This window comes from Dermacentor albipictus, chromosome 2 (genome assembly GCF_038994185.2).
Source record: "Dermacentor albipictus isolate Rhodes 1998 colony chromosome 2, USDA_Dalb.pri_finalv2, whole genome shotgun sequence".
NCBI classification, from domain to species: Eukaryota; Metazoa; Arthropoda; class Arachnida; order Ixodida; family Ixodidae; genus Dermacentor; species Dermacentor albipictus.
Window position 1 is genome coordinate 69,364,106 of NC_091822.1, and position 70,895 is coordinate 69,435,000.

The 70,895-nt window shown below is 46.9% G+C and overlaps 2 protein-coding genes across 2 annotated transcripts in view; one reads left to right on the forward strand and one right to left on the reverse strand.

Annotated features, from left to right (window-relative positions):
- The first annotated feature begins 9,607 nt into the window (after positions 1 to 9,607).
- On the forward strand, positions 9,608 to 29,375 carry LOC139055433 (glutamine synthetase 2 cytoplasmic-like). Its single transcript, XM_070532897.1, has 6 exons — positions 9,608 to 9,782; positions 12,202 to 12,369; positions 20,616 to 20,768; positions 22,648 to 22,775; positions 27,444 to 27,646; positions 28,979 to 29,375. The coding sequence occupies exons 1-6, from the start codon at positions 9,629 to 9,631 to the stop codon at positions 29,262 to 29,264; spliced, it is 1,092 nt and encodes a 363-aa protein (XP_070388998.1). The 5' UTR covers positions 9,608 to 9,628; the 3' UTR covers positions 29,265 to 29,375.
- Positions 29,376 to 46,206: 16,831 nt separating this feature from the next.
- The window catches only part of LOC139055956 (fatty-acid amide hydrolase 2-like), a 78,022-nt gene continuing 53,333 nt past the window's right edge, over positions 46,207 to 70,895 (reverse strand). Inside the window, exons 4-9 of the mRNA XM_070533668.1 lie at positions 59,762 to 59,971; positions 57,763 to 57,882; positions 51,860 to 52,017; positions 51,651 to 51,746; positions 50,539 to 50,732; positions 46,207 to 47,077 (exon numbers count right to left, since the gene is read on the reverse strand). Of these exons, the coding sequence (XP_070389769.1) occupies positions 46,657 to 47,077; positions 50,539 to 50,732; positions 51,651 to 51,746; positions 51,860 to 52,017; positions 57,763 to 57,882; positions 59,762 to 59,971 (1,199 nt within the window). The 3' untranslated portion in view covers positions 46,207 to 46,656. The remainder of the gene's footprint in view (positions 47,078 to 50,538; positions 50,733 to 51,650; positions 51,747 to 51,859; positions 52,018 to 57,762; positions 57,883 to 59,761; positions 59,972 to 70,895) is intronic.

Below are 70,895 nucleotides of genomic sequence, written 5' to 3' on the forward strand. Positions count from 1 at the left end.
GTAAAAATTTTTTCTCTTAACTGCTGAATCCATGCAACACGCCGTTCTCGCACTGGCACAGCGCGTCACAAACGTTGAAACCCACCTACAAGCTCTCCCCATGCCCACTCCTCCTACCCTCCAAACCCCAGCACTGCCCCTGACGGCATCCCCCAATCCCCATCATGGCCAACAATAACAGAGATACACTTATCTGGCAGTGGAACTGCCGAGGCTATCTCCGCAAACAGCCAGTCATCCGCCAACACCTTCGTACCGTCACCCGGCAACCGGACGTCATCATGATTCAGGAAACCCATATCGATTCGGTCACCCTCCCAGGTTACCAACCTTTCATCCCGCCACATGCTTCTCGCCGCCTCTGCACTTTCGTCCACAAGAGAATCACCGCCATCGAACACAATCTCCATGACCAAAACATCGAACACCTTCTCGTTGAACTTATCCCCACCAGGAGACGTAAGGAAAGTATTTTTCTCCTTAACGTGTACAGCCATCCCTCTGCCAAAGTTCCAAGCCGTTTTCTCACCCTCTTCAAGAAGGCCCTTAACGTAGCTGGCACCAACCCCCTCGTCATCGGTGGAGACTTCAATCTCCCCCACACGGTATGGGGATATGGCTACTCGACGACGGCGGCTCGAAACCTCTGGAAAGACTCCCAAGACCTCGGCCTCACTTTCATTACAGACCCCACGTTCCCCACACGCCTCGGCAGCTCCACTTCCCGCGACACGACCCCCGACCTGACATCTACCAAGAACGTCACCAACGCCCAATGGAGCAACACACAACATGATCTCGGTAGTGACCATTGCATCATTGCCATACTTCTCCCTCGGATAGCTGCAGTTACTGCCAAACCCCGTGAGTTCACGTGGGTTGACTGGGATGCATTTCGCAAGCATCGATCCGCTGACCAGCACGTGGAACGCATAGCGGACATTGATGCATGGACCCGAAATCTCCACTCCGATACCAATGCAGCCACGCACACCATTACCACCGATGCACCCGTCGAGCGCATGGACAGTAGACTGGCCCACCTCCTCGCGGCTAAAACATCCATCCTATCCCGCTGGAAAGGGCAACGTCTGAACAGGCGCCTCCGCGCTAAAATAGCCCTCCTTAATAGGGAAATTGAAGCCCATTGCCTCACTCTGAGCCGTCAGCAGTCGACTGAACTGTGCAATACTGCTGACGGACAGATCCATTGTCCCTCTTCTTGGAAGCTTCTCAAACACCTCCGCGATAGTCAAGCCACCCGCTCTTCCCAACAAGATCGCCTCACTAAACTTCTCTATACGGAAAGGAAGAAACAGGGCCGCGCCCAAGTATTAGACTACCTCACCAACAAGTATCTCCCCGTGGGCCCAGTGCAATCTCACGGCTCCTACACCGGGGTCCCCAACCCCCCACTGGACGAAGACTTTAGTGTCACTGAGATCCAAGCCGCCCTGCATAAATTAAACAGCCGTTCTGCCCCTGGGCCCGATGGGGTCACTAACAAAGCCCTCCGTAATCTGGATGATGCCTCCGTCACCCACCTGACAGACTATATCAATGACTGCTGGCGTAATGGTGCCATTCCGCCGGCCTGGAAAACAGCAAAGGTCATCCTTATTCCGAAACCTGGCAACACTAGCCTCGATCATCTTCGCCCCATCTCACTAACCTCATGTGTGGGAAAGGTTATGGAGCATGCCTTCCTCACGCGAATTAACACCCATCTGGAAGACACTGCAGCGTATCCTCACTCTGTCATTGGCTTCCGGGCCCACATGTCGACCCAAGACGTCATGCTACAACTTAAGCACCATATACTAGAAGATAGAACACGTACTACTAAAGCTATACTTGGCCTCGACCTCGAAGAATCATTTGACAGCATAGCCCATTCCACCATTCTTGACCGCATCTCACGCCTTAATTTCGGTGCGCGCGCTTATAATTACGTCAGAGACTTTCTGTCTAATCGCACGGCCTTCCTTTCGGTGGGGGATCTCCGCTCCGACGCCCAGACTTTGGGCAGCGCGGGAACTCCCCAGGGCTCCGTTATCTCCCCAATGCTTTTAATCTTGTCATGATCGATCTTGCCAAGGAGTTTCAGCAAGTGGACGGTGTCACCCACACCATATACGCTGACGATATAACCATCTGGGCTCACAAAGGCAGTGACGGCGAAATAGAAACGGCACTACAATCCGCCATTGAAACAGTCGAGACCTATATCCAAGGCATGGGGCTTCGCTGTTCCCCTGCAAGTCCCTGCAAGTCCGAACTCCTTCTCTACAGGCCTACTCTCCGTGGCCACCGTCCGAAATACTCCACCGCTAAACGCCATTACGAAGACATTGCGCTTCATCTCATGGATGGGAGCCCCATACCCCTCGTCACCAATATCCGTGTGCTCGGCTTGCTCATAGAGGCGAACGGAGCGAATGGCATGGCCCTCGCCAAAATCAAGATGAATACAGCCAACACCATGAGAATTTTGAAGCGGGTCTCCAACCGCCGTGGGGGTATGAAAGAGGAGAATCTGCTCCGATTAATCCAGTCATTCGTAATTTGCCACATCACCTACGTTGCTGCGTATCTAAACTGGTACAAGGCTGAACACACCAAGATCAACATACTTATACGCGGTGTCTATAAACAAGCCCTCGGCCTCCCCGGTTGCACCAGCACTGACCTCCTCCTTCAACTAGGCGTCCACAACACACTGGACGAGCTCATCGAGGCCCAACGTCGCTCTCAGCTGGAGAGACTCACTCTCACAGTGACGGGTCGCCATATCCTCACCTCGCACGGTATCACCTACCACCGTCCAACACGGCCATAAGCACCAGATCCCCTCCACACTACGAGCTTGGATTCACGCCGATCCTATCCCCAGAAATATGCACCCCGAATACAACCACGCACGTCGCACAGCACGTGCCACGGCTCTCACCAAACCCCTTACTCGCCACGACGGTGTGAGTTTCGTCGACGCCGCCGAGTATCCTCACGGTACCCGCTTTGCAGCCGTCACCACGCGTGAAGGCTGTCTCCACCATGCTATCAGCCTAGTAACCCCACACGCTGAGGAAGCTGAAGAAGTGGCCATCGCGCTAGCCACACTAGACCCAACATGCCATACCATCGTCTCTGACTCCCGCTCCGCCGTTATCAACTATATCAACGGCCGTATTTCACACCAAGCCTTGCGCATCTTGCAACAAGCGCCCCGCTCAACCGACCATCAGGTTACACTGGTCTGGTTCCCGGCTCATGTAGGCACCGTCCACCCGCACCTCCCCAACCTCAACGAGGTTACCCACTCCCTAGCGCGAGGCCTAGTTAACCGCGCGGGAGAAGGGGAGGCTGCCCCCACCGGTAGGGATCGCCTGACACGCTACAATGATCTTGTGAAGTCCTTCTACTTAGAGCGTAGAACCTTCCCCGGCCCACACAACAAACTATCCCGAGCGCAGGCTACAACTTTCCGCCTGCTACAAACCAATACTTACCCCTCGTTACAACTTTACAACAAGATCTACACAGACATTTACCCCAATCCCACGTGCCATATCTGCAAGACACAGCCAGCCACACTTCCACACATGCTTTGGGACTGTACACACCAATACCCCGACACTAACCCCACGACCCTCTCGTCGAGATGGCACGCTGCCCTGCGTAGCCCCAACCTTGACGACCAACTCTGGGCGACCCAGCAGGCCTGCGAGGCGGCGAAGAGGCAACACCTCGACGTCCCCACGTGGGAGGCCTAGGCCCAGCCACCATCTCTTGCTGGTTTCAATAAAGTTTATTCAGTCAGTCAACTGCTGAAAGTGGGCTCTATTTGCCGTTGTCTCTCATCCTCGCCATGAATTCCCTTTACGTTGAATTTTGCCAACTTCTCCCGACCAATGAGCGTTGCTATTTCTATACTGTGAGAGAGGCACACCTAAATAACGCAGATCTTCTTTCCATTGAATTCCTGCGTAATGTGATGGCATTGTGGCCCACAATCCAAACCGAAAACCTGAACTTTTTTCAAAGTTAATGCTTGCACCAGAAGCAGCACAAAATTCTTCTGTAATTGCAAGAGCAGTGTTTACACTCTTTTTATCGGTACAGAAAAAGGCCACGTCGTCTGCATACGCAAGAACCCGAACCTCATTAGTCAGTAATTTAAACCCTTGGAAATTTTGTTCTTTAAGAATGCTCATACAAAGTGGCTGTAAATACAAGCAGAACAGAAGCGGTGACAAGGGGCATCCTTGTCGTACTGATGATAAAAGCCTAATCGGATCGGAGAGAGAGCCATTCACTATAGGCCTCGTTGAGCCATTAGCATAACATATCCTGACACCTCTAAGGAGCAGATATCCTATATATGCTCTAGTAGAATAAACAGGAATGAGTGATTCACCCTGTCGAACGCCTTAGCCAGATCAAGCAGTACCATTGCCACCTGTCCAATCCCCTCAGCTACACACTCTAGCACCGATCTCTCAACATGAATGTTCGTCTGAATGGACCGGCCCCTGATGCCACATGTTTGATGATCACCGACCACAGTTCTTACTACAACTTGCAAACGGCTAGCTAATACCTTAGCAAAAATTTTATAATCCAGTTTGCATAAGGAGATAGGCCGATATCCGTCAACTTTTTGCAATTTCTTTTCATCATCGCTTTTGGCTATAAAGACGGTGTGTCCTTCGTACATTGTGGCGGTTAGGTACCCTACTTCCAAGGCCTCTCGGTACACCTGAAGTAATTATGGCGATAAGAGGGAACGAAAACATTGATAAAATTCGGCAGTAAGGCCATCCGGGCCGGGCGTCTTGCCCTTCGCTAACGAATCGATGCATGAAGTTACCTCATTAATATCAACGTTTTCATTTGTATAATCGTACTCGTCCTGATTTAACTGGGGCAGCAACGATACATTTTTTTGGCAGCATCTGTATCCAATGGCATATGGTCTCGAAATAGTTTTTGATAAAGTTCAAAAAATGCTTTAGTTATTAGAGTAGGCTCATTAACAATGATTCCAGCATGCTCTATTTCTAGTATTTGTTTAGACAGCGCGTGTCGGCGCTCATCACCAAGGGCCTTACTGCAAGGCTGTTCTTCCAAGAAACGCTGCTCTCGCGCCCGCTGTAGTGCACCTCTGTATATTTCTGCGTTCAAAGTTTGTAACTGTGTCTTGACCTTATGAATATCATCAATATATTGACCCGGATGAAGGGATTCAAGCTCATGCAATTCACTCAAAAGTCTATACAATGCTTTGTAATTATTCTTTTTTTCGAAGGCTAATATTGATGATTCTACGATAGTTATCATTTTAGCTTCCTGTTTGTATAATTCCCACAAAGCAAAGAGTGGCAAGTCTTTGCGGCAAGACAGGTGAGCTATAAGCTCAGTAACACGATTTAAGAAGCACTCACGCGAAAGTAACTGGTTATTTAACTTCCACAGCTCCCAGCACATACGCCGACTTTGGTACCGATGGCTGCCAGACGATGCTGAGACTAGGCAATGGTCACCAAAAATGCAGGGTGCAGAGTGTAACCATAAATAAGACGTAGCGCGCTAAGGGAAACGTAAATTCGGTCAAGCCTTGCATGCGAGGTACCCTGGAAGTGCGTATATCGACATCTCGTCTTTTCGTTTTCCCCAGTGTCCACAAGGTGATAATCACATATCAGGCGTTGCAACGCATCCCTACTTGGATCATGTCTCAGCTTCAGTGACGTACGATCCTGCGCGTTACATACACAATTAAAGTCTCCAAAGAGGACCAATGCACGATCAGTACAGAAATGATGTCCTAGAGATAAGAAGAAACACTCGCGTTCACGTAACTTGTTCGGGGCATAAACACACACAAACCTAAAGCTCGTGCCACTGATATCAATATCGCAGCAGATTAGGCGTCCTACCCTATCTGTAAACAAATGTAGCAAATCACGTTGTAAATGTTTGCTAACAAATAACATACAGCCTGCGGAAACGCCTACTGCATGGCTGACACAAACATTATAGTCAGATAGGAATGGAGATAGAGCTACTTCTGTGTTTTCGTCGGATTCAATCTTTGTTTCTTGGATAGCAGCAATATCTAATTTTCTATTGCGTAACAAATGAAGAAGCTGTACTTGCCATCGCTTACTTCGTAAGCCACGGACATTTAAAGTGCCAAAATGGAAAGGAGGAGCGCCCGGCATGATTACCTATGCAGGTGCAGCGCCTAAACGCTGCTCCACAGGTGCACCACTCCCTTCTTGATGAGGTGATGAACTATGGACTTTTTGGTGCATGTTAACACAAGGGACATCAGCAGGTGTAGGTGTTCCCCGGAGCGGTTTTGTCAACTTTGACACCTTGGAATCGCGAGCCTCCTTCGCCGAGGGCGATGGATTGTCGGATAGCGCTGGACGCTTCTTGGCGGCCTCGCACATCGATCCAGATTCCACTGACGGTGGGCGATCTTGAACTGGTGGAGATTCTGCCCAAGACACAGTTGGTTCGTCGTCAGGAGCCTTAGCCTCCTCCTCGCTCACAGGCTTCAGGCTAAGGCTAATGTCAGCCGATGACGGTTCAATCTGTTCTTGTCGATGAGTCTCACGGAGTGTTTCGCCAGTTGCGTCCACAACTTCGCCCACGTCTATTAGATTATCGGTGATGGCATCATCCTCAGCTGGTCTATTTCCACGAAGCTTGTCAGCGTAGGTTCCGATGCATGCATCTGCAGGGTGACCATAGCGGTGACAGTTACTGCAGTGCAGTGTTCTACATTGTTGCCGGATATGCCCAACCTTGTTGCACCGGAGGCAAATTGGTGATCGGCCAGGAATAAAGATAAGGCACTGGTGGCCGTATATGCTCAATAGATTTGGCAGATTACTGGCAGAAACCCCATCTTTCAATGTGAACGCTACGTCTCGATTAGTCATTTGCCAGCCCTCCATGCCGTCACACCACCACATTTCTCTCGTGATGGACTGCACTGTGCCATATGGCTCAAGCGCTTCAACAATCCGTCTCTGTTCGAGGTGTGGGGGAAGCCAAAGAAGCTTCATCTTGATATTTTTGCATTCCGTGTCTATGACAAGGCACTTGAGGCCTTTCACCAGCAACTCGCCTTTGTCGACAAGTTTCTGTTTCGCGATGCTGTTAACACATGGGACTAACCACAAATGGCTCATCTGGTATTGTCCAGCGCCGAGTATGTCAGTTGCATTTAGCACTGAAAGGAGAGAATCGCGAAAGTCCGGGGCCCGATACGGCCGCCCTGCCAGGTCAGCATGCAGGAAAACTGAATTGAGAACGGTGTTGCCAGTCAGTAGACGAGGGAGAACGACATTATAATTACCGGAATCAGTAGTTGACGGTGGGTGTGATCCTCGGCCGAGGACCGATGCGCTGTTTCTAGCGGAGCTCATCGCAAACGTGGCCGCTCGAACAAGCCTCTTCTTCTTCCCGCTACAGCTCCGCAATACGAGACAGTGTCATGTGTGGACGCTTTATTGTTACTCCTAAGCACTAGAAGGTGGAAAAAGCTTCCTTTCAGTCACGTTTGCTGCTACACACTTCATGTCCCTACAGTCATCCCAAGCGTTGTCGTTAAATGTGCGACGTGGTGGTGTAGCTGTAGGAATGTAGGTATCTGTAGGAATGCGAGTATGTCTTACTTATCTGGAATAGACGTAGTATCGTCTTTTCCAAATAATTGAATTGCTTACTCTATGTTGTAAAATAAAATAAGGTTCGGTCATTGTGCTTGTAGCAATGTGTGCATATGTGCTGCTCTTCAGCCAACCTATTTCACGCCGACATGGACCGTTGTAAACGAAGGACTGGGTAAGTGCCGCTATTCAATGAACCTCCATCACGCCGACTTGGAGCGCTGGCTGTGTGTGATTCTGTTTGTGCTGAACTTCAATGAACCTCTGTGATGCGAACTTCGGTCAATGTGTATGTGCCATAGGGTATGTGCCGCCCTTCAATGAACGTCTTTGATGCCAAGGTGGGTAACTAGGATAAGTAGCACTGGGGATGTGCCACTATAGAGTGACAAAAAAGATCTCTTGAATTTCTACGACGCTGAGCGGATTCGAACCTAGATCTCGAGGGTTCCGCGAGGATAGAAACACGACGCTTTAGCAGGTGACGCCACAAATGCACTGGTTATGTTGTGGTTTTCAACGATCGTTTTTCAAGCCAACGCTTTAGCGAGCGGCACCATGAATGCGCCGGGTATGTGCCGCGCTTCAATGAACATCTCGCCAACTTGGGACACTCAGTATGTGCCACTCAGTGTTCAGCAACCGAGGGCACAATTCTCAGCGTTCGCAGCCACCGGCGCGCCGCGCTTGCCGCCGTTGAGGTCATTCGCGGACCTCTCGGCAGCGCCGCTAGATGGTGCCGCGTGTCCAGAAGTAAGCGCGAGATAGGAGCCCATTAAGTCCTACGACGCGCCTCTCAGCGTTCGCATGCAGTGACAAGCCATGCATTTTGGAGGACACGCGCAGCCTTCGTGGCGGCACCGAGCGTTATTAGGCTAGAGCGAAGCAGGAATCTCGCTGCAATACGCGCACCTCAATGCAATACCTATCGACAATGGCGATACGTTGTGCCACTGTATTGATTCAGTACTAAACGTATTAGTGTCCGCAATCGGCCGATGGGTCTTGCTGAATTTCCCTTTCATTTCGAGTATTGTTTCAGGCACAACTTCGTCTTTGATGGCACGGCTAAACGTACATTATCTCTGCCTGAGAGTGACTCTGCCCCCCCATGCACTGCTAAATATCTGAGTCACATATTGTCATTAGCTTTATCAATAGTTACATTCAAAAACACAAACATACGGTATAAAGAAAGTCGAATATCACCTAGGTTATACACTTAAACAATTGTATAATGCGTGCATTGAACAGGCGCTGCTCCTTTTCATTGTATGGGACAGGTCAGCAGTCTGGAGGTATGATTTTATTGCATTTTTTTAAACCTGCAAATCATTCGCATTTTTTGTCAACCTTAATGCAGTTCGGAATTCCGTGAAAAGCGTTTGAGTGTGATAATTAAGCTGCCTCGTTGCATAGTTTGTCGTGAGTAGCGTAATTTTGATGCGAAGAGGGCTAGCATTACATTGCCCCTTACTAGGAAGGTATGCTACAGCGAATTCAAGCTCGTGAAGTGTTAGCCTAAACACTGAACAATGATCCAATGTAGTGGCACAACAGCCCGAAAGACGAAAGGCAGGACGACCATCAGCACTGGCTGTTAACGCTTTGTCCTGTGGCCAATTGAAGAGCCCACGCCGGCCAACGCTACCGTGGACAACACTGGTACCGAGCACTAGAGTACCAATAAAAAAACAAGTAAAATAATGTTTGCGCTAGAATTCATACTCACGTGCACCTGGCGCTACGTGTAAGAACCCCTATACGGCTTACTTAACGTCCAACCACTTCAACCGCTCTCCAATTTCGCCTTAAAGCGAATAGGCCGCTATCGCGCGCCGATAGCGCCGGCTGCTGATGCGAGAAGATACTCCGCACCTTGAGCCTATTTCGAAAGCCGTCGGGGCTTTTGACACATTTAGTCGTGAGACGTAGACGCGAACATGGCCACGGACAGGGCGACGGTGCTGCAACGCTATCTCGATCTGGAGCAGCCGGACGACGCTGTCTTCTGCACCTACGTTTTCGTTGATGGAACTCTGGAGAAAACGCGCTCCAAGACGAAGACTCTGGACTTCGAGCCGGAGTGCGCCGAAGGTGTGTAAAAGCATAGAAAAAGATATGCTGTAAGGTGCTTCTAAAGAAGGCGTTTAGTGTCACCGATAGCGGCAGTAGCTGGCCGGAAGATATGCCTCCTCCTACGTGGCTCTATCATCAGGTTTAGCTTAAAGTTTACCCTTAAGAACTCCGTTGATGGAAGTATGCTGAGGCCCCTTGACGCAAATCATTTTTACATGGGATAACTAAATTAATTATGTTTATGTTTTTTTCCCGGCTATAACTATGGGTTCATGTCTGAAATGTGTGCTCCGCTACCTAAAGCTTTCTTTACGAAATTCGTTCGATGTCACCTGTGAGGTTCCGAGACAAATGTATCTTTACGAGTCCGTATTTATTGTCTGATTGGGAAAAACAAATGAATTGATATTCAGAATGCAAGTTGTCACATGACTGAGTCAATCAATGGATGAGAAATAGTACAGGCACATAAGTGCGGAAAGACGCGACAGTGCTGGCTTTGCTCCATCGCAGGACATCGACACAATGAGCTTGTGAGGTATAATGTTTACCTGATGATATTTAAACAAAATTTTGTTAAATTGCATCTTCGTCTTCTCTATGGCATAGTAGAAAGATGAAGCAACATGTGGCTTTGTTCACTGCATCTCCTGCTAGAAGTTAAATAAAGTTACTTCTTTCTTTTTAGTAATGACATGATATTAGAGTGGTATAGCTTGCACCTAGATGTACGAGACATACGGAATTCTGGAACCGTAGCCTAGTTCAGGTGGCGAAATCTTGTGGTAGTTTCTTGAACCACTATGCCAAAGATGTTTTTGTTTTTTTGCAAGATTACTTTTGGCAAAACAAAAGAAAAAAACCACTATACAATAATAATTGTTTTAGTGCCAAAGCATTTATGCATTCGGCTAAGCAGTGCTTAGCCTCCCATTGCAATAGTAATCTTCCGAAATCGTGCAGGTAGAGGCCCGATAAGATGCCAGATCTCAGAGGCCGTGGTTGTGCGCTCTGGTTCAATCTAACTGTCACCAGGTAACGCCATCAGCACTGTCGTAGCGCAGGTCCAAGTCTCCGTAAACTGCAGTACGCTTACAAATAGCTTTAAGCCCTAATTGCCAAGAAAACCACAGCTCAGCGCACAACAACTAATACCTGTGTCACACGGGCACATTTGGAAGGCCTTCCAGTCGACGGCCTTCGAAATGCCACAACTCTATCGACTCAAAGGAGTTGTCGCGCTGCTACACGGCACTTTCGAAAGGCTGTTGAGTGGGTCAAGCGTTTCTCGTAAAATTGTGTGGCGCTGCGGATCTTTACTTTCGTTTACATGTCACAAAACGTTAAGCAAAATGAAAACCACCTAAAAGCACTATTATTTCTTTTATATTTGTTTATACATTTAAAGAAATGTTTATACATTGCCATACATATATGTTTAGTTCTTAAGTTGTTGAGTAGCGAAACTGTGGCAACGTTTGCGTCGCTGCATGTAGCTGTTGTCGAGAGTATGTGCAGTTCGCACATACCACGTGGCAAAAATACTTTATTGAATAATTAACAACACTCATATATAGTATTTTTAAAGCAGTTTGGTTTGATTTGTTCTTTCTAAACGATACTACGAGCACACTGTGAACGAGAGGGCATGTTCACACTGTTTCCCCGTTTCCGTTGCTCAAAGGCCATCGAGATTTCGATAGAGTTGTAAGGTGCTCCGTTGACTCGATAGAGAATTGACTCGGCGGCCTTCGAAACCGCCCGTGTAGCAGCTCTAACTTGACCTTTGAGTCAACTGACTATCGGTTGCAAGGCCTTCCAAACGCCCGTGTGACACGGGTATAAGAAGGTTTCCTTAGAGCGAACTCGATACTACCATGTGTAGGGTGTTGCAAGTAGCCCATGGTTATCACAGACAGATAACGGCGTAATCTCGTGAAAATATTAGCCTTAAATTTACGGCACCACGACGCTCAGCTTTCCCATCAATGGCGTATCGTCCTTGACTGCAGAGTCTCGCAGCAATACCTAATATCGCTTTTCGTGGTCCAATAACGCTGCACATATATTCCCCGCTGCACACACGAAGGTGACTGACCTAAGCTTAAGAGAACACATGGTCATCAATGCGGAAGTCACATCGCGAGATGGAGAGATAGAACATCCCTCCTCACTTCATTCTCAAGTGCCAAGCACTCAAGCGTCAGATACCGCGAGCACAGATTATGCAGATTCTGGGTTGGGCGCAGTGTCATACTTGCTTTTTTCTGCTCTGCGGCAGGCTGCAACTACATTATGCGACGATTTCAGCAAGCGTATAGGCCCATCATGTACTGAAACCTTATACTTCGTGAAACGTGATACCCGATTCACTCGCTCACTCTTATCGTGTAGTTTATCTATGCCTTCCATCATTTATTGTTTTAATGATTTGCAGACTGCCCGGAATGGACTTTTTGCGCCTTGTTATCCTACCAGTGGCCGGATGCAGGCCCGGAGTCCGAGGCCTACTTGTCGCCAGTCGCCCTGTTCAGGGACCCGTTCCTCAAGGGCCGCAACAAGCTGGTCCTCTGCGAAGTACTACAGCACGACCGCACACCCATAAGTAAACCTTTATCATGCGCCTAACCACGTTTGATCAGGTAGAAATGTGCACCGGTTTTGTTGCTAGACATAACAGGCTTTCTTTCGTTGTGTATTGTGTGTATTGTGGCATTACGGGAAATGGGATGTCACTGACAGTGCTTTATCGTACAAAACTCCCTGCTATAAAGGTGAAACACCTGGTGGCGCACACCCAGAGGCACTATAACGTAAAGCTATTCCACAGTGTTTGTATTGCAACCTGCACCAGTCCACAAGTCCACCACAACTGGTCAAACACTTTGCGTGCCATGACCACTTCGCTTGTCGGTCACGCGACCTCACCAAAAGAGCAAGAACTCCCCACCTGATATCACGTGCACACTCTGATTACGCCCGATTAGATTGATCAAAATAAAAATAAATATTTCTGGGCCCTGTTTTGAAGTCGGGAGTTAGTGCGGTCGCGAATGTTCCATGCATGGTGCCGTGCCATGTGTCGGGAGAAAGTAACGTCCCGAACGACGTTCAAGACATGAGAAAAGGTTTATGTAGAAATGTACATGATGGCGCTTTACAGCAACGGCTGCATCTACTGGAGCAAACAACATGCTAAAGTCCTTGCATGTCCGAGCCTCTTCTACAGAAGTCCGAATTTACTTTTAACAACAAAATCTATATATGAGTAACCTTCCGAATTTTTTTGCGTCCGTCAACAGAAACGGACTTATTGATTTCTAATAAACCCATACACAGTGGGTTTCATTGTTTGATTTGTGTGTGATCACGTACAGGCGCAGGGCGCTATAACGTAAAGCCATTCGAAACGTTTTTATTCCAAATCTGCAATTATCCCTCCACGATTGGTGAAAAACTTTTTTGAACCACCCCCGCTTCGCCTATCTGTCACGCGACCCCACACAAACCGCGATATCTCCCATCTGATATGACGTGTACACACTAATTATGCAGGATTGAATTTAGCAAAAGAAAAATAGTTGTTTATGATTCGACACCTTTTTCTCATTACCTCTCGGCTATTCATCATATGTTTTCGGGTTGCACCCACTTACCTGCCTGTCACGCGACGTCACAATACCGCGAAAACTCACCGCGTCAAAGTGATGTGTGCGCGTTGAAGATTTAATATGCCGAACAAAACTGATTTTTTTTTCTGAATAGCCGCAGGCTGCCCCGTTTCGAAAGAAATAAAAGATGGCCGCCGCCGATCGCTCCGAAACTGGCTACTCGCACCTGCCGGAGAGCATGGCTCGATTTGCGTACAATAAAACGTTTTGCGTGGCCGTGTAACGTTATCGAGCACTTTTGGCGCATTTATAACCTCGATCTGCCAACTCTTCTTTGCTGAGGATACGTTTTAGCGGCATTCTTAACCTTTCATTGCATGCCGCCGTGATTTTCCACCAGCCACCTCAAGGTAAGTAAGGGAAAGTGCACCAATCGCAGATGCCGGCACCACCCTATTCTTGTTGTTATCGATTTTCACTGCACTCGCTCGGCCCCATCGAATCCCTCTCCACTTGAGCATGCGCCTCGCCTCTTGTCAGCCAATTAGATAAGATAAGCCACTGAGTGTATAGGCAATGTTACTCGTTTTTCAAGCAAACAAAGGTGACCTCCTATAAACGGGGAGAACGTTTGATTGGTCTGTTCAGACAACTCTGTGGGTCACCGCCCAATGCTTGCGTCGGCGGTTGCGCAAATTTGACATCACAAAATTAATATAAAAAACATATTGGAATAGCTTTACGTTATAGAGACCCAGTGCGGTGACGCAGATGTCAAAATGCGGATCAGAGTAGAACGCTCGCCATGGTAAATAGCATGACCTCAAGGTCATTGCAGTATATAAGCAGGAGAGGTGTCGGCCCTAAAACAGCTGTGTTTTCGATGGGGGCGGATGCGGATAGTTCGTAAACCCGAAGAACAACATGCGTACCAGGCGTGCCAGAGGGAATAGCAACGCGAATATAAACGGCGCCGGCGCGAAACTATTACAGACGAAGAATCTTTCCACGATACTGAAAGAACAAAAAACCATTCAGCTCTGTAAAGATGAAATGGCAGCGAAATCATATTGTTTTTTGTTTGAGAGCTTCGACTGTCGTCAGCTTTCGCTGCCATTCCATCTTCACAGAGTAGAATGGTAGTCGTTCTTTTTATCCCGTTAATTTCCCTCTTCACTCGTTGAGAGAATTCACTGCCAATCCCAAACGTCCAACGTCCCACCTTTTTGCCGGACTCCCTGGTCTCCACCGTTGCACAATACGAGACGAGCACGTGGCAGGCTGTAAACCTGATGTCGACCCCGTTTTTACGGAAGTACTCGACAATTGCCCCTTTCGCCAATTAAAGGCCTCTTCGTAACAATTAATCTGTGAGGTTAGGGTGACTGGCCTTCGCGGTGGTCGGAGGGCGGCGTTGCCCTGAAGCAAGTTGTCATTGTTTCCGCGTCGCCGTCGGCGCCAGGACCAGTCATAGGCCAGGAGGGGGGGGGGGTGCTCTTGTCTCGCCTGTCAGCTCTGGGCGGTCGAAAAGCAGGTGATGCGGAACGTAATTGCTTATCCGTTATTTTCAGCAGACGCTGATTTAGTCGCTTTGAGCAAACGACGAAACCTGAACGACACTCCACAGCTGCACGTCTGTCGGTGAAGCACGCTTTGTTCCGAGGGCTCTCGAGGCACAAAAGCTCCTTTTCGCCATTACCCCTCTGCTATTGGTCAAAAGCTTTTGGACTGCACCGCTTCCACTAAAGTCCCTTGATAATTTGAAAGATACGACACTCTTTGAACTCTGCCGCCGCCGCGCAACCTCCTCGCCCCTTGCGCGTTCCCCCGCGGCAACCAATTTTGCCCCCGTTTTTCTGCACGACGATTGGTCTCCCTGCCGTTGCCTTTGGAAACGCGCGGATCTTGAGTTTTGCTTGTGTTTTCGTTTTTCGTTCGTGCCATTTTCCTCCTGAGCACGGCTGGCTCGGCGCTTTAGCACGGCGTAGCGAACGTTGTGCGCTGTTTCCTGCTCTATGTGCTAGCGCTATGCCGGACTGTTGCGCATATAACTGAAGCACGAAGCCTGAAGATGGTTATGCCGTTTTTATGATACCACAAGGAAAGCGTGACGGCTTGCGCAGGAAGCAGTGGCTGCATGACATTGGCCGAAATAACTTTGTTCCGACAAAAAACAGCGTTGTTTGCGAGCTGAGGCGTGTTTCTTATAGCTCGTAGCAAAGCATCCCGTAATGCTGCATTTTTTTCTCATTCTTCCGGCCTGCTCACCAGCGTTTTTCTTGCGGTTGTCCTCAGTATGCTTTATATTCTGGGGCGGCTCCATCACCTCGCCCGTCGCTAACTGTTGTTATTCAGTCGGAAGTGCAGCATTATGGATTCTGCTTTATGCCCTGAAAAAAATAGTGGCAATTATACCCGTGGCATTGCAGGTGATGAGCGTTAGCTACTCAACATTGAGTTCTTTTTTTTTAATTTTAAGGCCAAAGCCTTTAGATCTCTATGTTTCAAGATCGCGTTGTAAACTGGAATTATCACGTGACCCATGGAAGGTCAGAGGTGACCTATAGCATGTCCACCCCTGTATAAGAGAATGATTACCCAAGTCAATTAATGAATCATTAGTGCTTGACATAAGGTGGATTAGGGAGGATTAAGGTTGATTAGAGCGTATTAAAGAATAATAAGACGGATTAGAGTGCATTGGAAGGATTAAGATGCATGAATAAAGATTAAGTTGTGTGGAGAAGGATTAAGGCGGATTATGGTGGAATAAGGTGAAGGGTTGATGAAAGGGTATTAAGACCGATTAAGGTGTATGAACAAGGATTAGAGAGGATTAAGGCGGATAAAGGTAGATTAAGGTGATTTATGATTGATAGAGGAGGATTAAAGCCGATTAGGGTTGATTAATGTGGATTAGGGGCCATGGAGCTGGATTAGGTTTGATAGAGATGGATTAGGGTGTATTAAGGTAGATTGGGACTATTAAGCAAGATTAAGTTGGAAAAAGGTGCATGAATAAGGATTAAGGTGGATGAAGAAGGATTGCGGCAGATAATGATGAATTAGGGTTGATAAACGAGGATTAGGACCGTATAGGGTAGGCTAAGGTGCATCAGGGCGATGTAGGTTGATTAGGTTGTATTGAGGTGGATTGGGAGTATTAAGCTGGATTAAGGTGGATGAAGGAGCATTAAGGTGCACTAAGGTGAATTGGGGTGCATTGAGTATTAAGACCGATTAGTCTACCGTAATCCTCCTTAATGCACCGTAATCCTTCTTAATCCACGCATACCCTTCTTCATGCACTTGAAGCCACCCTAATCCACTGTAATCGTTCTTAATGCACCTCAACGCACCTTCATCCACCCTAATCCTCCTTCATCGACCTTGATCCAACCTAGTGCTCCTTTATACACCTTAATCTACCTTCCTTCACGCTGATGCACCTTCATCGACTTTATTCCACCTTAATCCACCTTAATACACCCGAATTCATCTTAATCCAATCACTAATCAATAATTACTTTGCTAATCATTAATAATCTCTCATACGCGGCTTCACATGCTTTAGTTCGCTTCCCGCCTTCCTTCTGTCACGTGATATTTTCTGTAGCTCACAACGGGACTTTGGAACAGAGGTCTAAGGCTTTCGCTCAATGAACCACACACAAAGGGACGTGTCACAAGCAATACTAGATCAGACGCACGAAGTAAAGCATCTGATCATGCGGCAGAAAATTTGTCTGGGGTATAGAACTCGCCACAAAGCCCCCTTTACATCGGTATACCCCGTCCACACGGCTTTAAGAAAAAACCAACCTCCTCATAGACGTTGCCTCCAGCATTATCGATGCTGTTATTAGCATTTCTCAAAATTTTCAACCCCACTGGGGCGCGCAACTGGCCCAAAATAATACGCCTCCATAGAATCCTGCGGCCTGTTCGCGGGAGTCCGGGAGGAATAGCGCGCCGTGCGCAGCCGGCGGGCGAGGAGAATCGAGGAGGAAAGCGCCGTGAGGAGGAGAGTTTCGCTACTTTCAAATTATCAAGGGGCTTTAGCTTCCACTTCTCCTGCCTGCCATCCAACGTCAGAAAACTGCGAAAACTCACCGTGTCAAAGCAACGTGTACGCGTTAAAGATGCGTTATTATGCTGAACGAAACAGTTTTTTAAGGCATAGCCGGAGACTGCCTCGTTTCGAGAGGAATAGAAGATGGCGGTCGGCCAATCGCTTTGGCGCTGGCGACTCGGCACTGCCTGGAACATAGAATTATTTTCGTTTAATATTGTTTCCACGCGGCAGTCTAACGTTATCGAGCGTTTTTTGCACATATACGGCATGGCTCTGCCAAGGCTTCTTTTCTGACGGTCCATTTTAGCTGCATTTTTTACCTTTCTTTGCATGCCCGGCGATTTTCGACCAGTCGTCGCATAGCGTTACAAAATTTTATGTTATCAAAAGAAAGAAAACGCCAGAAAGCCTGTCAACACTTTACTGCGCCTTTTGTGTGGATTTCATGAAGGCTAATGTGCTGTGTGTTAGCACTCCAGCTATTCGTTCAGTCAATTAATCGCGAACCCAAGCTTCGCATATTTTTGCTCTAAATGCGTATGACGCATTTACAGAATAAAATATTTTCGGAACGGTGGTCTAAGCAAAGGTTACCGCTTGTTTTTTTTTTTTTTTTTTTTTTACGCGATAGCCCTAATTCTTATCACCCGCCATGGTTACGCCGAGCTTAACAACATGCAGGAGAGAGCTGTGTCATGGTAAAGGTAATCAAGTTGAAATAAAATTGTCTTGGGAGGGTCAGCACGGCGGCAAAAGAGTAAAAAAACTTCGGTTTGTCCAGTAATTTTGTCCGCCCTTTTATCGGACGTTCCAGACCGCATTTTTCTGCAATGCCACTAAAACAGTGGGTGCATTAACGCGCTACTGCGACCACGTATATAGTTTCCAGAGGATGGCATCAAATGTATTTTACGATGTGCTAAACGCGCTGGGCAGCACCAAAAATGGAATGTCTGTGGCCAACAGAGCAAGCGACTAAACACGCAGCATGTGCTGCAGAGCGAAACACAGTATTAAAGTGCAAACACAATATAGGTGGTCAAGTGCTGCAATTAATCGTCAAGGAAGCACTGACAAATCAATATCAGAGCGCCGCGAAAACGGAACTGCAATGACGATGGAGCACCGCCGTACACGCACGTCTACACACTAGCAGGCGACAGCACGCGCAATCAACACTAACCAAACGTGGTGTTGACGGTGACTCCGATCGATTCCGCAGGGAATAGTGACCCGGAAAAGTCCGTATATATACCGTTATATGAAACCTTCCGGCTCACATTTCAAACATTCAAGCATAGCACATGGGCCGACAGCTTCAACTTGCCGTCACGTAGCCAGCGCACGCGCGGCGCGGCAGCCGAGTTCCCCTACCGACGTCACATGCGGGAGGGCGCCACTCAGAAATCAGTGTCTGCGATGGGGGCCGATTCTTGGTGCGACGAGGGCTAATCGCTTCGTATGCGCTGCGTTCTCGCTGTTCGCGTTGAGGCGAGAGGCAGCTCGGATGTGAATTCGCTCTCTGCTGCTGCCGCGCTTCCTTACTCCAGCGTTTTGACGGCGGGTTTCCGCGGTCACTGAGCTAGATGTGTTCATGTTTGCGTGTGCGCGTGTTACCCCATGCTTGTATATTTAGCCAGTAAGCGAATGTTTACAAATTTATGCGGCCACTAAAACTACTAGCTTTATTTCGTATAGCTGTCTACCAGTTTGCTATCGCAATCGATGCTTCGCCTTTCGGGTGAAACTGCGACTGTTTACGTAAGTGGAGAAATGCTTTTGAAGTTAACCCAGACTATTTCACAAATACTTTGCCGCAAGAAGTACGTCAATGCGTTCTGCAGAAACGAAGATATTAGAAATCAAACACGCCTTTCGCGGTGCTTCCGCTCCTTCTTCAATGCCTTGCACTAGGAAAGCTACGGAGGAGCACGACGTGTACATAAAGCTCCTGCAACTGAATTTCACCGTGCCGCGCAGTTCAAGTTTGATTTTGAATGTTTGTGTAGCCGCCACTGCTTCCCATTTTGGCGCCTACGACGGACTAAACTTCAGCCAAACGCAGTTGTCCGCCGCGGGCCGCAGTGCGCTTAGCCAGTGAACTCGTCACGGCCCCTCGGGGGGGGGGGGGGCGATATCTGCGCTACTTAGCAGACTGCAGCTGAATGCAGCTGTAGTGCGTATGTACCTGGTTTGCATTGTGCACGACAGGGCTTGTTTGCATACTTGCGCTCATATACTCTAGTCTGACCATGCACGCTACGTGGTGCGGACCGGCTTTGCCCTTAACCAGCGTGACTGACGGATAGTAGACACATTCAACATGCGCATGTTAAAGGTCAATCAAAAAGTCTACTTAGGCGTCCGACCAGGAGTGAGCGCGCGTTGGCAAGCCTGCGTGTGGTGTGGCCTTGAGTTCTGCTTGTTTCGATGATAGTTGAGCGCTCAAGGCTAGTCTAAATTAGCCGGACCCGAGGGCGACGACAACGCTAGGCAGGGCAGCCGATCATAAGCAAACGATAGTCGGATTCATCCCGAAGTACGTATATATTGTCCAACTTCAAAAATAGGTTATCGCTTACTTCAGCCTATTTATTAAACTTCATCAATAAACGCACAAAGTAAGAGTAGGAAGAAACGTACTCCTCCAAACATCTTGATTGACATCAGCTATTAGCCAATAGCAGCCATGTACGGTAATCCAGTACTTTACGAAACAAACCGCCCAGAAAAGAGTTATAAGCAGGCTTCAGTTGAAATAGATCGCTTGAGAGGAAACTGACTTCCCGCTACACTTGGGAGCTCCACGTGCCGCTCTCGACTGCAAAACTTGGCTGAAATGTTCATAGAAGCATATGCTATCCGCCTATACTATATTCTTTCAACAAACCAAAGGGGACAAGGGGGGGGATTCAGCATTCCTTTTATACACCAAATCCCGGTGGGGCTATGCAACAGGTAAAAGAGTTTCGCTTTAAAACAGTCTTTTCATAGCACTTCAAATATTGTGGCTCTTCTCATTCTAACTACATGGTACATCGCAAAGTATTTCTTTCCTGAGCCTTCGCTTTTACATGGCGATATTTTGCACACCGATAGACTAAAGTAGTCTATACTGCCAGTATACTGATTTCATTTTCATTATTCATTTTGTTTTGTTTTCAGAGAGCAACACCCGCCGGAGTTGCCTTGATGCAATGCTGAAGGCAAGTGACCTGGAGCCCTGGTTCGGTATCGAGCAAGAGTACGTCATGACTGAAAAGGATGGACACCCACTAGGCTGGCCAAGAGACGCCACCCATACAATAAAACCTCTAGGCAAGTCATAGAACATCTTCGCACCCTGTACGACGTGTAGCATAAGCAGGTCCCGCAAGGTCACAAAAAAGAGTAACACGACCGCCGCCTCTTTGTCTTCTATGTCTTTTTGCGTGCCTCGTTAGAGGTGCACGTCGCCTGATAAAGCGCTTTAACTTGGATTAACGCATTAACTCCCTTCTCCTGCAGGAGCCATGTGATTATTTGCAGCGTGCAATGACGCACTATTCGCTCCAAGTAAGGTGCCTGTAAAAGTTGGCCCTCCTCACGACAAAGCACCACACACGTATTTCTGGCAGCATAGGAGAGGTGGTGTTGGAGTTGAGGCTGCGAGGCGCGCTCTGGTACAAGATGCTGAGATTCGGTCTCAGTACACTGCGCTGTGACGCGGAGAGGCAGCTGGTGCAGTCACACTGCACTTGCATGAGCGCTCACCTGATTGGCTGACGCTAGACTCAGCGCTTCCACTCACTGTTGTAAGGTTACTGTGAGACACTGTATATGCAGGCCATAAGCAAAGTTCTGCGCCGAAAGAATTCTGTATATATGTCCGCGGTTTCGTGGCCGCGAGGTACACTTATAGGACTTTCGTCAACTGCGACGGTTGAATCCGCGCAGCTTATTTATGAAAATAGACCTTCGCTTCAAGAGTGCTTACAGTTAAGGCCTTGGAAAGGCCGCAAAATTTATCAGTGTTTACTGCTTTCCTCTGTTAAAGATCGGTGCTTGTATTTACCAAGCTCACAGTGACGATCACTGGTGTACGCTGTTGACGAATTTTAAAGATAAAGTGAGACCCCCGTGTTACCAGAGAAGGGTAGCTAACATCTTAAAGACACCTTGTCTCTTTTAGGTACTTGTTGTCACCCCTTGTTCGGCTTTATGAATTGGGTATTTTAGGGCAGTTTTTCACTTCCTCTTGAATTATTAATGTGGGAGGTAAAACGTTTCAGAACTATGTTCATGAACAAATAGGTATTACATTTTTCTGGTTTTATTGCAATGGAAATGTGCCTTCTAGTGCAACGACAAGCTCTACGGCAGTTTTCAACTTCCTTTTGGTTCATTATGATGGGTGGTAAAAACATTACACGCATAACCTCCAGTGGGGGTTATCTAAATTATGCACAAGCATTTTCTGCGAATCACCTGCTCCTTTGTCGTCATATGCTGCTGTGCTTTGTATAATAGCGAGAAACACGGACAAAGAATCGTGAAACGAGAAGCTTGGTTGCAACACTGAAATGTTAGCTGAGACCAACATTAGACGACGAAGAGGCGAGTAGTAGGAATGTTCTCTCATGTTATATGATGATGCTTTGAAATGATGCTGCCGATTTCAGCAAGGTGAACAGTGGCCGATGTTGGCTGTAGTACGTGACATAATGAAACAATACCAGGTTCGGTAGACCACGTACGTAAGCGTAGCCAATGACACTGCCTCTTCTCGATGCGAGCCATTATCAACCTTTATCAACCGTACTCTGGCGATGACCAGGTATGGCGCGGCCGCGCAGGCCCTATCTTGAAAGCTATCTTCGATGGGGAAGAAGTGCAGCAAGGGCTGATAGCTTTATTGCTCTGTGTTTTCGCCGCTTCTTTCGCATTGAAGCGTGAGACGGCACGAAGGTCAATTCACTAGCTGCAACGAGCTTTATCTTGAAAATGATCTCCTCATGCGGGACAGATGCCCGGACGAGTTTCCGCATTGGGTAGGCATAGAAATGCTTACGTGTTTAAAAGTTTCAGAACAAAGTTTAAAAAGATCAGGCGACGGTCATGTTTCGACTATTTTTACGTCCAAGTTATTGGTTAATTATTACACGAAACAACTTCAAGACTAAATTTTATGGCACTAACTCTATCTGTCCGTATTCAGGTCCATACTGCTATGGCGTCGGGGCTGATGCCGTTTCGGGGAGATACGTATCGGACGCTCACTACAAGGCATGCACTTACGCCGGGGTCAAAATGGCTGGTACGAACTCTGAGGGCGTCCTGTCACAGGTAAAAGTCCATTTTTGTGTTGCACGATTAGTACCAGGATTTCTAATGAATGTTACTCGGAGGGCACTTGTAAGCCTATGCCATTCCTCAAGCAGCATTACCGCAGAATTATTGTTAACATTAGTAGTAGTAGTAGTAGTATCCGAGCACTTGTAAGCCTATGCCATTCCTCAAGCAGCATTACCGCAGAATTATTGTTAACATTAGTAGTAGTAGTAGTAGTAGTAGTAGTAGTAGTAGTAGTAGCAGTAGTAGTAGTAGTAGTAGTAGTAGTAGTAGTAGTAGTAGTAGTAGTAGTAGTAGTTTTCCCAACATATATACAAATGGCACGAAAGGCAAAGCGAGGAGCAAGCTTGCCACTGCCCCCGGTAGAGGCGCAACGCCTGCTTACTCTTCAGAAAGGAGGAAACCGAAACATAGAAATTGACGATGGGTAGAAGGGGAGGAAAGAGGAAAGAAAGACAAAAATGGCAAATCTAAAAAGTGAAGCAAAGTGCGCGCAGCACAGATCACACATAGCGCAGGACGCACACAGTAGGACCAGTCACTGCAGGTCAGACTATACTCAAGGATGTTAGCATCGTGTGGACGGATGAAGATGACGCACACACTCGATGAGAACAGCAGGTTATATCGGTGGTCCAAAATTAGTGCTACTTGAGGGAAGCTGCCTGCTCAGAGGCTGCTTTTGTTTGCTAGGTATACTTTGTGGCCCAAAATACATTTCTTGGAAAGGGGCAGAAGAAAGGAAGACATTGGCGTTTCACTGTCTTCCTCTCTTCTGTCTCTTTTCAAGTAATGTATTTTGCACCACAAAGTATACCTAGCAAATCTAAGCAGCAGCTTGCGCAAGAAGAAGTCCTTTTGGGAGAGACTGCTTGCCGAGCTATATTTCGTGTAGCGTGATGCCATGTAGTCATCCTGTCTATTCAAGCATGGTCGCCAGACATTCCTCGACGCATTCTCAACCTTTTTTTCGAATAGTACAAATACCATGATTGTGTAGTAGATGTTAGCACGAATAGTGGCGTTCCAAGTAGGTTGTCCTGAGGAAATGCATTCGGGCAAGCAATAAGATCGCGCGCACACTCGCGACGCGTGCGCGTAATACGCTGATTATGCCAGTAGTCTTTATGTCAAAAAATACAAGACTTACAAACGCACAGCGTCGTGCCATTGACCGTTTTTACTGTAAATGTTGTGAGACTTCCACAGCCACGACAATGTTACAAAAAACAGTTGAGCGGCGATTGTAACCGTTTCTCCGTTTCCTTCTTGTTCAAGCATGCCCCCTGTATGCAGTTGACATTGCTTCTGACTACGGATTTATTGTCGCTTCGCTTGCCAAGGCATGCATACCGTTGCGTGCCTCGAAAGCTATAATAGTGACAGAAAGAATGACAATGACGGCGCCGTGCGTAAGGGTCTTCAAAAGAGGACGTGTAACTGTATATTTATTATAGGAAAGGAGGAGAATTTGTTTAATTTGATTTCATTTTTCTTGTTTACACCAGAAATTTCGCCAACAGTTTATTGCTGTAATCTGCAGCATGTCTGCATGGTCTCCATAGGTATCGTGTTTGGCAGTAGCTAGCAAGTATAAACATCGGAGACTGTAGGCGGCCTGGTTTACAAGGCAATTATTTACAGGCATTTGAGATCACAACAAAGAAAACAAAAAAGAATATGCGTGCTTATACATGCGATCCCATGCTTTCATCGCAGGCAAGCCATCGCTCCCTGAACTAAAACGCATATTACAGTATGCAAATAGCAGTAGTGTACGAAGATGTAGCCGGCAACACTAGAAAAAATTTAACACGAAAATATTTTACTATTTTATTTAAAATAGTAGGATCTATATATCACTTCCGTATTTGTTACACACTGCGATTCCTTATTTGCAATAAAATTTCGTTGTCCTTATCTCCTTCATGCTACTTAAGCTTACTGGAGGCTATTCAAGCTTGAGGCCGCGTGCAACTAGACACATGACTATTAAGTTGACGGGTGCTTGTTCTTGCACACTGAGGATGGTTCAGTATCAGTATACTACATGCACCGATAAGTTTCCCAGAGTGTCATGTTAGGCATGATATCACGCCTCGCCAGTAGTCTGGGAGACGCGAGCGCGAGATTGCATGACCTGCGCTGGTTTAGACGCTACCAACGCTGCCTGCTGCTCTCTTGTTCAGTCCGTTGTTGGCATTATATTTTATACGCAAACCTGTGTCGTCGTATCCGGCTTCTATCAACGAAGCATCTTTACCTCACATTAAGAGGCACCACGCCTATACGTCGTCATCGACCGGGATCACTTCTCAAGCGCCTACAGTGTCCGTTTGAAGAAAACATTTGTCTTCCACTGCTGAGGTGTTAAAAATATATTTGTGGTAAAACTTGGGATACAGCTGTGCAATGTGTATTGCGGCTCCACAACGATTTGTTTCTGGGAGTCGTACATTCCAGTCGGCCATTCCTAACAAATACACGTAGGGCTAACATTCGCTCCTTGGAAAACATATTGTGTCAATCCCTGCGCTCGCGCTCGGCTTTATCTCAAAGAACCAAACATCAACAACAATCGCCATCACCTCAAACCACCAGCGTCAACTCACGAAATCACGGAGGAACGAAATAATCTAGAAGGGAGCATTACGTCACTCTGCAGTTCTCGCAAGCCAACTCTCCTTGAAGCCATTCCTTTCATCTTTTCTCTTTGAAAACGTAGACCCAACAGATGATGATGGTGGACTCAACTAACTTGGCTGACTCGCCAGCGCCAAGTTTGCTTGGTTCCCGGTAGGTATTAGTTGACGCGCAATTGATCGAGTGCTTTTCCAGCTATCATGCGCAAATATTCTCCCTAGACTATTGTGCAACTTCGTTCGCTTCTTTCAACACATAAATTTATAGCCTTCTTAGTAACTGACGTGCTACCGCCACGCGTTGTTCTTGGCGCCCGTTGTCTCTTCGTAAGAGCGTACGCGCTTCGCGATGCTTCGCGTGGCTACGCGCGGCGGTGGAAGACACTAAAGCACACCATGGCGTGATCACGTGCCGGGCCGACTCTTTCTGGCTTCAATATTGTTACGTAGTGCCGTCTCGTAGTTCTTGAATTCCCCCAGGCACGTAGCCGTGGGCTCACTCAGAATGCACATTCGGCTTATATCTATCAAGGATCCAGTTCGACCATCATTCGGCTTCCCTGCCTGTACAGCGTGGCCGAGCTACGTTTTCACGACTTATCACTGCTCATCAAGAGATTATGCTGAAAACTAATGAAACGCCGCCTAGACCTTGAACTGCCCTTTGGTGCCTTCGACAGCCTAAAATGTGCCTAGGATGAGGAAAATTAGCGCTACAAAATGCCAACACTCCCTCAGGAAGGGAAGACAAAGACAAGCACTCGTATTTCTATTCCATTGCGGTGTGCGTTGTCTTTTCGTTGCGCTAATTTTTATCCCCAGCAATGTAAGACCAACTAGCTCAACATTTATTTGTTCTGAAGTGTGCCTTAATTGCTGCTCCGGGAATAATTTGGAAAGCTGATTATCCGTCACTGACTTTGAAGCAACTGACGTTGTTAATATTGCAACAAACATACAGAGACTACTTGCACATTTATGCGGATGGTTAAACGTACCCTACCACTTCAGCAGCCGCAGTTGCCATTGAAGCCAAACATGCGACAATAAAATTGAGAGTGTCACACATAACGACACCTATGGTGGGAGAACTTTCAACTCTCCGTACCTCTATGGATTATGTCGCTATTCAGCCGCGCATAAAAATGCGTGGTGTTTCGGGAGTGAAAATTCGCTTATGAGAGCCACAGGTATGTTTTACTCCGCGGTACATACGCGTACAAGTAGCTAGTCGCGACATAAAGGAAAGCTCTAAATACTGAGCACGATATCGTCTTCGCTTCTGAGTCATCGTGGCATTGTCGGTAACAACTGTACTGACAAGGCATCACGGTCTCTCTAAGAAGGCACCCACACGCTTTCAATTACTGTGTCGAGCACGAACGCTGAATGAGAACTTTGTTTACTTACTCGCAGAAACAACTCACGCTTTCTGCAGTTCTCCGAACGTCTCCAAGTGCCGGCTGCCATCCCTGGACCCTTTGTAACGACTGCAAGCGCCAAGCAACATTTCCCGCGCTGGGGCAGATGTTTCCATCTCTCTCTCTCTCTCTCTCTCTCTCTCTCTCTCTCTCTCTCTACCACCTATGTCCTGGAGTGGGATTGCACAGAGACCGAGCGAAGGATATAGTTGAAGGATAGCCCGAGGCCTACTTCCGGAAATTGTTAAGGGGAACAGAATTCGAGAGGGTGTTTTCGTGTTTTTTATGCCCTTGTATGTGCTGCAGTTTGTCCAATGGCTAGTACCTTACGCCTTAAAGGGGTAAACATTTTGTTTTGTTGCATAGAAACTTATTCCGACGCTATTTAAATGCATTTTCTTTCCTTTAATTCTGTCTAGGGCAGCAAACCGGACGCTTGTCTGGTTTTGTCAGAGTTTCCTTTAACTGTGTTTAAGGCAGCAAACCGGATGCTTGTCTTGTCTGCTGTCTCTGACTTTCAATTCATCTGTAACAGTCTTAAGTTAGGACGCGTCCAGTGTCACTGACATGCAACAAGTTGATGGCCCGTCTCTCCTCAGTGGGAGTACCAGGTGGGTCCCCTGGAAGGCATCAGTGCCGCTGACCACGTGTGGATGTCGCGCTACATACTGGACCGAGTGGCGGAGGACTTCGGCGTGCTGGCCACCCTGGACCCTATGCCATACCCACCGGGAAAATGGCTCGGATCTGCAGCCCACACAAACTTCAGCACCAAGGCGATGCGTAGTGACGGCGGCATATGGTGAGTACGTCATAGAGCCCTAGTCTCAAACGCAGAACACTCGGCCGACCCTATGTAAGGTATCTTCCCAAGTGCTCAATGCATAGTACCACAGTAAGAGATCCCCGTTTACATGGTTCTTGCAGCTAAACCGCTGGGCCATTTCGGCTTAAATTTCACACGGAGACACCATATTGCATTGACTATTCTTTAATAGTACGTTTGTGAATAATACATCCCTCTTTCGCTCAAAGTGAAGCCGAAGTGTTCTGTTTGTTTTGTTTTTCTTCGTAGACGCAACCGATACAAAATTCTGACTTCGATGCAGCGGAATGGTGGCCTCATTATTATCTTAAGATTTACTTTGCGACAGTTTACGCCACAAACTGCACTGTGAATTGTCACAGACGTCGCGTTGGAGGGCTTCGGACTAATTTTGGTCACCTGTTGTTCTATAAGGTGGACCTAAGTGCACGAGCGTTCTTGCATTTCGCTTTCATCGAAATGTGGCTGCCGCGGCTGGTAGTCGGAGCATAAAAGTGTTGAGCGTTAGTCAATTAGTGGTAATGAGTGAATTATGAATTAATTAGTTAATGCGGAGCTGCCTTCAAAAAGTCGATTTAGGACTACGCATGTGACTCACGAGCTTTGTAAAAAAGTGCAACGAGTATACACTGATGGTAATACTCGTTGACTGAGTCCTATCAGTATCCCGGCCACGGCAGAAGCATATCGATGGGGAATAAATGCGAAAAACACCCGTGTATTTAGATTAGGGTGTACGTTAAAGTACACCATGTGGCCCAAATTATTCTGCAATCTCCCACTACAGTGTGCCTCATAATCAAATCGTGGTTTTGCCCCGTACTACCCCATAATTTAAATATCCTATTAGTCTCCTCTTTTCCAACGCTTTCCTTTTCCATTGTTTTGCCGCCTCTGCTCTCACCAGTGGCCACGATGGGCAGTTTATTGATGATTAAGTCACTGCTTCGCGCAAAAATGTAAGATAAAGAAAGGCTAAACGTAGAGGCGCCCAATTTACACGTGTTGCCTGGTTGTGTATATTGACAAAGAGGCTGTATGTGACATGTGCACATTAAGGAAAACAGCGGTGGTACATTTCTTGAACGGCAGGCCGTGTTAAAGAGGCTATGCCTGTATGCCTATATGACCAGACTGCAGCTACGGCGACGACCTAACATAGACATGATAACGCTTCGGCCGCGCCCAGATGGGCACTATAGGGAAAACTGCAGGCGACAGTACCACATGAATTAGCACTTAAGGTTGTTTTTCCGATGAGCGCGGCAACATAAACTTTAATAAGCTCATGTTTCTTACCACGCACAGTGTCATCAGAGATGCCATCGAGAAGCTGAAACGCAACGCTGACGCTGATTTGGCCAAGTACGACACCGCCAAGGTCAAGCGAAACAAACTGCGGATGGAAGCGCTGATGCTGACCACGCCCCGCACCCAGTTCACCGCTGAAGATTGCTCCAAGGAGGCCAGTGTGCGCATACCGCGCAATGTGGTTGACGCAGGCAAGGGCTACCTTGAAGACCGAAGACCCGGAAGCAACGCTGACCCCTACACGGTCTGCGAGACACTCGTCAGGACCATTTGCCTCGGCTGATGGACAGTCTGGCATTCCTTCTGACGGACTTTGTGGCCGTTATAAAGCGCTTTATCAAGTTATATAAAGGTGATAAAGTACACGTTCAATAAAGGTACATGATGATCACCACCTGGATGTGTTGCCCTGCAGCTTTTTTCGCTCCTTTCTAGAGAACTGCCTATGCTACCTACCCTAACTTCCTCCTCCGCTGCCCCTCTCGATCTGGCCCTCGCGCAATACAAGTATGACGCACTCCGCACCCCTGGTGTCCTCGAACCGAAATCCGGCACTAAAACCTCGTGAGTACTGTTCAGGTCATGAAGCGGAAAGCGGAGTTTGCCATGGCGATAGGGTGAGGAGGAAAGCGGAGCGCCGGCGGCCACCAGGCATGCGGCCAGCGCGGAAACAAAGAGCTGGCGTGCGCTTCGGACACACTGCTCATGCGCCAACTAAAGGCCTGGGTCAGACACGTACACAGGATTTTCTTTCGGAGGGGGCCCAACCCAAGGTAACCTTACTATGAAAAAAAGGGGCGGGGGGAGAGGGGTACCTTTGCTATTATAAACGCGAATAATGTCTACCGTTCGCCATAGATATGCGTAAACCCGCAAAAGGAAAAAGAAATAAGGTGTATCTCACAGGTACGCCTATGAGATGCACGTCTCCTTTACTTGACAAACAGGGAACCACATCAAATGTTCTTCCGCAGGAAGAACACTGCCAAGGACAAGTACAGAAGCGAAAGTCTAAAATAAAGATTTCTGGTAGTGTTTTATGAACTAGCTGACGCTGGCACGCTGCCGCTGCCAAACGCAACCGGCGAGCCGCCGGGGCTGTCTTGTCGAAAGTCCCGCGTACAACTGTGAAGCGAGCGGCGCGAACGGTGGTCAGTACAGGTCGTCCATGATGTCCTTCTAGAAGACACCATCCGTGTTTCATCCCAGGCTTCTGGCAGACCACTCCTTAGTCTACGGGACCAGGCACCTAGTCCTGGTGACGTTCAGCTATGGGCAGTACGATGCTTGTAACGCAGGTGCGGTAACAATGGCCAGCGCGGCGATGGCTTGCGAGCCGCTGCTATAAGCCGAGATTCACGGAGCGGCCGAAACGCGTCCGCCCTCGTAGCCGGCTGGCGAAGAAGTCATGTGACATTTTAGACAGCAGCTCTTAGGCGCCCATTCCTGCGTTGAGCGTCGGCGTCGGCATAACAGAGTGAACGAGCACAGCGAAGGATGAAAGAACGAACACACAGCGCAGCTGGGAATGAAAGACGCAGATAACGAAAAGCGCGCGACGAGGACACCGCAGGAACAGGGTATGGCAAAAGCACGAGAAGAAAAACGTAGCGCCGCGCAAGACGGGCACGGCGGCGACGACCGCTACGAGCTGGCAACAGAGGAGCGCTCCGTCGTCTGTGTGTTCACCAATGGCATGCGGCAAGCACGTCCACGGATACCGTATACGAAAACAAAGCGCTGCATGAGGGGAGCTCTGTCTGCAGCGGCTACTGTGAATCGCACCCCCGTGTCACCCAAGCGCTGCCTCTGTCGAGCTCACGACTAGCGCGGTAGTCGCCCTGCACTTCGCTCTATTAGCAATGTACCGCACGAGAGAGATTGTCCGCCGCAGCAGCCACGCTACTCGCAGCGTTCTCTTCCTAAAATATACTGTTTAACTATATAATCATCATACAAAAAGTTGAGACGCATACTACTTGCACGTATAGAGCTGCGCTCAAATTTAGCATTAGGAATTATCGCAAGAGTTGGTGATTTTTTATTCTTTGGTCCCTCCTGCTGAAGGTATAATGTAGTGCTGTCAATTATTTGTTTTTACCAATGGCTGTTTGGTGGGTGTAGATGAGAACTCAAACTCTAAGACACCGTGTTAGACTGCTCTGCCTACGAAGTTGGCCGACATTTTTCGTCCGATGAATACCTAAAAGTGGGCAAATCAATGAAAGAAACAAATAAGCCCATTTATAAGACATAACGCAGGAATGAAAACGTAATGACTCTATGGTGGTTGCCTGAAGCGGATAGGTGAGCAGTACTTTGTTCTGTATTAACGACACACGGTACAGGTCTTTTTTGTTTCAAGCGTAAGTTAGATTAATGGTTTATTCTAGCTGTACAGCTGCATTGCGCTAGAAAAGATTTGTAGCAAAATACTAAGATTTAAACGGATATTCTAAATTACTTCGTGTAATTACCTTGAGAGACTATGCAGGTTCTGCAAACTGGCATCCCGTGGGCGTGGGCTAAGGAATGGCTCCACCGACATTGCACGTGGGGTGTCTGTTTCCTCGGCATGGGCATGTGTTTTCGCTATAGCGAACGTCCCCCCAGCGGCCGTACCTAAGATAGCGCACCATGCCTCCGGCATTAACACCTGTAAAACACTTCCGGTTCCCGCTGCACTGATCGGCGGGACATTTTTTTTCTTCTACTGCACAACCGCGCGCGAAGCTGGTGCGCAATATCGTTCTATTATTAGGTAAAAATTTTTTTGAACGATCTTTACAAGCCTCTATAGAATGTGTGCCACGTGCAATTTCATGAAGGAGACGCAAGACGCCTTGTGAAATGAGGAAATGCTTATTTTGTTCTATATAAATGCTCGTCCAGGGTTTTTATCTAACGTTGTGGCACCAGGTAAGCAGCAGTAGCTCCCGTACGAAGCTCCACTGGACGACGTCAAGTGAAGGAAAGTAAACTACAAGAAATTTCTTATTGCTATTAGCACCTTATATGAATAATGAGTGTAGAGGGAAAACGTGCAAAAGTAGCGAATTGACGGCATTATAAACAAAAGCAGTTCGCTTTTACACACATGGCGTAGCAAATAGCCGACTCATCCCAAACAATACCTTAATATCACAAAAACATCTGATTTCCAAGCAATGTCCCGTTCCCGGGCCTGCACTTTAAGAGCACAAATACACGGGCGCCGGCATGTTTGCAAAATAACTTAGCTTTAACCTACGCGATAGTGCGTTAGGTATAAACAGAGGTGGCCACAATGCAGGCTCTCCACCAGACCACGCTGGAGGCTCACAGAATTCCCTCTACTCGCACTCAAGACAAATGCTTGGGTGCAAAGCCTGTCTTCAGTCGTTCAGAAAGCAAAATTTTCGAGTTACAAGTTTCTGGTGTTTGAGTTCTTTGGAGCTAACATTTTCGCATTCTGCCAGCGCATGCAACACACTCCCTGTTATCACTCTTGGCAGTCGCTCGTAACGTTTTCGACAAGCGTGAGTAGCGAAAGAAGATATATGTTGTTGTGGGGCCATAAAAAGCTTCACAAACTTCTCCCACTAAGATTGAGTATACATACCAAACTAACTTTGTCACCATGGCCGAGCTGCTTTTCGCTGCTTCAAGACAGGTACGGCGAGTGTGCCTCAGAATAATCCTAAAATGTAACCGCATTGTTTACAATCATGATGGGGGTCAGAAAAAGCGTCATGAACTTGCCCCAATAAAATTCAGTACGCGTGACAAAACTGCGTCACAGGACCGAACTGCTTTTTGCTAACTGCGTCACAACGCCAGGCAAGGCCAGTGTGGCGAAAAACAACCAAAATTAGTTACAATAATGGGGGACTCACAGATAGCGTCACAAACATCTCCCAGTACGACTCATTAACACAAAAAATAACTGCGCCAGACAGCTGAACTGTTTTTCGCTAACGGCGTCGCAAGCTTAGCTAGGTTCCGTAAGCTAATTCCGTAAGCGTGATTGTTTGAAATACCTCGCAGACTGTCAAACAAAATTTTAGTCCTATTGTGCAGTGGTGCCGTGTCGAAGCGTAGCAGAAACGCAAGGCTACGCCGGGAGCCCAACAAACAACAGACTGCTTGATCCCAGACTGCTTGCATGGCTTGAGTGCTTTCTTTCTAACCATCCACAGTTTGTCTTTGCAAAGTAGTCCGGCGTACCTCAAGGGTCGGTACTTGACCCCTTGATTTTCTTAATTTACATAAATGATCTACCCTCTTGTGTTTCCGCTAACATCGATTTATTCGCCGATGATTGCGTAATTTTCAGGAAGATAAAATGCGGTGCTGGTATATCTTCTCTTCAATCCGACCTTAACGCTATTTCTACTTGTGCCAATCGTGGTCAATGGAATTAAATATAAAAAAAATTATGTGCGTGTCAGAACTTCTGACCTGCTTCCTTCTTACTAAGTTATATGTTCCCTTAGACCCTGTTTGATCCTACAAATATCTTGGTATCCATATTACAAGCAACCTCTCGTGGTACATGCATGCTTCTTACTAAATAAAAACGCTAACCGCATTCTGGAACACCTAAAACGCAATTTCACTAAGGCACCATCTTCCCTAAAATTAATGCCATACAAGTCACCAGTCTGCTCAAAGCTTGAGTATGCCGCAGCAGTTTGGGATCCCTTTCAGAAAAACCTAATTCACTCATTTCAAATGGTACAACATAACTTTGCTTATTTCGTTTTCTTCAAATTATAACCGAACTGCCAGCATTTCTGTAATGAAATTAAACCTTGATTTGCCATCTTTAGCCTCTCGCCGTAAAGGCCTTAGACTTTCACTTTTTCGTCAGATATTTCACCATTCTTCCCTTCGCGATGAACTTAGCTCCTCTCCTCAATACATTTCAACAAGGTGAGATCACAATAACAAAGTTGGAATTTCATTATGCCCCCTAAACCAATGTCATGTCTCATTCATTCGTTCCGCGTACATCTGCTGAGTGGAATCGCCTACCCGCCTCAACCACTACTATTGTTGACCATCAGCACTTCATGGCAGTTAGTTAGTTAGTTAAACATGCTTTAATGGCGCAAAAGGGGGCTAAGGCTATGCTTCGCCAAACACGAGGTGTTTTAAAATCCAGTTTAGGAAGGAAAAGGCTGTGTTAATATATACTTTATGTAAAAATCCAGTGTCCTCTAGAAATTTACGCAGGTCACATAGTGGCATTAGCGTATCAACACCTAAAGTTAAAGCAGGGTGTAAAGGTATGTGTAGTTGATATAATTTGTGCAAAAGTGTTCGTCTGTGTGTTTCAGTCTGCGTACAAGTGAGTAATATGCGCATAGCTGTGAGTGGCTGAAGACATTTCTCGCATGTTGGTTTCTCTTCTTTCGTAAGTAAATAATTGTGTGTGAGGTGTGTGTGCCCAGTGTGTAGTCGGCGTAAAACTACATCGATGAACCGCTCCTGATGATGGCATGACTTCCACTCGCCAACTATGGGTTTAGTGAGATGTAGCTTGTTGTCGGCACAACGGTCCCATTCGTGCGGCCATTTTGACGTTAAGGCTTTTCTAATCGCAAGGATGCTATCTTTATATGGTAGTGCCGTGTTTGTTATGTCGTTGTACTCTGCCATCGACGCACATCTATAAGCTGCTTCGTTACCCGGTATGCTAACATGGCTTGGAACCCAGCAGGAACTAATTGACCTCCCGTATTTGCTAAGCGCCACCATGTATAAAATGTCTCCTATCAGGGGTTCACAGTCAGATTTCAGATGTACAGCCTTCGGTGTGCTTAAAGAGTAAGTGTATATGACCGCATTTGTGTGTTTATCAGTAATAATATATTTAACTCATATAGCATAGACTGCGGCCGTGAAAACGGAGGCTTGCCGTAGCAATCGAATACTTGTTTCCCCATTTTCCTTTATGGCTCCCACACCCACGTGTTCTTTTGTTTTAGAGCCATCCGTGTAATATTTCATGTTATTTTGATATTTGTACTGAAGAGCACGGAATTGTTGCATAATGTGTTCATGGGGGGTGTCTCCTTTCTTTAGATGTGGTAATGCCCAGTCACATAACTGTGTGAAATCGTACCACGGGGGCAACCGTTGTGGTTTTTTGGTAACTTGGAGGACTTCGCGAGGGCTGTCATACTCCCAAAAATATTGCTCATATCGCAGGACAAGCGGCTTAATCATGTTTGGTTTATTTGTATAGTGTAAGCGTGAGTTACACTGTGTGATGGTGTTGCAGCATATGTGTTGCCGTGAAGACAGAATCCTGACTACGTAAGAAAAAGTGAGGAATGCTCTGCGCTGCTGTAAGGAAGGTTCATTACACTCAAGGTATAAACTTTGAATAGGTGATGTTCTGCAGGCACCATTTGCTAATCACAGTCCAAGGTTATGTACTGGATCAAGTCGTTCGATGTAGGACTGTCTGGTTGAGCCGTAAACAATGGAGCCGTAGTCTAAAAGGCTACGAACAAGAAACCGGTAAATACGTAAAAGACACGTTCGGTCTGAGCCCCAGTGCTTATGAGATAACACCTTGAGGATATTCAATGCTTTATTTACCTTCATCTTTAGTGTTTTAATGTGGGCTAGGAAGTTGAGTTTTTTCTCAATGATTACTCCTAAGAATTTACATTCTTGTTTTACCGGCAGCACGCCATCATTCAATTTTAAATCCGGATCTAAGTACAACCCTAGTTTTAGCGAAAATAGCACCGTAACACTTTTTTTCAGTAGAGACGCGGAAGCCATTTTTCTCAGCCTACTCCATTAATTTATTTATTGTTATCTGGAGCTGCCTTTCACATGTTGGTAAGTTTGAGGCGCGGCATGCTATTGGTAGATCATCGACGTATATGGAGTACATAACAGAGGGGGGAATGACTTTGTTAATAGAGTTCATTTTTATTATAAAGAGTGTTGCGCTAAGCACGCAACCTTGTGGCACGCCATTTTCCTGGTTAAATGTGCGCGAGAGCACAGTGCCTAGGCGGATTATGAATGTTCTGTAGGACATAAAATAAGCGAGACAGTTTAGCATTTTGCCACGTATTCCTAGCGCGGCGACGTCACGTAAGATTCCAAATCTCCAAGTGGAGTCATACGCTTTTTGTAGATCGAAGAACACTGCCAGGCACTGCTGTTTGTGTAAGAATACTTCACGTATTTCATGTTCAAGTCAGACGAGGTGGTCCGTCATTCAACAACCTTTTTTGTACCCGCACTGGGGAAAATCACGAAAGTTCGGCATATCAAGCGTGAAAGTTAATCTCGCATTTACGACACTCTCGTACTATTTCGCCAAACAGCTCGTCAGGGCAATGGGTCGAAAGCTGCTCGGGGATGGGAGGATTTACCTGTTTTCCTAAAAGGCACAACTATTGCATTTTTCCAACCTTTTGGCATGATTCCAGATTCAAATACTTCATTGTAAAATTTAAGGAGCGCATCTACGGATGCCGGGGAGGACAGGTGTGCAAGCATGGAATAATGGATCCGGTCAGGAGCTACTGCATTTTTTTTTTTTGCCAGCAGAGATAACCCTGTTAAGTTCTTGTAACGTGAATGGACCGTTGTATTCGTCCCTTGACATACAAGCACTTGGTAGTTTCTCCTTTTCTGTTTGAAAAGGAGAAACGTGTTTGAATAATTAGCCGAGCTAGAGACGTTATAGAAATGTTCTCCATGTATATTCGCTTGTTCTTGTAGTGTTGTCTGAGTGCCTGAAGGTGTAAGCATGGGTATCGTGTATGATGAGTAGTCCCCCTTAAACTTCCTGACCTGTTCATATATCATTTTGGATGTCACGGTGCTATTTATTGTAGATATATATTTCTGCCAAGACAAATTTGCCGCCTGTCTCCGAATATATCGAGCTTTCGCTTTGACTTGCTTGAAATTCCGAAAAATGTTATGTGTTCGGTATCTGCGTAAGATTCCCCAGGCCTTATTTTGCTGCTTTTTTACTACGGTGCATTCGTGTGTCCACCAAGGATTCAGCTTTATCCAAACAACGCCAGTAGATTGTGTAATAGCCTTTTCAGCTGCAGAAATAATGCAGTTAGTAAATTTTTCAGTAATTTCGCCAATGCTTAGGTCTGTTAAAATAAGCTCCTCCGGTAAAGATATCCGGAAAGCAAAATGCAAAATCAAGGCAGCTAAAATTACGTGACCTCGCTGAAACATGTGTTGGCGCACCTGAATTCAAAAGACAGATGTTGTTTGTCAAAATAAAATTTTCGATAAGTTGTCCTCTTTGGTCATTCTTACCGCTGCCCCAAAGAGTGCAATGAGCATTAAAATCTCCAACTGAACCAAAAGGCTCCGGCAGCTGGCCAATTAAATTTGACAGGTCTCGAGTTGTGAAATGGCTATGGGGAGGAATGTACAATGAACAGATGGTGACAGTCTTAAATGATAAAATGGTGACCGCTACTGCCGTGTGGGGATGCCGCCTTGGACGACAATAACGACGCCTCCTGATAGACGGCTGGAGTGCTCGCAGTCCTTTCTTAGGACAGTAAAACCTTTTAAAATATGTGTACGTTTGGGTGCTAGGTACGTTTCTTGAAGGCAGAATGGTACTGGTGATAACTTATTTATAATGTCTGTGATGTCACCTAGAGTGTGAATTAGGCCTCTGCAATTCCAATGAATGATGAAAGACATCTTATTGGAATCGAACCGAAAAGAAAACAAATTGCTGAAGCGCATGAGCTTACAAGTTGTAGTGACATGTATTATAAAGCTGATTACTCTTATGAAGGGCGGTAACCGCTCAGGTTACCTTTCCCTTTCTCAGCGGATTTACAATAAGTTTCTCCTTCTGGGAACGCTCCAAGGAGCGCGGGTCTTTTGGTGTCAATGACGCTGGGGTTTTCGGGTCGACCTCCATCGGCTTTTCCGAAGCACTGGATGATCGAGAACCAGGCGCCGAGACGCACGTCTCGGGCCGTGGGGTTCGGTTCAACTTCGGGCCCTGCGGCACTGTAGTCTGCCGGTCCGTCTTCGATGATGATGGAGCAGCACTGGCTGCAGCCACCAAGGGGGCGGTTGGAGTTTCTACAGAAGTACCGGACGTGGACTCTGTAGACTCCTGAAACCGGTGTGGCGTTACCCCTTGCCGCATCACACTGGCATAGCTTACTTGAGGTAAGTGTCCTAGCCTTTTCCTCGCTTCATAGAATGAAATCTTTTCTTTTACAGTTATTGCGATGATTTCTTTTTCTCTTTGCCAGCAAGGCCAGCTCGGGGAGTAAGTAGGATGAGCGCCTTTGCAATTGACACATTGTGCGAGAGCATTGCAGTTGTCAGATGGGCGGTCGTTGGCACTACACTTCGCGCATGTTTCCTTTCCTCTGCATGATTGTGATGAATGTCCGAGCCTCTGGAACTGAAGCACCGCCTCATGTTCGGTATATATGGTCGGCCGTTGATTTTCAAGTAGCATGCGTCGAGTGAACTGGGCGCAGTACTATAACCAAATGTTATAACCACATGTTTTGTGGGGATCTGTTGGTCGTTTCGTCGAAGTGTTATTCTTTGTACCTTGATTACATTTTGCTCCTGGAATCCCTCAAGGAGCTCTTCGTCACTGAGGTTCAAGAAACCCTCTTCTGATATTACTCTTCTGCTGGTGTTGAGCGAGCTGTGCGGGGGAGATTGTGACATTTAATATCACCGATACTTGTGACTTAACTGATTTTTTCGATTTGGTATTTCTTTGTCAGTTCGAAGAGGAGGTCTTCGCTGGCCATCTTTGGTGTTTTGCAGCCTGATAGCCTGATCCGACTGTGTTTGAGAGACACTCGGATACTAAGAAAGTCGATAGTTTTCTAATGGTTGTGTTGCCTTCACTGTATAGGACATGGAACATTGGGAAGGTGTCAAGGTTTGGTTTCAATAGGAACTGGAATGTTGCTTCGGTGCGCCCGCGTTTTTGAGGACGATCTTGGAGGGGGTCAAACCCTGTTACTAAAGACAAACTTGACAGCAAGTAAAACCTGTTGTAGAACACCATTTCATTTCTTTTTAGCCTTACATGTTGTGTAAAATTGTAGATCACGTCACTGTTGACAATATTTTCTTATGTAAGAACTCTTCGTAAAATCAAATTCAGGCCAATCCCGTTGTAGGACATATCATTAAGGAAGGCGTCCAAAAAATGGCGAAATGCTCTAACAAAATAAAAACTTTGATTAAGTCAGTCTCAGTTCCTCGGCAGCCGCTATGCTGCAATTGTAAGGTGCTAATAGTGGCCACAAGACCCTAGACCCACTGCTCCTTCCTTCATAACCACCACCCAAGCGTGCGTAAAGATCATTAGTGCCCCAGATTTGGAGGCGCATGTTTAAAAATCTTCATATGCTATATCGTCGCCACAGAAAACAGTTAAGTACAGCCGGCACGGGTTGGCTGAACAAAATGGATGTCGAAGTTGTGCCTTCTCGGTATTAGGTGGTTTTCTGCGACCCTAACGCCACGAGGAACAGCTTACAATTCGGCCAGAGCCGAGACGCAGATCAGATGGTTCATTTCTGTATTTGCTGCTCCGCTTTTACTGTGACTCTTGAAGGTGTTTCAATATAGTAAAACAAAAATAATATGCAGATGGTTCGTTCACACATAGATGGACAAAGGAAAGCCCAATGATTAAGGCTTCAAGCTACGAAACCTGTCTGTTCTTCAATAGAACGAAATATCTTGTACAGTAATTATTTAAATGAAAGTCAAGCGTGCGCTCAGTCATTTCTCAGGTAATCAGCGTTCTTGCTGTTGTTCAGCGCTGTTGCTGTTGTTCTTGCGCTATGTGCAAGTGCATGTCTAGATCAGCCGGTTCAAGTTGATGCACGAGCCGATCAACTTAGAATCTGCAGCATATTTGCGGGCGTCTTCAACTGACATCGCTCCTACGACGCTTTTCGCGGACTCATCCACAACTGACGCGCGTGTTGTCAAACAGCACGTGGAACTTCCTTTTTCTTTTCAAGTAATCAGCTTCGAAATGAAGTGATCTATAACAACAGAAGTTTTAATGCGAAAGCATTATGCCCCATTACGGTAAAATCCGGCGTTGTCGTCGGCAGCGTCACCGAAAGAGTGTAACAAAAATGACCAATGGCGCGACGAGTAAGAACACGTCAAAAATCTCCGCATTGACTTACCAGGCAAGTTGATGTAAACAAAGTAAATTAGGGCCTTCGAAAAGAAAATAAGGTAAATTTCCATGTCGGTGGGAATCGAACCTGCGCCTCCTGCGCGCGAGGCAAGCACGCTGTTCCGACGCCAACGTGGGTCTTCTTTTTTTTTTTCCTCATTGCATGGAATTATGAGTAGTGTCAATCCAAAACTGTTACACTATTGAACATACCTGAGAAACTAAAGCGCACATGGTATGCAGTCCAATGAAAGTTCAAAATTCTGGCAAACAAACACAAGTGTCCATACGCGAAGTCCATTCAGGAAGGGGATCAAAGGTAGCAACCACACTACGCACCTGAGCAGCCTCTTCTCGAAAGACAGACCTTGTCGAGCGAGGTGGCTCGGCATGCCAGTCGACCATTCGGCTTCTCCATAATAAACGAACTCTTAATAACATAAACAAACGAAATGGTGCATTACTGGCTGTCTTTTTGGAAGGAAGGAACCGGATGTCTTAAGATGTGAGATGAAGGCCTTTTTTGATAGTTCTTTGAAATATGCCCCAAAAATGAAATGCTTCACGACAAATAATGCTATGTTCTATGGTCTCGAGTTCATTTGCAAAGTCTACAATTTGTATTCCAGGGTACATATAGCCCTTTTCCCTGACGCCACCTTTTAGCTGGCAAGGTGGAGGTGTGCAGCCCAAAGAAAAATGTTTTCGCTGCTGGCGTAATGCACATTCTACGGACATGGCAAAGAACATCTTGACCAAATAGAGACAGATGTGGCTTTCAGTTCTTTTGGGAAGCCCCATAACGGCAGTTCTTGAGCGAAATTTGTCATGACATAAAGAAAAGGGAGGTAAGCCAGACGTGTTCAATTAACTGCGAGAAAGAGTGGATGACGGACGTTTTTAAGGCAAAATGACCGCGTGACGAATTGTCGCACAAACAAATGCACAAGACTCAGGCCTCCCTTCTCAAGCGGAGGAGAAAGGTTATCCCTTCTCATGGCTTCCAATGATGAACGCCAAATAAAATATGCAAATATTCTATGAAATGCCTGAACATGGATACGTGAGCAGTGCAAGACTAGCAGAACATAAAGAAGCTTAGAAGCAACAAATATATTGCATGCCTTAGCTCTCGTAAAAATGGAAAGGTCACGTTCCTGCCAGGTTGTCACCTGTCGACGGATAGTGGTTATCGTGGACGTCCAATGAGGTCCACTATTACGGAAGTAATCGAGAGGTACACCAAGATATCACAATGGAGACTAATTCCAATGAATATTCGCGAATGCAGAGGGAGTGAGCGCCCACACTCCTAGCCAAGAGCCCCTACGTTTATCAAAATTTACGCTAGCACCTGCAGTTTCACAGAAACGCTCGGTTGCGTTTGTTGCCTTGGTAATGCTTGGTAATACGCAAAAGGCAATGTCATCTGCATATAGTTTCCGCATCCGCATACCGGTATGCTGTAATGCTTGAGTCACAAAGCATGGTTAAGCAAAGCGGTTCTAAGTGTATCACGAAGAGTAAAGGCAAGAGCAGACAACCCTGACGAACGGATGACTGCACCTGTACTACATCTGAGAGGGTACGGTTGACAATTAACTTGGTAGTGCAATGTTCAAAACAAAGTGTTATACCATTGTATAATACATCCCCTAACTGAAGATGTCGCACTAGTCGAAACTAAAAATCGTGCTGAACTTATTAAAGCCTTTGGCGAGATCAATCTGAAGAAGATCGACTTGATCCATACTACCCTCTATGCACTCAAGGACTGAACATGCGATATGAATATTTGTCTGTATAGAGCGTCCTCGAATTATGCATGTTTGATGGTCACCTACTAATTTAGCAATGACTGTCTGCAACCTGTTCGTTAGTTCTTTTGCAAATATTTTGTAATCGACGTCACATAACGATGTCGGATTATATCTGTTTACTCTCTTTATGAATTCATTATCAGTGCTCTTTGGGATTAAGGTTGTGTGACCCTGAAAGAAAGACGGAAGAAGCCCACCATGTTTATAGGCTTTCTTCAAAAACTGGTCTAGAAAAGGACACTGGAATTCCTGAAATTTTATATAAAATTCAGCACTAAGGCTATCAGGGCCAGCCGTCTTGTCTTTCTGCAGAGTTTCGATGGCAAACTCGATTTATTTTCGAGTTATTGGCCGATCAACGCTGAATCAATCCTCTTCTTGTAAGTGTGACATAAGGGAAATAAACTGATCAGCTTCTTCCTCGTAGCCATTCTGAGTTCTAACTGCAGTGAAAATATTTTTATAATGAGCTTCAAATACGGTTATTATTTGTGACGTTTCTGTGTATATGGAACCACCAGACTCAAGATTAGTCGAAACGTACTCAGGATCAAGTCGAGCGTAGGAGACTCCTTGAAAGTGCGTAAACCACACCCAAGTAGGTGGGTAGGCTCCCGCGTCTATTAGATTGTGGTCTTGCGTTAATTGATGTAGGAAAATAGCACTTACATCATCACGATTTGTTAGGCATGAGTGATCTCTGGAATGACAAACACAGTTGGTCTCTCAACACTACCAAGTCTCTGTCAGTATCTAGGAGTGGACCAAGAGAGAGGAAGAAAGCCTTCCTGTCACTCACTTTTGAGGGAGCATAAACGTCAATAAACTGGCAATTACGGGAACGAAAAGAGAAGTCACAGCATATAAAATAACCTTATCCATCAACACGTAGCGACAATGAAGAGCTGTTTCACTGCTTTCTAACTAGCAAAAGGCATCCAGTAAAAGCACCACATGCTTGGCTAATACCTCGTAATCTGGTTGAAAAGTTTGCAGCGTAAGGCTGACACCACTAGCAGACGAAATCTTGGTCTCTTGCATTGCACCAATATCAATTTCATGCTGCCTAAGCACGTGTAGTAACTGCTGCTGACGCTTTATATTGCGCAGGCTACACACGTTGAGTGTCGCTACACATAAGGGTGAAGGCGACAGCCATTGTGCTCACCTGAAGCTTTTTTTTCCTCGCCCTTGGCGACGGGTATATCTGTGGTATTGTTCCCTTTGAACTTGTTTGTAACACTCTCCTGGCTACGCTGACAAAACCGGCGCGGCACATCATCACCAGAGGAGGGAATTCACTGAGCCCTAGAAGCCACTTTCTTGGGTGCCTGTACAGCAGTTTCTGTTACGTCGTCGCTGCATGGGGCTGGACGTTTCTTTGCCTGATTGCTGTCCATCGCCCCTTCTTCTTTCTTGTCATCAAGGGACGTTTCTTTGAGGTTTCTCAGGTCGTGTGGGCAAACCGAGTTATCCTAGCCTGAAGCTTCGTTAGTGTTACTTGAGCTGCTGTGGCTGCTCGGCATTGTCTTTGGGGACTCTCGTTCCTAGGCCCCGATGCCACCTGCAGTCTCTCCGGTGGCATCTACTACCTCTGTAGAATCGATGAGATGGTCCAGTTATGGTGCCTCTGCGCTATATTGCCCAGAATGAAGCTCATTGGCGCAGGTCGACACGCAGGCGTCCGCCGAGTGACCAAATCAGCGGCACTGCAAGCACCGAGGTGTTCTGCACTTTCCACGGACGTGTCCGTCACGTTTGCAACGAAGGCACAGCGGAGGCCTACCGGGGATAAGTACCAGAAACTGGTGTCAATAAATGGACATAATGTGCGGTATTGAGCTTATGGTGACAGTATCCTTGAGCACCAAGGAAACCTACCGGTTTATTAGCGCAAACTCTTGGGCCAGTTGATGCATGATGAACTTGAAAAAGGGGGGTGCCAACGAAACACAACAGGGGACGCACACCCAAAAAAAGGCGTTAGACACGGACAGAAGGTCCGTGTCTAACGTCTAACGCCGTGTCTAACGCCTTTTTCATGTGTGCGCGTCCCTTTGTGTTTCGCTGGTACTCCCTTTTTCAAATTCCTCCCGGTTTGTTTTCACCGACTGCTCTTTACCAGCGCACCTCCATATTTCTCTCCCTACAGACTTCACTTGACCATAAGCCTGAAACGCCTCTTCAATCCGTCGAGGTTCATGTCAGGTAAAAACCATAGTAACTTGAGCTTGATGTTTTTTAGTCTCCGGATCTATCACCATGCAATTCAGCCCTTCGACACGAAGCTCACCACAGGCGACGAGAGTCTGTTTCGCCGCGCTACTAGCACAGGTAACTATCCATACACGGCTAATTTGATACTGTATGACACCTATAATATGTGCACTATTCACTACTTCAAGCAGAACGTCTGGAAAGTCAGGAGCGGGGTATGGTCTGCCACTCAGGTCCGAATGAAGAAAAATGGAATTCGAAACCGGTTGGTAGGCGAGGGGGGACAACTTTGTAACTTGCATCTTCATTCAGAAACGGGGTCGCCCATTCGATGCACTGTTTCTAGCAGAGTGCATTTCCGAGCATAGCCGTCCTACACGCCAAGGTAACTCTATGGTGATGGTTTATTAATGCTGCCTGTAGTGCGTGCGTCATTGCACACGTCATATCACTGCCTCCTTCCCTGCCCTCCCATGTATCACTTGCTCTTCCGATTTCATCGGTGCTGTGTCTACTGCGATGCATTCTCGACGCCAAATCATGGGTGTATAAAATGAGGTGCGCCGAGTGCACGCACACGTCGTGCCGCTGCTTGCCACCCGTTACTTGATCTTCGAATTTTATCGGTGATGTGTATACTGCGATGCAGCCCGAAGCGTCTGCCTCAGCGGCAGCTGTGCACCGTGGTCGCCCACGGAAGCATGCCTCAAAAGACGAAGCAAGGGGGCACAAAATAAGACGCCATATACGCGACAGATTTATCATTGGGCACCAAATAAAATTCATCGATCGACAGCTAAATAGTCCTAATGTTTCCAGCCTATGGCCAACGTATACGCAAGCCCACACACACCCGTTCAGCAGAAATAACTTTAATGCATGCCGAAAACATCAATCTAAAAGATTTCCCCTAAGCTATTACAATGCTTTCGCATGCCCGCACGTAAGCAGTCTTGAGTGTCTATGCTGATGTCTTTTTCCTCTTCACCTGCACTAGCTGGCTTTCTGCGTAGTTTCCAGCTTATTCCCAAAGCTCGAGAAAGTAATCGTGTTGTTAGCTCTGACGCGAATAATTTTGCTGCGAACTGAGCAGACCGACTATATGACGCCATACATGTCCAAGAACGAAGCCAAAGCTCGGTACGTAATACGAGCAACGGAGGCCCTCCTGCTACACTTAGCACAGTGAGCATGTTTTAAGCGGTTTCTCTTTATTTTCTTATCGTCATGTCATGCTCATTACCCCACCTGATAACACGGCTAATACCTTCATCTTCCCAAATTTTACGTTTTCTATTTCTCTCTAATGCTGATCAATACACGCTGTTGTGTTCCAAGACACAACTAGCCACTTAGTTAAGGTGCCCAGCGTTTTAAGCACTACAATCGGCCTGCACAGCGGCCTGTATGTTTTGCTCCATCTGTAGGTGCTGTAGGCACCATGCTCATGCACTGTACGTCACTTCGCCCATGACACTGTCGTAAAGCTAAGAGGGCGTCTTCAGTAATTGTCCACTTACCTGACATGCCCAATTTGCCTGCTACTGAAGATCTGATCGGCTGGACTAGGCTATGCGTCAGAGAGACAGGAGGCCCCAGCCAATCGGCACTCCAGCATCAGACGAAATGAACATGTCTACTAGGTAGAAACTTGCACAATACGCCCTTCCCCTCTCCCCAGGACCGCGGAGTTTAAAGAATTGAGATTCGTATTGACATTGCAGTCATGTTCCTAGTAACATCCCAGCGCTTCTACTAACATTACATTGATCATTTTAAACTGTCGATACCGAATACGGAGCCAAGAAAAATACAAAAGTTCGAAAGCGTCGCCACGGATCTTTGCAGGAAGTGCCATCATATTACGCGTATGCAAAACAGACGGTCGTGCATAGTGCGTTGCGTCCAAAGGTGAGGTTCACTGCTGGACGTACCGCAATTACGTTGAATTCCATTGACACTATTCCAATCCACAGAAAATGTTGCTATTCGTTCCTGGCTCATTCATTCATTCATGAAACTTTATTTGCTGAAAGACGTCGGAGTCTATGTGGTCGGAACCCTCAGTCCAAGGCTCCGCTGGCCTTTGCTGATCGCCGGACCGGTTGGATGAGGGCTGCTTGCTCTCCTGGATCCGAGCTGGCGAGTAGCACCTCCCACTGCACCTTATTAAGGGTGTAGATCTGTAGGTGCTTACCTACCTCGACGGGTTCGTTGGGACAATGTTTTGAAGCTCGTCTATTCACAAGAAGGAGTCCAAACCGGCCTTTCGGTTGTAGGCGAGGAGCGTGTGATACAAGATGCCGTTCAGCCATGTCTGTAGGCTGCCTTCTTCTCCCATGTTCACTTTGGCTTAGACGGCACGAAAACGCTCCATTTTTTTGTGTAGCTTGGCAAAAACAGAGTAAGTGAGAAGTGTCTGTGGGTTGTAAGGCAGTGATTTGGGCTTGTTGCTACAATTTCGCATTCCGGCAGGCAAGTTCGAAAGGTGCCTGCCAACCTCCAAACGCCTCCTCGAGCTCGGCCGCGACCGCGAGGCACAGCCTGTCCATGTAGGGCGCCGCGACCACTTGCACGCCAACCGGCCGGCCGTCCGAAGTCATGCCCGTCGGGACCGCCGTGCTGGGCAGGCCGGCCACGTTGGCCGGCGCCGTGAGAGACACGTGTCCCGGCCGCATGGCGTGCTCGTTGTGGAACGGCGCCGGCCCCAGCGCCGCGGGGCAAATGAGCACGCCGTCCTCGCCCAGAGAGGACAGGAGGCGCTCTCGGAAGTCTCTCGCCATCGCCAGGTAGTGTTTCACGTAGCCGGAGTCGGGCTTCGGCATTATGAGCTCGATCGTGGTGCACACAACGGCCGGAAAAGTGTGCACTGACCTGCGAACGAGATAGAAGACGAAAGTTTTCATAAAAGTGAAGCTTGTTTAACCCAAGGCGTACCAACCAAGCTGTGAGGCCGAGGTTTTTGGTAATGCATTAATTTGCTTGAAGTTTTCTTCTTGCTTGAGTGACCGTGCGAAAACAAGAAATGGGCGTGGTGTCGCGCCCTACCCCGTGTGCCTTGTATGTGTTGCCCGTGACAGTTTAGTAGCTTTGGCACAGCCGAATGCAAGTCTCTTATCATTTCCACTGTGTGATACACAAAATGCGTTCATAAAGCTTTAACTTCTGCTTTACGTGCTGTGTTCCTGTTTGTCAGGGCCCTTTTCCGGCGATGAAGCAATCCGCCTGAAGTTCGAGATAACGCGCTCAAGGTAATGAACGTTCCTTTAGCAGCGTCATCGAGCGTTAAAGCCCAAGAATTGCAGCCAGCCCGATAGCAAACAATCTGAAAGCACAATAAAAAAAAACTTTCCATTCCCAGCCTTCTATGTGGCATTACTTTTTTAGTTGTCTCTCGCTGCAACAGGGCTTAAAGCAATGGCTTGGCAAAGCTTCAAGTAGGGTACCAATTTCTCATTTTATTTAAAAATTGGTCCGCTCTGTGAAATCTAAATGTGTTGGAAATCCAATAGATCACAATAATTAAAACAGAAACCACGAAACAACGATCATTTCTGCGATCAGAATATTCTCATGCGAAACGGTTTCAAGATGCGGAGCTTTGGAACGCCCGCAATAACGCAATATCGATGTGTCTGGTTCACAAAACGTATTTGCTTACAGAAGTGTACTTGTGAAACTTCGTGTTTAAATGTAGAGGTCACGTGACGTTCAGCCTGCATCGCTAGCCCAATCAATGCACACGCGCTGTACCCAAATGTCAGTTGAAGTAATAAAGTGAGTTTTTGCAGGGGTTTATGGTTTTAACCTTCTTTGAGTGCCTTATTACATAACAACGTCATGTTTAAGCTTTTTTAACGCAAATTCTACATTTCGATACCCCTTTTATGGCCGCCTATAATAGCTGCTGCATCAAGACGGCAAGTTGGGCCAGTTGGTTGGGATTCCGCGCCCTGTCATCGTTTTATACCTTCTTTCCTCCTTGTCTTGTGTTCCGCTGTAACGAACCTTACTATAGTAGTTAGCCTGTTTGACCCAGCTCCATTATTTGCTAGGACAACGCTTCAAAAGAAAGAAAAAATGTTACTTTGATCCCGAATCTCCTTTTTCTGATGTTCAAACACTTTCTTCAACGTGGCCTAAATCCGGCCACTTAATTTATTGGTGGCAGAAGGAGCACTTCGTTTCTACGCTGAAACAGCTACGCATTGAAACAGTAGTTTAGGAATCGATCTGGCCAAGTAGTGTGTACACCTGAGATGAACTATGAACTCTGCGTCGTGAGAGAATTGGCGATTATGTTCTGCGTAGCACCTTGCGTGAGAAAGCACTTAAGGTCAGCCCTTTACTGCGCACTGCGTAAAATATTGTGGCGCACAGTTGGAGGAACCATCCCCAATGACATTCAAATCCTATGGGGTTCAGTCCCTAATTTCAATTATTTAAATCTCATATGGAGGCCAATTTTACTGTGTAACAACGCTTCTAACGCCGCAATTCGATCGCTCTATATTATACCTAACGACAACTGTATTTCTATGGCTAGTTTACTTCGTTTGTAGAAACTTTGCAAGACTTGATAATTTGATCCTTGGTAATACTCGGGTTTATTCTTGGATCTATTCACATGCGCACTGTAGCAAGCCTGCTCATTTTCGTCGTATTTTTAAGTCATTTCCGTCACTAAGCTATATAATAATAACCTCTAAACACGTGCTCTCGTCAAGTGGAACAAAATTAAATTCGTTTTTGTGTGTGCACGCGTGCGCGTGTGCGCGTGCGCGTGCTAAAACCACGGTTTGAACATGAGGCATGTCGTAGTGAGGGACTCCGGATTAATTTTGACCACGTGGAGATCATTAACGTGTCCCCAGTGCACAAGACGCTGGCGTTCTTGCATTTTGTCCCCATTTTGTCCGCAGCCGGGATTTGATCCCGTGACCTCGTGCTTAGCAGCGTCTCGCGAATTGTAAAGCAGTCGCTAGAGGAGATCATTTCCAACTCAGCACACGCATTAAGTCCCATTTGAGGTCACGGACCTTTAAGAATAGTAGAGCGAAACGCATTGAATCTGCGCGTGGGAGTCTAGTAAGAAACGGCCGGAAGATTGTTATTATTATTTGATCTGAATACATTCATACACATGGCAGGAAATGGAGTGCGAGGAGCAGGCTGGCAACTGCTACCAGAAAGGGCACAACGCCTGCCTACTCTTCAAAGAGGAGGAGACAGAAACATAGAAATGGAGGATAGGAAGAAGGGGAGGTAGGAAGAAAGAAAGTGAAAGCTGACAAATGTAAAAGAATAAAGTTTAACACACCACAGCACATGTCAAGCAGAGCACAGGTGGCACACAGTAGGGCCAGTTAAAAATTATGCCGCTAACAAGCACTGTAGAAGCTGGTGTGAGTCAAGTTTTCATGAGCCGGCAAAGCAAAACGGTGCGTCACGATCACTTTCCGTTATATTACCACCGTCAGTAGATTTCATGCGACTCGGCGCCGGACGCGTAGGATTAGACTGCCGAAAGTGTTCCTGACACTGCGCTAACATACCGAGCGTGTGCGCCCGGTGTCAAGTCACAAGAAACCTATCGAAAGTGATCGCATTCACGATAGCGACAGCTTTTTTGACGGGACACACCACAATGAGAAGCATGGCGATGACGACGACGTCATGCCGAGTGGCGGAAATTTGACAAAAGAATCTTCGCTTCGAAAAATCCGAGGACACCTCAGCACTTTTTTTGAGTCGCGAATCCGAAAGCATTCATAACTAACAGAACGCCGCCCAGCGGTCCTTCGAGTTATGGACTCCTCGCGGACAAGCGAGCGCATTGGGACGCTTGGCGCGTTTTGATTCGGCCTTACCAAGGCGCAGTGAGAACGCAGGCGAGAACTTGCGAGAGAAAGATAGCGATTGTGATGGGGAAGACGCGCTAATTTTCTGCAGCCCTTTAGGGACCACGACTCAGCGCCATGAGAGCTTGCGCGCGCAAGGAACGCGCGGATAACATAGACGTCCGAGGGATAGGGTGACGTGGCGCCGCGGCGATGCCCTCTCCCCTCGCGCAACACCTGGCGCGCTGTCGAGGCATCAGGTGTTCCCTTTCGCCCACTCTACTCGGTCGAGACACCCTCGTGACGCCGTATCGCAGCCAATGGCAATGGACGCTTAGGTGTCGCTTCGCTGCTACAGCCGACAGACGCGAAGCTTTTTCGCTCCATGGGCCATTTGACGCTTGCGCATCAAAATGAGCTGAATGAAGCCACCAAGCCAGAACATGACGCGAAGTTTGTACGATCGTAATTATTATCGCAATAGCGATCAATCACCTTCCGCAGAGGATCCGCAGTGTCTCGACGAAAGGGTTGATACGGCGGCCGTCGGCGTTGGTGAAGAGGCGCGAGGCTGGCTCGCACTTGCTGGCGCTCAACTTCGACAGCCACATCTCGAAGCCGCACGAGAGGGCCTCCAGCTTGATGGGCTCAACAGGAATGCCGCACTGCTCCTTCAAGTGCGTGGCCGCCTGCGACCATTGGCGGAGGACGGCCTTTGTATTCAACAAGTTGTTTTATTCAATAGTTGATTTGTTAAGGAAAGAGATTCATGTCCCAAAGCAGCTGAGGGCTACGATAGGCGTTGAACGTAAAGATAACGGTGCCATTTTATACAGAAACAAAATTTACGTATAGGTTATTTTTTAAAGAATGCAGTTTATTTACACATAGCACAAATGCGGTTAAAACTGTTTAATATAGTGCACTCCACTAGAGCACATATATTTCTTCCCGTCTTTGTGCCCCACTATGAAGCATCTAAGGAAATTGCCGTTGAGTGCCCCCTGGGAGGCGGTTTTCACCTGGCCAGGCAGCGGTAAAAGCACCCTTATGGGAGCCTCCGGTTCGAACGTATGGGCCATTTCTAATGCTGGAAAAGCTGGGAGTGATGCAGCCTTAAAATGTGCCACCCAACCACATACAAGTATAACAACAAGAACACTCAGTCTAACAACGTCAGTTACAGCTTTAGTTTATACAAAGGGTCAATACAAATGCACATATAGTGCAAATAATAATAATCGCAGAAGCAATATAACTTAACCTGCATATAAGTACAAAGTAAACTGAAGAGGAGCGTACATGCAGCAGTGCGTCTGGTATAATAGGCTCTCTAGAACACAATGTCATTATACGTATGTTTTTTTTTACAGTCTGTAGTGCCTGAAAAGAAACGTTGCCAAAGGCGCTTTTGTTGATGAAAGTACGCACGGTATGCTTCTAAAACGAAATGTTATATGAACACTGTTAAATAAAAGTAACACACCTCCTCATTAAAATGAGAGCGTCAACATATTTGAAAAGGCTGCAATTCTCGCTATGTTCCTAAGCTGCCAGCGAGAAAAGAAGTCATGAGCGAGCGAACGCAAAGTTCGCCACATGCTTGCCTTCCTGACTGCCTCGCGCATGTCGGGGTGGATGCGGCTGAAGAAGCTGCACCCTTCGTCATCCGCGTAGAAGACCTTGATCTCACTCAGATCGACCTGCGAGCATATGCCGTAGGGTTCGGGTGGGTTAACTGCGCAACGTAGTCCTGCGTTCATGAAGACTCACGTAAGCAGACAGTCGCGGAGTCCGCGACTGTATCCGTGCGTACCTTCTTGTCGAGCTGCATGCGCGCCAGTTGCTCGGGTGTAAGCATGACCTTGAGCACAGCCAGCAGGTCGCACGCGTAGCGAGTCATGGGCCCCGTTGAGTACAGCTTCATGAACTCGTCATTGAAGGGGTGCCGGTGGCCGTCATAGGACAGGATGCCTGCACAGGATCATGCCGTGGGGGAACACGTGATTGCAACGAACCCACGCAAACCATCGGTCGGACGGTGCGTGGGAAATATGTCTCTTCGTACCGTTCGAGCCTGTGCCAAGTGGATATAAAGTGATTGAAGATGTCTTCGACGCTGTTGTCGGTAGGCCTAGTAGTTGAACGCTTCGAACTATTTTTGCGTACGCACGTTTCGGCAGTCTTGGGCAGTCCAGTAAATTGTTACGACCTGCCGTGTAGTTTCAAATTCGGTTTAATTACATTTTGATAGGCAAGATCAAAGGAATCGACGCAGTCAGATAGGGTGCAAGATGATGTACATGGCAAAGCGGCAATGGAATCCTGAAGAAGGTAATGAGAATTATAATGCTAGGGGCTAGAAAAAAGAAAACTGTGCTGCTTCACGCATAATTGCTGTGGCCGTTGGAAGACTGACCTGTTCGACGGTGTTCGACGGGGATGGTTGGGCAGAGGAGCGTAATGCAGAAGGCTAGGTCAGCCGATGCACGCAACGGGTGTCAAAGAGCAAAAGCCAAAGACCCGAACGACACGGAACAAGGCTAAATATTTGGAGCGTACGCGAGAAGCCACAAGAAGCAGACAGAGGGGCACAACGGGAAGAAGAAAGCAAAACAAAGCAACTTAAATATATAAAATTCAGTTGGTACAGAAATTGCTCATGTAGGAAATCTCTTTCTCTGTCACAAGAACATCAAAACGACACGCGGCTTGTTCATACACGTCTCCCTTTTTCACCGCGTCATCTAGGCCTCAAATATTTCGCACATTCGTTCTAAATGTCATGTACAGTCGCCCAAATCTTTAACTGGTGTGCGGGAGCGGCGACTTTTCCGTGCGTCAGCGCCGTTTGACGGGGCGAGGCTGGAAACAGTCTGAGGCTAAGCGCATGCGGACAAAGCGCGCTCAGCTGGGCCCATCGTCTACTAGGCTGTTTCCAGCCTCGCCGCGTCATACGGCGCTGACGCCCGGAAAAGTCGCCGCTCCCGCACACCAGTTAAAGATTTGGGCGACTGTACCAACGAGCCCTGCACCAAACATTGATGAAATCCAGTTATGAAGTTGTACGTCCAAAAGCGACACAACTACTGTGAGAGACTACGCAGTTGGGGGTCTACGAAGTGATTTCTATCACCTGGGCTTTTTTTTTTTACGTGCATCTAAGTCCAAGTACACTAGCCTCCTAGCAGTCATTTTTCCCCATAATGAAGTCGCCCCAGCGGGAAATAAACCTGTAGCCTCGTGCACGGTAGAAGAATGCAGGTCAGAGACCGATTGTATAACTCGAGATTTTCAGAAAGCTTCTGATTAGGTCTCCCATCAGTTACTAATACAGAAGCTTGTCCGCATAATTATAGATAACTCTGTTAAAAATGAATAATGGATTACTTAACATACCGGAAGCATCGAGTTGTCCTAAATGGCAAATGCTGTCCAAGCGTTAATATCACATCTGGAGCTTCGCAGGGGCCCCTACTCAGACCTCGGCTGTTCCTCGTCTTTGTGAATGAATTTTCTAATTAAATCAAGTCACCTCCATGGCTGTTCGCTGATGATTATGTGTTGTATTCCAATGTGGCCAGGGCGCGGATTGCGCGCAGTTACAGGATCATCCCTATCGTGTTGAAGCGTGATGCAGATTGAACATTATGATTTTGAACACGCGTATAAGCGTATGCACGTCAGCTTCACCAGAAAAGCTCACAAAGTGCACTGTTTTAATCGTCATCATCACCCTATCTTTATGTCCACTGCAGGAGAAAGGGCTCTCCCTGCGGTCTGCAATTACCCCTGTCCTGCGCCAATTGAATCCAACTTGCGCTTACAAATTTCATAATTTCATCGCTCCACCCAGTCTTCTTCCGTCCTCGACTGCACTTCCCTTCTCTTGGCACCCATTCAGTAGCTCGAATGGTCCACCGGCTATCTAACCTACGCATTACATGACCTGCCCAGCTCCATTTCTTTCTCTTAATGCCAATTAGAATATCGGCTATACCCGTTTGCTCGCTGATCCACACCACCCACTTCTTGTCTCTTAACGTTATGCTTAACATTTTTCGTTCCATCGCTCATTGCACGGTCCTTAACTTCTTCTCAAGCTTCTATGTCAACCTCCACGTTTCTGTCCCATATATTAGCTTCGGTAGAATGCAGCGATTGTACACCTTTTTTTTTCAATGTTAACGATAAGCTTCCAGTCTATCTGGCAATGCCTGCCGTGTGCCTTCCAACGCGGTTTACAGCGAAGCTGTATACCTCTCCTGTCCAAGGAAATTTTCATGTTGTTGGCCTGGTAAACAAAAAATGGCTGTGGCTTACCTAAGGTTAAGCCCAGGATGCGAAGCATACTAGCCTTTATTTATTTGTTGAACCACTGTTTAGCCTGGTGAACTGCTGTTGCTTGGCTATATTTGGTTCGGCTAGACGAAGAAACAACTCATGCGTTACTCTGCTTCGCCTTCAAGAGTGGAACGCGACAGCGTTCCCATCGACCCGCCAAGGGGTGCAAGACAATGGGCTACGGCGCAGCGACTACGCGCCCCGCATTGGACGCGGTGAGCGTCGAGCAACGCAGCGTTCGGCGCGGCAACGAAATGTGCGCCTGAGCAAGCGACGCACGCCTGAGCCTTAGAAACAGCTCGTTTCTAAGGCAACACCGCATTCACTAGAGGCGCTTTTGTACCGCTTTGAAGCATCGTACTCGTGGGTGAGTGTGTACAAAAAACGCACAGAGTGTTCGCGGTCTTTATCTGGAGCTCTCTATGGGAAAAAACGAGCCGAACAAATCTGTTTAGAAGAGGGAGTGATGGTGGGCTTGGTCTAGTGCATCTGTATGTGAGACAACTCGTCAGTCGATTTGTTTTTCTCAGAGATGTAGATCATACCTTTCTCAGAACTATGATTAAACTGAGGCTGGGTAAAGTGCTACCAGAGTTTGTTGTGTCTTCGGTGTGTCAGCAAGGACCAGTACATGGATATCTAAAAGAAGTGGTGTCATCTTTCCGCTTCTTATCGGTGCGTTTTTCTTTGCAATATTTGACAGATGTGTCACGCGAAAAACTGTACAAGGACCTTGTGAATGTGTTATTTCCTGTGCCATTGTACCGTGAATTATACTGTGCAGGCAAAGGAAAAGATGTTTTGAAACGCGTTGCAAAAATGCTAGTTGCGCCAGTGGTTAAAACCTTTTTTTTGGGGCTGCACACAGGAACCTTACCTGTTAAAACGTGGTTAGAAGAAAATGGTTTATTTCTTCCGTGGGGTACTCATTGTTTGTTATGCAAAAAACCAGAGATAATTGAGAATGTGTTCTTAGATTGCTGGGGTGGAGTGTTCTTCTGGGACATCTTACAGAGAACCTTGAAAAAAGAGTTGCCATTAAGTCCGCACGGAATCCGTTATCTCACGGTCGAAAACGACGATGGTGTGCCTTTCGATCTGGTTATGCACCTGGGCCTGCACAGTATATGGCGAACTCGGACTGCTGTACACAATGCGGATATTGACGCCAGACCGGTTCGCGAATATTTTTGCGAATCGGTGTCCCATTTTATCGAAGTGCAGAAGGTGCAGTCGTATGTACCAGAGTGGGTTCCAAGATCAGAAATGTTGTTGCAGATGCCGAAATACTGATGGCTTGTAGTCAGCAAACAGCTGACGGTTCTCGGTACTATTATCTTGTTAATCTGGTCTTCTGATCTCGTAAACTCTGTGAAAAGCGAGGCAATAAAGAAAAAAAATACTCGTGGCTCAGTGGTAGCGTCTCCGTCTCACACTCCGGAGACCCTGGTTCGATTCCCACCCAACCCATCTTGCAAGAGTTGAGCCCGGCTTGCAGCTGTTGTGACGTCAGTGCCCTAGCGGGAGGAGCGGGAGTTAGGCCGCAGTACCATCTGTGCGACCGCAGGCGAGCGCACGAGCTGAGACCCGGCTATGTAGCTACGCGGCCGCAAGCGAGCGCACGAGTTGAGCCTCCGCTTTTGCAGCTGTTATGACGTCATATGATAGCTAGGCGGCCGCGCGCGGCGCAGCAAGGAAGAGCGTGGTTGTGCGGCTAGTATGCTTCGCATAAAACCTCCCCATACGTGGGCCGATCCCGGAGATAGGGCGATGCTGGGTGGACCCACCACGGAAGTGAAGCAGGTGTCAAGCACTCCCCATACATGGGCCGATACCGAAGATAGTGCAATGCCGGGCCTACCCGCGGCGGAGGTGCAGTTCCCTATTAAGGGGCCCACATACACAGCCCCGCTGGTCATTCTTCGTCACAGAGTGGAAGGGCCATGAGTTTTTTTATTTTTGTGTAAATTCTCGTCGCATAATCAGAGCCCCTGTGAGTAATTTACCTATATAAAGGTACTCCTTTACAGACTCAAGAAGCTGACTGGCGACCCTGAACTCTTGCTGCCTTGCCATAATCAAGGTGTACAGGAGGCATGCATGGTATTGGACAACCTCAGTGATCGGCCCTGTGGAGATGCGCAACTCTCACGCGTCCCCTGATATGTTGTTTCCTCGCGTAGCTCCCATCTCCTGTAATCCAGCCTCGCCACGTGGCTTTACTGCGACTGTCGGTATGCTTGCAGGGTAGTACGAGAGATGGCGCGAGTGTTCCTGAGCTAACGCCACCTAACGGCGGGGTACCTTGGGTGCGAAAAGGAGATGGTTCTTTCTCTTTGACTCGCGATCGGCAAGCGGCGCAGACGTTCTGCGCGTGCGTCGATCCATGCTTCTGCGAGACCGTCTCGCGAGGCCTTCCTCGGAATGGTCGAACACGATCGTTCAAACGCGCCACCGTTCGCACGTACGCGCGAACGACCAGGCGTTGGTGTCCAGCATGGGGCGAACATATTCGCTCGTTATCCGGTCACGGTGAGTCGGACATGCGCGATTTGTGGCGTGCCCATCGGCATGTTTTGTCAATAGCAACTCGGCTAGCAGGCATTAGTCTACGACAGGTACAATAAATGCCCTTGTGATTGTTTGCACTACCGCGTTGTCGTTCTTTTGTCCAAAGAGCACGGGTAAGAACCCCACAGCCCACATCTTCGCCCATGGACATCGACAGGAAAAATATCGACCAACGAGAGGATCATAGCTTCGCTGTGAATTGCGTGCTCTGGACAAACGGCCTCGGGGAAAATGTCGGGCACATGCCCAACTGGAGACCCTTGCCCAGGCCCGGCGAGCCTCTGTTACCAGTGGGGCCCTGGAAGAGGAGCTCCACCCACCACAACCAAACATCATCATCATCACCAGCAGCAGCCTGGTTATGCCCACTGCAGGGCAAAGGCCTCTCCCAAACTCATCCGCCCACCTAACTCATCCACCCACCTAACTTTCTGCCGGCCCCTGCTACGCTTCCCTTCCCTTGAGATCCAGTCCGTAACCCTTAATGACCATCGGTTATCTTCCCTCCTCATTACATGTCCTGCCCATGCCCATTTCTTTCTCTTGATTTTAACTAAGATGTCATTAACTCGCGTTTGTTCCCTCACCCAATCTGCTCTTTTCTTATCCCTTAACGTTACACCTATCATTCTTCTTTCCATAGCTCGTTGCGTCGTCCTCAATTTGAGTAGAACCCTTTTCGTAAGCCTCCAGGTTTCTGCCCCGTAGGTGAGTACTAGTACAACTAAACCTCTACAATAAACGTTTACTCTCTCTCTCTCTCTCTCTCTCTCTGAATAAGAAAATGATCGCAAACAAACGTACCAGGTGTGGTCATGTGGCCGAAGGTGCCGCAGTAGGTGGACGGGATTCGTATGCTGCCTCCAATGTCGGTACCGATGCCCAAGAGAGCGCCCGCTGCAGAGAGCAGGCTGCCTTCGCCCCCTGCACTGACAAGAGAGGTGGGCGAATTGGCGCCTTCTAGATTGCACTCGAAGAGCAATGAAACAAAATGGCACGAAAGTAGAAAGGAAAACCTCTGTTCTTTTTATGATGCTGCAGAGGACAGACGCGACTTTTGTATCGCTTGGAAATAGCTCTGCACACACACACATATCGGGTCACCTTACACAGGGTGTTTTCTTTAGCTGCATCAAATTTTCATAGCACCATTCTAACCCTTGATCTACATTTCTCACTGAGGCGGCCATTACATCCACGACAAATCAAAATGTTCACTTTATGAATTAACGTATTTACGCTAATTAACTTCTTACTCTACTATTTTAGGCCACATATTTCAATAAACGAATTATAGCCGCTCACTGCTCAGCGTATCCACTTCGAACGAATTCTCTGGACCGCACCAGTGCCGGGATAAAAAGTTTCAAAGTGTCCGTTAAAATTCACTGGTGTTCTAGTTACTTTAGTGTTTCAGTACATGAAGCAGCGGTTTCTGAAAAAAGCAACTGTATTGCCAATGCATTTTGTCGGACACTTTGAAAGTTGATATCTCGGAACTGGTTCTGTCCAGAGAATTCGTTCCAAGTGGATAGGCTGCGTGAACTCAGCGGCTATAATTCATAGATTCGTATAATTCGCACACGTTCTCGTGCGATTTCTTTACACATTGTTCTTGAAAGGGATCCGAGCGCAAAAAGAAAAACAGGTACACGTTACAAGCCGACGTCGTTTTGCCTGTTTTGATCTTATGTTCTTTATTTTCCTTCTCAGATCAATTTCAAAACCAGGGGCAGTATAATGTACAGCTATTCCACTCCGTTTCTATTCCATTTCCTTCGTTAGCCCTCCGCGAATGGTAAACATTTTGGAGGCCACGCCTATTCCGCCTGTCGGTAACGAGACGTCATAAAAACCGCGAGAACTGCCCATCTCAAGATGATGCGTATACCTTCATTACGCATGAGCAAGTCGAACAAAACAAAAAAACTTATTTCTAATTTTGCGTCTTTTTCAGCACAAGCTTTCCGCAATTGGCCAAAATGTTCTCGAGCCACGGTTAGTTCATGTATCTGTCATGCGAACGTCGCAAAACACGTAGAAGTGGCGTGTACGCAGTGAAGATGCAATAATATGCCTAACAACACTACACACACACACACGTATATATATATATATATATATATATATATATATATATATATATATATATATATATATATATATATATATATATATATATATATATATATATATATATATAGCGAGGGGGGCGTTTCGACGGGAATAACAGATGGTTATGCACGGAATGCTCACTCACTGCTGTTTACTCGCCGCTGCTGGCACGAGTTTTATTTCTTTCACTATTTATATGAAACAAAAATTTTGCGGAACAGCACAAGGTTGCCGAGCGATGTGTAAAGCATCACTGTGCCAAATCTTCTTCACCGAGCATCCATCTTGGCCGCACAGTAACAATCTTGACCACAACAGTAACAAATGTTTTCCCCTCCTCTGCCACGTGCTTGAAACAACGGCATGGTAGGTGAACAACGCAAGGGCCAACAAGAACGAAAACGGCACTAGATCGGCCTCGCTTTTCCCGTGATCGTTCGGCATACTCCCCTTGGCGGGCTCTCCGACGATGAGCTCCGGGAATCTGTGCCCAAGTTCATCATTGTACTTCGGTAATGGTATCTGATCTATCAATATATGGTACCCCGTAAAGCGTTCCCGCCGACCGAAGACGTGCGCTCCAATAGCAGCTCAACACGTGCGTTCTCATACGTCGCTCTTTCCGCAGCCCTCGCTCTGCGCGTTCTCGTGAATTGCACGCGATTCCGCAAAAGTGTTCCCCGCTCACCGCTGCTTCCGCCGGCCGTGCGGCGAGTGTCGTGCGGGTTGTGCGTGCGCCCGTGCAGCTTGTTGAACGACTCGGTCCACAGGCACAGCTCGGGCGTGTTGGTGGTGGCCACCGGGATGGCGCCGGCCTCCCGCAGCAGCCTGACGACCTCGGCGTCGCGCTCGGCGCGGTCCCCCCGCCACGCTGGAAGGCCCGCGTCCACGAGGAGACCTGTGATGCGGAAGCGACGACGGTGAAAACAAAAAAAAATAAGGGCATAGATTTTTCCAACATGTTATTCAGAACGAGACATAGAAATGCCCAAAAAGAAATGTTTATTTTATAAGTAAATGCACATAATCGAGCAATAAATTGCATCCTCGAGGAAAAAATTATCAAACAATAAGCACAATCAAGAAAAATGGAAATAAACTTTTGAATATGTGGAGCACTAGAGGGCCAACGCCAGGCATAAAACTGGAAGTGGTCTTTACGACAAGCGACATATGCTTCGTTTTGGAACTTGTAATAAAGGTGATCAATGGGTGCATACAGCATTTGCGTTGCATTGCACACGCCATACCACTACCACCGGAGATCTCCAGTCTCCTCTCTGCACGTCTACTCTAACCGTGCTTTCAAAATGGTTTGGTTTCGTTTGGTGGGCATAGATTTCGCTCAATCCACTGCGGTGTACTATCATGAATCGGGCCGCAGTAAGTCAAAGAAAAGAAAACTTAAATTAATGAAAGCAGGCGGGTCCCGAATTCATCCTTCCTCGTCACGTTTTCTGTGCTAAAGCAACAAATCACGCTTGCTGGCTGCCGTTCACTGTGGTCAGAAAAAGTTTAAACGGAAACTCCGTGCTCAATGCCAAAACTAGGCAAGAAAAAAATTTATTTAAGATGTTTTGCCTGTAGGCGACACGCGTCCATAAACGGTTAAGTAATTTACTGAACAAATCAGTTAGCAAGATATAAATATTATCGATCGTTTCACTGAAACGTAAGCAAAGCGACACACCCACGCTTTGCGGGTGCGATGTAGAGTGGAGCCCACTGTTAAACGGAACACAGATGTGTGGCCCTCTAGGTGACGAAAGTTAGGCTGAAGGCTGCTGTCTGAAGCTATAAGCTATGTCACTGCACTGCACTGCTGTGTAGGAAATCCTTCAGCGCCACCGACCATGCGCAAGTCATCGGCTACAAAACCCAGCAAACTTCATCAAATTTGGCGCACTGGTTGCCGAGAAGAATGATTTCTCCTTTCCCATGTATTCAGATAGGAGCACTCCAGCGAAAGCTACATCTAAACTACAATTGCCACTGAGGTAATACTTAAAAAAAATTATGGGGTTTTACGTGCCAAAACCACTTTCTGATTATGAGGCACGCCGTAGTGGAGGACTCCGGAAATTTCGACCACCTGGGGTTCTTTAACCTGCACCTAAATCTAAGCACACGGGTGTTTTCGCATTTCGCCCCCATCGAAATGCGGCCGCCGTGGCCGGGATTCGATCCCGCGACCTCGTGCTCAGCAGCCTAACACCATAGCCACTGAGCAACCACGGCGGGTGAGGTAATACTTAGCAAAAATGGGGAACCACTAGTGAAAATCTCCATGGGAAGTTTAATGCGTGTGGATGCAATATAACCCTTTCAAAAAATTTGTTAAACAAGTATTCGAAAGTTCCTCACGTACACTGTTGGTTATATTTCCCATTGTCTCGAGGGGAGCGTACGTTACAACCAAGTTTATATTTATTAACAACCGGGGAATCTTATGGTATTTTCGACTGGTCGCCTGTATGCCCCGAAGCAGAGTCGGGTAGATCGGTCGTTTCCCGAGCTCAGAGGTAGGGGACAAGCGCGCAAGCCGAACGTGCGACTCGCTCTCGGAGGAGGAAATTGCTGATGTGAAACCACGTGACTACGGCCAACGTCCGATGTTTCGCCTATCCAAAGCTCCCGGTGCTGCCCGAAAAACCGGCGGAAGTGCCGGCGGGACGAACGTTCGTCGAGACGCCAGCATGCAGTGGCCTAGGTTGCCAAGGTTACGGTGGGCCGCCGCCAACAGTAGCGACGCGGCGCTGCGATGACGTTTCAATCTCGATGACTGCTCCGACTACAGGGCTCGGAGCGCCTCAGAGCTCTCCAAGATAGAAGGGAGCAATAGAGAAGAACCAGCCGAACGCACGGCGCGCACCCTCTTTCAACCAGTCGAAGACAACGCCGCTCGCGAGAGCGCTCCAGAGTGCTCAGAAACGACCAGCCGAAGATAGCATTAGAATGACTGAATTGTGACGTTTATGCGTTAATTATCAGCCTTACAAACATTTTGTGAACCGTCGTTCTTCAGTTTCTTTCGTGCGTTATAAGAGTATCGTTGTAGGTTTCACCGGAGCCAAAGAGGAAGAGCCTTCTTTTTGCGCGTAAGTAACCCCACCGTTAGGTGGCGTCAGCAGAGCAACACTCACGCCATCTCTCGTACTACCCTGCTGCGTACCGATCGCCGCAATAAAGCCACGTGGCGAAGTCGGATTACAGGAGACGGGAGCTATGCGAGGAAACAACATATCAGGGGACGCGTGTGAGTCGTGCATCCCCACGAAGTTTTGAAGTGAGTGAAGCTCAGATTAAAGTTGATCATGAAGAACAACTGAGGAATATGGAAACAGCCAAATGGGCTGGGAGAGTATTCAGATATTTCTAAAGAAAAAAAAACATTGATTCACAGCCGAGGAAAAGAACTAGGAAGCTTACCAGCAAGTATGGGACCGGTATGGTGAACAGGTCAACAAATGATGTCAAGCGGAAAGTCAGAGACGCTGAGACTATCTCCTAGGTGGCAGCAATGGAAAAGAAACCTGCTATGATTGACTACCTAAGAGGTAGAAAGGAAATCAGGAAAGAAGCAATTTATAACTCGAAGAGAACCTCTTTACTTTTTGAAGTGAGTTCAGGATGCCTTAGAACGCCGTTATAAAGCAAAGGACATCAATGAAGAAGAAGCCTGTCTTTGCTGCGGCAAATGGATAAACGATGGAACATGTTTTGTTAGAATGTCGAGATATCTACTCAGCTGCCGGTTTAGGCTCCTCTGGCCTCCTTGAAGACCTTGCGTTTAGGGATAGCAAGGAAAAGGAAAACGTGGCAGCGATAGAGATTAGTAAAATGCGATTGGAGGTTTGGTGCCAGAAATGCAGGCAGACCACAAACAGCGGAGTCGTTGTTATGTCTGCAGTACTCCCCTTCTTTTCACGCTTCCGTCTTCAGAGATGATTATCACGCTCGCTCACAGTAGCGTTTCTTTTTTTTTTGCGCCAATGTGATTGGTCCGGAAACGCACAAAGAGTGTGTTTGACAAGAATAAGCGGGATCGCCTTCCGGACCTCGGTGTTCATCGTACGTGTCTCGATCACCGGCGGTCACTCTACCACCGAATACGTAACAGCGTAGAAAAAAACACATTTCCCAATAGTGGTTAAGAAAATTTGATGCTGGGAATTCTTTATGCATTTTTTGAGATGGGTAGGACATTATCCCAAAATATGGACAAGAGCTTGACGGTAGAACCCACCGCCTCGTTTCGAAGGAGACGCTCATAGCATCTATTGAGCCATCCATCCAGCTGTCATCCGCGTCTCTGGTGACCCGGTGTTCGCTGAACGCTAATAAGTTCACGGAGAAGTTAAAACTCTCAGTGCCCTTTTGGAGGATCCATACTACGCACCAGAACAAAGTGTCATTCAACATTGTTGGCAGCGATGACTGGTGGCACAAAAGACACTAGAAACAATTATTAATATTTGGCAAGGGATTAATATCTTTTGCACTTTATTATGAAACAAAATATAACTAGCGCTTAGAGGAAGGGCTTAAACAGCAGCACCCGCTCTCTCCGTGACATTTCTTATTCGCTGTGTAGTACAGAAAGGAAAGCTGCTTAGCAGACGCGTTAACGGCGGCTGCCGAAACTGAGGATTGCAACTGGTGCTGCTTCTGCACTAAAATGTATGCAGCAGCAATATTACTTGCGCAAAACATTGTTTCGCTTTTATCAGTTTGAGCGCAACACTTCAGTGCTACGCGCTTCGCTTATGTTCATGTGCAAGACTTGACGTGGTTTCACCCAGTGCGATGTGATGACGGCACCAAATGACGAGCGCCCAGTGCTGATGCCCCGTGATTTCAATTTACTTATCAAGTGCTTGTGACTTGTAGTATCGTTAGTGGGGTGTTCGTTTTATTATGTTGTTATGCGTTGTTCTAACCTCGATTTCTTTTCTCTTTTTTTTCTGAGTGGCGTTTAGGACAGATATCCGGCCCTAAAGATGCCTACCTTTCTATATTGCTTCACTTAATAATAAATAGTAATTGTTCTTTTTTTTTGCTGTTTGAGTTGCTCTATCAGATATTCTTGTTGGCGCTATACGTGCATCTGTAAAGTGAACTGAATTCGCTAAACACGTTCCTCGACGCCATCATGTTCGATGGCCTTCTGGAGGATCTCTTCTCAAGACGGTTTTTGCAGTGGCTGCGTTCGCACTTAGAAACAGTTCGGGGTCTTTTGATAGATTTTTGTGAATATTGCTTAACATAAAATCAGTTCTGAACGTAAATAAGAATTTGCCCTTAGAAGCAATGCATGTGCTCATTCGGCTGCTAACATGTTCTTTTACACCAATGTGTTTTTCGTTGTTTTTTATTTGCAGCCAGTCGCTGCAGCCTGACGTGCATGCTCGCGCAAGCAGACGCCGCTGGCGAGCTGCGAAGCATATAGGGAACGCGCGGCGTGATAACTTTTCTTCACCCCACTTCTTGCGTAGCTTCTAGAGCGTTGCACCTGATTTATGAAACGGAGTCCCAGACAACGTTGTTTGAGAGGGAGGAAGCAGCCAACACGGCGCGTGGACTCCCGTGAAGAGGGGAACCGCCCCTACAAATCAAGCCATCATTATGCTTATTAAAGATGTTTTCTCTCTCTCCATCTCTCGCACACGGATTTCCCGCCAAGCGCTGGTTGCTGCAGCAACGGGAGATGAAACCTTACGTCTCGAAGTTGCGTCGCACAGGCGACAGGTGGTTGCTGCCATCAGTGGACTGACGGGTGCACAACGTTCTTACCTTATCTGTCCTCGCAAGCACAGGTTCGCCCCCCCCCCCCCCCGTCACCCCTAAAGGATAAGAGTATCCAGGGTGTTTCGGCGAGCATTTTCAAAATTTCTTTGAAAATTACCGGTGACAGATAGCCCAATCCTAGTCTATGAGCTGGTCTACTCGAAGAGGCGCACATTACTTCCACAAGAAATACCGATGCCTAATGAAATAATTAACATAATTTCACCAATTAACTATTTTTAACTAATTCGCTTATGGCACATATTGCCATATACAAATCCTAGAGGGTGAGACTGCAAGGCCCGTCCATTTCGAAGGAATTGTGTGGCTGCCACCATTTACGAGATACAGACAGACAAAGAATTTTAATGACAAGGTCCTGAGAAGCTTTGCCCTAGGGCAGAGCTGCGGGCCGCTCCCACGTGGGGACTGGTAGGCCGAGCCTAACCGCCGCATCGTGGGCTCTCTGGACAGCCTAAGTTTGACGTGCATATTCTGAGCTCCGGATGGCAGAGCTCCATTCTTGTTCTGTGATGCGATTGGGTCCCTGTAACGAGGGGCATCGCCAGAGCATGTGTGCGAGATTGTTAACAGCCCCACAGTCGGGGCAAGTAGAGCTGAAAGCCTCTGGAGTGATCGTGTGGAAAAGGGCCAGGTTTGGATAGCACATCGTCTGAAGCATGCGTAAAGTGGACGCCAGAGGTCTAGCCAGTTTGATGTGAGGGGGAGGATAAGTCCTCCTACCGAGGTGATAGTGCATAGTCATTTCGCTGAAAGTAGTGAGAATGTCCAGAAAACTCGAGAACCCCAGAGTCTGAACTCGATCCTGCTCCTGCGCGGTGGGTTAGTGCGCGCGCTTGGGAGTGGGCGATGTCATTCAAATTGGAAAACGAGTCAAGCTGGGGGTCGATGATGATGATGATATGTGGTGTTTTGTGGCGCAAGGGCCAGGCTTGGCCAAAGAGCGCCATGACAAGTGGTGATGTTGACGATGTATTGTGGAAGATGTAACTTGGCTGTAAAGTGGCCTAAAAATAGTCGCTGTAGAGTGCGTAAAATCTACTTGCTATAAAATTATGGCGATGACAGATGACAAATACTATGAACATTAAAATCCATCGTAAAAGAATGATGCTCTTGAGAATCTTGTGAGCCTTCTCAGCGATGGATCCTGAAGCGAAAGCCCTGACCACCGATCTCGAATCAGTGAAGATTTGTGATGTGCTGTTGTCTAGGAGTGCTATAGCAACTGCGGCCTGCTCCGCTCTGGTTGGTGTTGAGCACTTCAGGGAAGCCGCATTCACTATCTGTCCGTTGTGATCAACGAGGGCAATGGCGAAGTTAGACGACTGTCCATATTGGGCTGCGTCGACAAAACATGCCGAGTAGGGATCGTCCTTGGTACGCTTGAGGAGGGCGAGGGCTCTTGCCCTGCGTCTGCCTACGTTGTGTTCAGGATGAACATTACGGGCAAATGGTGCAACTCGTATGTTGTTCCTTTGATTTTCTGAAATTTCATGTTTCCGCTCTTCCATGAGGATAGGGTTGATCCCAAGAACTGCCAGTATCTTCTTTCCAGCCGGGATACAGGATAGACGGGCCAGTTGGGCTGACTCCTGGGCCTCGATTATCTCGTCCAATGTGTTGTGCACTCCTAGTTGCATATGGAGGTCCGTGCTCGCCCGTAACGGAATGCCTAGTACTTATTTAATACTTTTTTTGATGAGCGTGTTTAATCGTTTCTTCTCGCAGTTGTACCAGTTGTGCATGGCTGCCACATAAACTATATGACTCATGAGGAAGGCGCGGAACAACCTGAGGAGGTTGTCTTCCTTTAAGCCTCCACGCCTATTCGAGACTCTGTTGATGAGTCTCACCATGTTCTCAGTCTTGGCTGTGAGCTTGTTGAGCGTCGTATTGTTACTGCCATTGGATTCGATAAACATGCCAAGGACCCGAATGGTGTCTACTCTGGGGATGGTACAGCCGCTTTTAGTGTGGAGTTTGATGTTTATTTCAGATAACGGTTTCCAGCATCTAGGTTTGAGACCTCTCCTGACTGGCCTGTAGAGGAGGAGCTCAGACTTGCTCGGGGAGCATCTAATCCCCGTATTTTCCAGGTACATCTCTGTTTCATCTACAGCCTCCTGTAAGCCTAATTCAACAGCTCCTTCGTTTCCTCCGGTACACCAGATTGTGATGCCATCAGCGTAGAGCGGATGATTGATCCGTTCTATGTTGGAGAGCCTTTGCGATAATTTCTTCATGGCGATGTTAAAAAGCAGTGGAGTGACTACCGCTCCTTGTGGCGTGCCTCTGGGGCCTAAATTGAAATTGGCGGACCTGAGGTCACCGATTGTGCGCGTGGCCTTGCGATCTCGTAGGAACGAGCTTATGTGTCTGTGAAAGGCCTCTCCCAAATCGAGCTCTGAGATGGAGTTCAGAACGTGAGCATGGGATACATTGTCAAAGGCTTTCTCCAGGTCTAAGCCTAGGATGCCTCTTATATCTCTTGTGGTGTTGTCAATGATTTGACATTTACGATTTACGAGATACGTGCCGTCGAAATTACGGTCGGTAAAAGTCCACTGTCGCCCCACTTACTTTCTTAACAAAACGTCGTTTTATGCATTGAAGCACAAAAGTAAAAGGGACGCCAACGCATTTCTCCACAACGTTCGGGAACTAATGTCTCAAAGCTGGTGTCGTCCTGAGAATTCTTTCCAAGTGTATCCGCTTTATTTATTTATTTATTTATTTATTTATTTATTTATTTATTTATTTATTTATTTATTTATTTATTTATTTATTTATTTATTTATTTTACTATACTGAAGGTACTCGTCGGGCCCACGCAGCAGTGGTTACAAGATGGAATACAGTACAAAAAAAAAGAGAAGTGAAACTACTGTGTCCAAAACAAAGAGCATTAGCACACACAAAAATGTTCATAATAAATATACACACTGTATAAATTAGCGGTTCGGGAAGCAGGAGAAACAGCGCTTACCATAAGAATGCATCTACACAGGCTGCATATGAAATACAGGCAATTTCGCCATTCAAATTCCAGATTCTCAATACTGTCAATAAATGCGCTGGCAGATGGGCAGTTTACGGCCCTAGAGGGTAGTATGCTCCAATGGGAAATGGCGTGTGGGAATAAAGAGTACTTGTGAGTGATATTATGGCTGGGATGGTGTAGTATTGATTTATTATGATTGGTTCGCGCAGAAAGTCCGAATGGCACTTGAATGTATGTTGCTTGTGGTATTCGATAGGAGCCGTGATAAAGCAAGTATAGAAATTTTAATCTGGAAATCATTTCACGTTGAGCCAGTGGTTGAACGTTAGCTATGACTCGCAGGTTCCTAATGCTCATTTGAGGTGAATATTGCGAATATATAAATCTCAATGCCAAGTTCTGTATGCGTTCTAGTTTGTCGGCTAAATACTTCTGGTGAGGGGCCCAAATATTGTCAACATACTCTGAAGCGGGTCTAATGAGGTTTCTGTATGCATTTAATTTAACACTAGGAGGTGTGTTTCTAAATTTTCTTCTGAAGAAATGTAGTTTACCTAGCGTCTTGTGATATATGTTATCTATACCAATTTCCCAGTTTAATTTCGTTGTAAGAGTGACCACGAGATATGTGAGATCGTATTTTCTAATTGGTATATTGTTTATTGTGTATTTAAACTGAAGCGCATTTCTCTTGTGTATGAAAAAGATACTGGTAGTTTTTGATGCATTCAGTTTCATCCCCAATATGTTGCACCAATTTTGTATAGCAGCTAATGAATCGCTTAGTTTTACCTGATCCTCTCTGGTATTCACTGTTGTGTGCACTATGCAATCATTGGCGAATAGGCGCATTTGCATAGGCGGCAGAACGCATGAACGAATATCATTGATGCAGATCAGAAATAGGAGAGGCGCAAGAACCGAGCCTTGTGGAACACCAGAAAAAACGTTCATGTAATCAGACATATCATTCACAGCTACACATTGCTTTCTGTTTTCGAGATAGCTCTTGATCCATGATACTGTTTTCCCGCGCACACCAATGGCAATTAGTTTAGTAATAAGATCTGGACGAGGAACAAGATCAAAGGCCTTTGAAAAGTCTAAGAAAATGGCGTCTGTTTGACTTCTGTTATTTATTGGGGTAGCTACATCATGGGTTATCTCAGCTAACTGAGTAACAGTACTTAGACCTGAACGGAATCCATGTTGCCGGCTGTATAGTAGGCCATTATTCTCTAAGTGCAATACTATGGCCTTATAAATAATATGTTCGAACAATTTACTGGATGCATATGTTAATGAAATTGGTCTATAGTTACTTACGTCGAGTTTAGAGCCAGATTTGTGCACAGGTATTACTTTGGCCCTTCGCCAGTCGTCAGGTACCGCTGAAGTTTTCAAAGATCGCCTGGAAATTACGTATAAGTATTTTGACGTCCAAACTGCATGTTTTTTAGCAACAATGCGTTTTATATGAGATCAGGGCCACGGGGTTTCTTTACATCCAGTTTTTGTAAGAGTCGAAAAATTCCTTCTTTGTCGATATCTATTTCAGGCATTGGATTGACGAACTGATAACGTGGAGGAGGGCCGTTAAAGGTAGTTCTGTTAAATGCAGATTCATAAAATTCATTAAATTTGCTTAGAATGACATCAGGCTGAACAACCGTCTCGTTCGAAACAGTAATCTGCGATACGGTGTGGCGCTCCCTCGATAGGTAGCGCCAGAATTTTTGTGGTTTATTCGTCATGTAAGAAGGCAGAGTAACAGTGAAAAAACGCTCCTTGGCCATGTGGATCTTATTTTGCAGTAAGCGTACGAGACCTTGAAGGTCACGTGTGTTTTCTTTCTGCGCTTCCTTTTAATTTTTCGTTTTAAATGTATTATTTCGCGCGATACCCAAGGACGTTCTCTGTTCACTCGTTTCTTTCTGGAAGGAATGTAGTTTATAACAAAAATGTAGAATATGCTTAAAATATAACCGTAATTCATTTACGTCATGAAGTGATGAAGTAATGAAGTAATGCTTTGGGAACTCCTCCGCTAGAATTTGAAAATTGCAACACGTGGCATAAAGCGATTAGTCAGAATATAATGAGTGAATTTGCATTAATTAGTCGTTCATGCATTTCCTTTTTTTTGCCAGCAATGTCCGCACCTTCGGGTAGACCAGCTCATGGACTAGAATTGTGCTATTTGCCACACAAGTTTTTTTTTTTTATCGTTGAAAGTATTCGGACGAAGCACCCGGTATACCGTACACCGCGGCCCAGACGTGGCCCTGCGGGAACAGGAGGCCGAGGTCAAGCCGACAGCGTCGACAAAACCCTGCAGTACAAAAGCGGAACGTGAACCCGCGCATCGCGCCTGCCGTGTGCGTGCCGCATTACGGGAAGGCGAGGTCCGTCACAAAGGCGACAACGCGGACAACAGCCCGCAGTAGCAGCCGATGCTGTTCGCGGTCACGGAGTCTTCTCTACCCACGTGTCCACGCATGCCAGACCACATGCGGTTACTTAGTAAACGTACGCTTACTGCAATTCATGCTGCCACTACAGCCGCGAGCCTCACTCTTGTAGTATTCGAACACCTTGCTATCGCATTCAAGTTCGGCCTTATGGGAAAACTGATTGACTTAAGCGCACCAATACGAAGGCTCCGGAGCTGTTCGTAGGCACTATAAAAACATTTCATTTATTTATTTATTGTTTAAATCATTATAATACATTGCCATGTCGTTGTTTAAATCATTGTTATACATCGTCATGTAGTTTAAATCATTGTTATACATCTTCATGTCGTAGTTTAAATCATTACTATACATTGTCATGTCGTAGTTTAAATCATTACTATGCATTGTCATGTCGTAGTTTAAATCATTACTATACATTGTCATGTCGTTGTTTAAATCATTACTATACATTGTGATGTCGTTGTTTAAATCATTACTATACATTGTCATGTCGTTGTTTAAATCATTACTATACATTGTCATGTCCTTGTTTA

Coding starts and splice junctions, on each gene's coding strand:
- LOC139055433 (XM_070532897.1), top strand. CDS start 9,629: ATGGCCACGGACAGGGCGACGGTGCTGCAACGCTATCTCGATCTGGAG. Junction 9,783..12,201: donor CGAGCCGGAGTGCGCCGAAG/GTGTGTAAAAGC, acceptor AATGATTTGCAG/ACTGCCCGGAATGGACTTTT. Junction 20,769..22,647: donor CCATACAATAAAACCTCTAG/GCAAGTCATAGA, acceptor GTCCGTATTCAG/GTCCATACTGCTATGGCGTC.